Below are 72,089 nucleotides of genomic sequence, written 5' to 3' on the forward strand. Positions count from 1 at the left end.
AAGAAGGGAGCTCAACCATGCAATTTCTTCAACAATTTCTTCAATTTCCAAACAATTCACAAGCAAAATTGAGATGAAATCAACTCCTCAAGTCTCTCTCTCTCTAAGGTCGGCTAGACAAGAAGAAATGGCTGATGAAATGTTCTACAAGTGTGTACATAAGGCTCAAGTGTGTGTATTTGAGTGGACCACTAAGGGTGGCAATTCGGTAATTAAGTCCAACTCTTTAATTAGCTTAATTTAATCTAATTTAATCATACCTAATCAGTTTTCAGATAAATATACCATAAAATCGCATTAATTATGAGGGTCACGGAACATCAATCGGTTTCTAATTCGGCCGCCGATAAGGCCTTCAATTAGCAGTTTAAACATATAAACATGAACAGATAATCAGACAATCAAACAGATAGAATGCAATTAAGTAACATATGCTCAGTTAATTCAGATTCCAATTTCAATCAGTCAGTTCAGTACTTTACTTAGTTCAATTATCAGTCAGTTATCAGTTCCGTTTAGCAGTAATCGGTAATTATCGGTAATCAATCAGTCCCTAGTCAGTAAACAGTATGAGGGTTGTTACATGCTCGAAACACGCCCACGACCCGTGGACGGCCCGGCCTGTTGACAATGTGAATATTCACATTGATAAGAGTGTAAAATTGACTCGCGTCTCATGGGCGACCCGAAGACCGTGGGCAGCTCGGGGTGGCCCGGGTTTGGTCCGGGCCTACCTCGGGCCGTAGGCGAGCTTCAGGCAGCGGACAAGTTTTACACTCCTATCAATGTTAATGTTAACATATCAATGTAAATATTCACATTGTCACGGGTCGGGCCAAGCCCGCCTCGGGCTGCGATCGGGCTCGGGCCGCCCACAAGCTGCGGGCCAATTTTACACTCCTATCAATGTGAATGTTAACATGTCAATGTGAATATTCACATTGCCAACGAGCCAGGCCCGCCCTGGCCCGAGGTCGGGTTTCGGGCTGTCCACGGGTCACAGGCCAATTGTACACTCTTATCAATGTGAATGTTAACATGTCAATGTAAATATTCACATTGTCAACAGGCCGGGCCGGGCCCGCCCCGGGCCGCCCACGGGCCGTGGACGGGTTTCGGGCAGCCACGGGGCGCGGGCTAATTTTACACTCCTATCAATGTGCATGTTAACATGTCAATGTGAATATTCACATTGTCACGGGTCGGGCCAAGCCCGCTGTAATAACCCTCACCACTGATTACCGTTAAACTGAACTGATTATGACTGATAACTGAACTGATAATGACTGATAACTGAACTGATAATGACTGATAATTGAACTGATTAAAGTACTGAACTGACTGACTGAAAACTGGAACTGAATTGACTGAGTATGTATGTTAATTTGTATTCTATCTGTTTGATTGATTATTCATTTGTTCATGTATTATGTTTAAACTGCTAATTGAAGGCCTTATCGGCGGCCGAAACGGGAATCGATTGATGTTTCATGACCCTCATGATTAATGTGATTTTATGGTGTATTTACCTGAAATTTGATTTAGTATGATTAAATTAGATTAAAATGAGTTAATTGCAAAGTTGACTTAATTACCAAACTAACCCTAGTGGTCCACTATCTCACACACATTTGAGCCTTACACTTGATCATAACATAACTCCTTCAGCCTTTCTTCTTGAGCCTTAGCCGACCAAGAGAGGGAGAGAATGAGAGAATTGGATTCCATCTTGAGTTTTGCTTGCTAATTGAAGAAATTGAAGGTTGATCGTTAATTTGAGCTCCTAAATCTTGAATACAAGACTAAGGTAGGAAACTGATCTTCTTATTGTTACCATTGAGCTAGTTCTTGCATGATTCATGCTTCATTGTAGAACTAAGTCATGTTTTGGTTCATTGTTGTTGAATTGAAGCTCAATCCTTGCATGCATGGTTGTATTGTAGATGTTGAGTTGTTTTCATGGCAAAATGTTACATGCATGTCCACAATTATGTTTAAGTCCATGATTTCATCATGTTTTGGAAACAATTGGCTCCTTAGAGCATCAAATTGAAGCTTTGAATTGATTTGAATTCATGCATGGTTGCATGTTCTCCATGTTCATGAAATTGGTTTGAAATTGGGTTTGAATTAAACACCCTTGGGCTTTGATTTCTCAAATTGAGTTTTGAATCATGTTATTCCATGTGTTTACAAGTGTTTTTCCAGAAATTAGCCCAAGAGGATTGAAAATTATGCTTTTGAGCTTGAGTTTGAGCTTGGAGGTGCAATCTGGAATTTCCAGATTCTGCACTCCCGCTCGAGCGGGTTAAGTGACGCTCGAGCGTGGAATCCGAGCATCCAGTATCTTGCACTGTTTTGCGGTCCGCTCGAGCGGAAGATTGGGCGCTCGAGCGGAGGCATGTGTCTCAAGCTCGAGCGGGCGTCAAGCGTCCGTCGAGCGGGTACCTTTGTCTGCATGTTCGCTCAAGCGGAGTAACCTACGCTCGAGCGTGACCCCTGTTTTTCGAAAAAATCTGAAATGCTTTTAAAAGTACATCTTTGCATCCTCATCCCATTCTAGGCATTCTTAGGCCTAGTTTAAGACATCTTAATAAGAACATAGGTGTAGAACACACCGAGGCAAATTAGGGATTAAGTTATTATCTTTCCCAGCTGTGTAGCTTAGTGTGTGTTCAATCTGTTAACTGTGTAGGGTTGGTGACTGGGGAGACACGCTCTGTAGCCCAGAACTCTGTGAGTAACGATTGTGTAAAGATATGTTCACAAATGATTATCTTCTGAACAACTGAACTGTACTGTTTTCTGAACTGATTACTGTTAACTGAATGAATGTATGTCCTATATTCTGAACTGTATTGTGGCATCCTTAGCACCTACTGTTTACTGTTACTGTGACAGAAATCTCTGTCGGTTCCCTTGTTGAAACCACTACTGTTACTGACTGATGGCCATCATTACTGTTCGGTCTTTTAAGACCTACTGTTTACTGTACTGTTATGCTAATGGGTGTATCACATATGACTGTACTGACTGAGCGACTGAAATACTGATTTAATGAACTGTTTTCATTACTGTAAGGACATTCATTCTTAACCTCTTTATGCATTATGTTATTCACTGGGCTTTAGCTCACTGCTCATATATATATGTAGGTGTACAGGCACCAGACCGCAGCTAGGAGCGTCAGGGTTACTCCAGTTTTGTCAAGCCAACTACCGTGCCTCACTGCGAGGTTCCAAGCCTATCTTACTAAGGCTTAGGGGTGTTTTAGGACTCCCCCTTCTGTACTGTCTTGTTGTTTTGTAATAACTGAATGGATTGTATAGACTGAATGTTTACTGTACTGTTACGTAAGGGATTGAGTCCCTAATCTGAATGATTGTATATATTGTGTATACTTTTCCACTGAATGTAACTATGTTTGGAAAGTCTTTTTGCATACAGACTGTCACAGCTCATTGGGCATTGTTTCTTTACTATATTGGCTTCCGCCAGGCCCTGTACCCTGTTTTACTGTACTACTGTTAAGCAGGTCTTCGGTAATCTCGGATTACTGGCCGGTTACGGTGCTAAACCCATAGGGCCGGGTTTGGGTCGTGACACCCGCCTCGGGCTGCGGTCGGGCTTCGGGCTGCCCACGGGCTGCGGGCCAATTTTACACTCTTATCAATGTGAATGTTAACATGTCAATGTGAATATTCACATTGTCAACGGGCCGGGCAGCGGGCAGGCTTTTGGCCGTCCATGGGCCGTGGGCCAATTTTATACTCTTATCAATGTGAATGTTAACATGTCAATGTGAATATTCACATTGTCAACGAACCGGGTCGGGCCCGCCCCGGGCTGCGGGCGGGCTTTTGGCCGCCCATGGCCCGCGGCCCAATTTTATACTCTTATCAATGTGAATGTTAACATGTCAATGTGAATATTCACATTGTCAACGAACCGGGCCGGGCCCGCCCCGGGCTGCGGGCGGGCTTTTGGCCGCCCATGGCCCGCGGCCCAATTTTATACTCTTATCAATGTGAATGTTAACATGTTAATTTGAATATTCACATTGTCAACAGGCCGGACCGGGCCCGCCCCGGGCCGCCCATGGGCCGCAGGCGGGTTTCGCGCCGCCACGGGACGGGGGCCAATTTTACACTCCTATTAATGTGAATTTTAACATGTCAATGTGAATATTCACATTGTCAATAGGCCGGGCCCGCCCTGGCTCGCGGGCGGGTTTCGGGCCGCCCACGGACCAATTTACATTCCTACAAATGTGAATTTTAAAATATGAATGTTCACATCATTAAATTGCTAATCGTTGAAAAAATATTTATAAAGGTATCAAAATTAAATATAAGGGCATAAGTGTCCAAGAAAATAGTGTAAATCAAGAAAATGGACTTTATGGAATAAACCTATACATACATGGGACTAAATGGGTTAAAAAATTCCTTCATGGACTTCTTGGGTTAAAACACTTATAAATTGGACTTATCAATAAAAATCCCTTATAAAAAATAAAAGAAAATAAAAAAAATCACCAAATAATCTTTATTTAATTACCACTAAAAAATAGATAAATGTATTTGGACAAATTTAAGCTGAATTAGTGTGACCAAATGGCAGGTTGTTGTACCGAATGGCCACGCCATGAGCACGTGGGCTAGAGCTCAGACATCTACCTCACTCAAGTAAGCCTCCTTTTGACAGGTTGGTTTGGATGTATTTTTGGTTAAAACCGTCACAAAAAATAAAATAGATTTTTTAGTTTAATAAAATAAAACATCACATTAATCTATAATTATTATATTCTTTCTCTCACAAAAAAGTTAAAAAAATAAAAAAAAATCAAAAACTCTTCCTGAACCAGACTTTTTAACCCCATACTTAGATAACTAAAAAAGCCAAAAAGTCAACTTAGACTTTTTAGCCCCATACTTAGGGTTGGTTTGGCTTATCCTAAATAAGTCAAAAAGTCAAAAAGTTACTCCAAAATCCAAAAAGATATCACTATTCACAAAAAAAAAATAATAATAATAATTATTATTTTCTGCCCAAAGTACACACCGAATTGACCAAAAGCCGGCTGCTGTGCAGCGGCAGTGCACATATATGAAATGATTGGGTGTGATTTGCACACACACCGCTGTTTGGCCTGCGGGGCTATCACGGGTCCTGTTTTGATAATCTGAACCGTTAAATGTGTAGAACTCATCGAGTACTATATGTCTGCAAAAAATCACATTGATCGAATATCGATAACTATATGATCAGATCAGTTATGTACGACAAATGGATGGTATTATAATTAATGATTGAAAAATAAATATATCTGATCAGATAGCTATCGATATCCGATTAACGTGATTTTTTATAAGTACATAGTGTTCGACGAGTTATACACATTGAACGGTTCAGATTATTAAAATGGGACCCGTGATAACCCCCACAGACCAAACAAAACCGTGCAGTGCTTTGTACAAAAAATAGCCAATAATTTCCAACTCCCATTCACATCTTCCGATTTGTATGGCTGGGGCCCACCTGTCACTATTCATTTCTTACATACTCTTTTTATACAATTTTTTAATACACATTTTTTCATAAAAATCTAAAAAGTTAACCCAAACCTCCATATTTTTTTCTCAACTTTTTTAGTCCAAAAAGACAAAAAGTGCACGTTTTTAGGACACCCCAAACCAGCCCTTAGATAACTAAAAAAGCCAAAAAACCAACCCACTTCTCTAACGAACCCTAAACCATCCATTTCCGCTCAATTTCCATTATGAGATGAGAAAATAATATAAATGATTAAATTTTTTTCACTAGGGTTAAAAAAAAAAAAATTGAAAAAAATTTATGTATCTTCTTCTTTTTTTTTAATTTATTTACTTTATATTTAAATAGATAGTTTAGGTATTATAAATTTTTTAGATAATTATAAAAAAAATCTGAAAATTTTAGTCTTAAAACAAAATAAATCATAACTTTTTATTTTGTTAATTTAAATTTTAATCTTTTAATTTGTTTTCAATCTAAAATATTTGTCTATTTGTCGTTAAATAAACCGTATGGAAAAAAATCATATTTTAGTCAATAAATTCAATGTGAGTATAAACAAAATGTTTAAAATACTCTTTTTATTGAGTTTAATGACGAAAATATTCATTTTCCAATTGATTTTACTTTACAAAAATAAAAAAATATTTTAGGTTGAGAACAAATAAAAACTTTAGAGTTTAAATTAATAAAATAAAAAATTTAGAGTTTATTTTGTGATAAGACTCAAACTCTTTTTTTTTTTTTTGAAAAATTTACCCAGAAATTTCCCTTTTCTTGGTAGATTATTAAGTCCTATTAAATTTGAAAAGTTATATCGTGAAGTATTTTTATTATATTTTTTAAAAAATTTAAATGTGGGTATGCTTCAAATGTGACAATGAGACATTTTTGTACTATTATTTTATTGAACTTTTGTCAAATATATAATTTTTAAAATGTAACAATGTGATATCATTCTTATGTGCACTATTGTTTTATTAAACTTTTGTCAAATATGTTATTCTGTTTAAAATGTAACAATAAGACATTTGTGCATTATTGTTTTATTAAACTTTTTATCAAATGTATCATTTTTAAAATGTGACAATATAATATCATTTTAATGTGTTTTCTATCATCTTATTATTTTTTTGACAAATGTGTCATTTTTTTTAAAATGTGACAATAACACATTTGTACGTTATTGCCTTATTAAACTGTTGTTAAATGTTACAATGAGATATCATTCTAATGAGTGCAATTACCTTATTACATTTCCAAATGTGGGTATGCTTCATTGGGAAAATTTGGATGTGAGATAGGATTTATGCATTCATAAGAATATTTATAGAAATAAATGATCCATAAGTCATTGATATATAATTTATTAGTAAGGTGCCGTTTAGCAAGTGGGTAATGACCCCCCCCCTCCCTTTTTTTGGGTAGTAATTTTTCCTAATTTATTTTTTTTATAAATAGTAATTTTAATTTCTCATCAAATCTCATAACTTATGGTAAGAAACAAAACTTAAATGTGAAATAATTTGTCTTTCTCACTATTACTCACCTTAAAACAAGTTATAAAAAATCTCATTCTATTAACACTCAAAATAAATGTTAAAAAAATAGATTAAATTACATTTTGCCCTTTTATGCGTCCGTCATTTTTTCACTCTGATCTTTAATTTTGTTTTCACTTTGGCTCTATGGGTTTCAAGTTTTTTTTTAATTTATTTTAAAATCTAATCTATGTTCAAAATTAGATAAAAAATGATATATTGACAATCACGTAACATAAAAATATTTTATTATATATAACTTATATTTCTGACACTACTCAAATCTTAATATAATAATATTTTTTTTTTATGTTATGAGACAATTAACGTGAGTCTAATTTTGAACATAAATTTAATTTTAGGAGTAAATTGAAAAAAAAAAAAAAACTTGAAATATGAACAATCACATTTTTTTTTTCAAGGGCCAAAGTAAAAAAAAATCCAAACATAAGGGGGCAAAATATAATCTACCCCAAAATAATGTATCAATTGTTTTTCATTTTTATTTTTTGGATATACAACGTCCTGTAATTCCCTCCCATCCACCACATAAAGGAGGGCGTTGTTTGGACTCATGGGCCTACTAAGGGGTTTTGTTAAATAATTTGAATAGTTTATTTTGTAGGATACTTCACATGTTTCATTCACAAAAAAAATTAAATTTGTTCGATAATCATAACCTATTCAATAATCATGTTTGTTTCACATGCAAAAAAAAAAAAAAAAAAAGATATTATGTTGTTAAAGATAAATTATTAGACAAATATCATAAATTAAATAGATTATGATAATCTAATTGAATTAATTATTTTTATAAATAAAATAAACAAAATATATAATAAAATAAACTATTCAAATTATTAAAATAAAACACGTTATCTATCCACGGTCCAAACACTAGCCATATGTGCCTCCAAAGTTAAAAAAAAACACTAGTAGAAAGTGTCAGTTACAAAACATTTATCATTACAACAATGATAAAGACTACTAATTTTGAAACTCTAAAAAGACCATTAATAACATGACACTCAATAAAAAAAGAAAAAAAATATAACACTAAGGCCAAAACATCAAATCATTCCTGGTAGGGCCCACTGCCACATCATTAGTGATAGCACTAATTATTGCTCTCACTCATTTTCCTTATCATTAAAGGTGTAAAAAATGACACTCGTAAAATCTACATTTTATTATTTATGTTATTTTGATACTTATATTTTTTAATTCATTTAATTTTTAATTTTATATTAACTTGATCCAACTGATGATAATAGAATTAATATTTTTTTTACGAAAAATTATCACTAAATTCATTGATACTAATTCACTAAACTTAATAAATTTATAATTTTATTTTAAAAAATATGACACATAATATGTATGTACATATTTTTTTTATAAAAAAAATGTCAAAAATTATAAAAAAAATTCTACTATACACGCCTTCTACTATATGCTCCATAAATTATAACCAATTTTTTTATTTTTTAGTTATGATCATTTTTTTTTAATTATGATATTATTTTAGTTATGACTCATGAGATTTTTTGTTATACTTCAGGCGTTGTTTAACTATAACTTTTTCTTTTAGTTATGACTTAGAAACTAAAAAATTATATTGTTTTCTCTTTAATTATAAGATATATACATTACACACCTTTTTTTAATTATTTTTTCTTTTAGTTATGAATTGCATTCCTAAAAAATTACAGCAGCAGAATATACCGGGGGTTGGTGGGGTGGGGTTGGTGGACATGTTTTTCTCCTACAAATACATGGCAACGGTGACTTTTTCATTGGAGTGTCGTGTGATTTTCCTTCTTTCCAAACAACCCATATCATCTCATCTTTTACCAACCACAATCCTCCTCGGAAAATCCCAAAATGCCATCAGTTTCCGGCCAAACCGTCTGCGTCACCGGTGCCGGTGGTTTCATAGCTTCCTGGATGGTCAAATTGCTCCTCCAGAAAGGCTATACTGTCAGAGGAACTGTCAGAAATCCAGGTAAGAGATTTGAAAATTTAACATCTATACATACTATATATTAATATGTGTATTGTATAATTAATTTGGTGTTTGTGTGGTGTCAGATGATCCGAAGAATTCCCATTTGAGGGAGCTTGAAGGAGCAGAGGAGAGATTAACACTATGCAAATCGGACCTTCTTGATTACCAGAGTCTACGAGAAGCCATTGATGGCTGTGACGGTGTTTTCCACACCGCTTCTCCGGTTACTGATGACCCAGTAAGTTTTGGGGTTTTTTTTTTGTTTAAATTATTTATCCTGCCGATCCTCCTCTGTTTGGTTGGAGAGAAAATGGAAGGAAAGAAAAGAAAAGCATATGCAACTATCCAGAAAATTCATCCCAAACTTTAGTATTAAAATAATATGTGCATTTATACGACGACAATTTTTTTTTTAATTTATTTATTAAAAGTTAATCCTTACTTTTTATTTATTTATTATTCTCAAATCTTTTTAAAAATTTCCAAATTTATCCAACAACCTGTTTTAACCATTTTTTTAATGAAAGAAAATCATATCAAATCCTTACTTTTTAAAAATTTCATTAAATTTGAGCAAAACTGCGTCTGTTTGGAAATTTGGTGAATTCAACCTTGATTTGGTGAAAATTTTACCTCTCGATTTGATTCAGGTTTGATAAAACGATTGGAGCTCACTTTTTGATTCTTTAATCATCAAAAAAAAAAAAAAAAATTTAAGATGCAAAATTTTGTTTTTCCTTCATTTTCTTAGCAACCGAACAGTTTTATTACGGTTTTTGTAACATGCAGCATCTGTGTTTGATTTGAAGGAAGAAATGGTGGAGCCAGCAGTGAATGGAACAAAGAATGTGATAATTGCAGCGGCGGAAGTTAAGGTTCGGCGCGTGGTGTTCACTTCATCAATCGGAGCAGTAACCATGGACCCTAACCGAAGCCCCGACGCTGTTGTCGATGAGAGTTGCTGGAGCGATCTTGAGTTCTGCAAGAGCACTAAGGTTTAACATTCAACATTAATTTTTATCACTAGTATTAGTTAATTATCCTTGCATTTCAATATTGGTCCTGAATGCTAGAAATATTAAAAACTAGGAAGATGTATTGTGACAGTGGGTTTCATTTATTGGAACAAGAGAGGTTGGATGCTCTGTCTGGATATTCCAAGCGACCACTCTCTAGTTTGATCGTGTGGTAGAGAAGAGCTTATGATAGGGAAACAGGAGATCCATACCGGGGATATCCTATTCCTCTATCTGGATCTTTCCCTGTTCTTAAGCTCCTCTCCACCACGCGATCAAAACATGGGAGTGGATCATCTCCTGTTCCAAAGCCCCTCTTCACCACACAATCAAGTTAGCTTGAAACAGAGGAGGGTTCGAACAAAGGATCTTCTATTCCTTTGTTTGGATCGCCCTCTCCACTACACAATCAAGCCAGAGGGAGGTAACTTCGAACAAGGGAAGATCCGGATAAAGGATTCCCTATACGAGCAAGAACACAAGAAACGATGAGACTGAATGTGATGCTTTTGACATGGAATTGTAGAATTGGTATTGCTATGGGAAGGCAGTGGCAGAGCAAGCGGCGTCGAATGAGGCGAAAGAGAGAGGGGTGGACTTGGTGGTGGTAAACCCAGTATTGGTGCTTGGACCGTTGTTACAACCCACCCTCAACGCGAGCATTATTCATGTTCTTAAGTACCTAAATGGCTCAGCAAAGACCTATGCCAACTCAGTCCAGGCTTATGTGGACGTGAAGGATGTGGCACTGGCACACATACTTGTCTTCGAGAATCCTTCAGCATCTGGCCGATACCTTTGTGCTGAGAGCGTGCTTCACCGAGGCGATGTGGTTGAAATTCTGGCCAAGTTATTCCCCGAGTATCCCATTCCTACCAAGTAAGTTTAAATAACCATTATTTGAGCTCCTAATTTACTTCCTAGTGTTAAGCTGAAGGTTTTCTATACATTCTGATGGGTTTTACAGCATAACAATTAACAAACAACTTTGCATTTTTACCCTATAGTACCAGTGATGGCTATAAATATGGGCAACCTTAATCTTGACTGGTAAGCTTATTAAAATTCTTGAAAAATTCCTCTTCTTGTAGGACACAATGCTTTTAGTGACGGTGCTTATGGACAGTTGAGTTAGGTCTAATGTTGGAACTTCTCGGTAGGACCTTAGAGCTCCCTAAGAGTTGAAATTTAGTATAGCATGATCACTAATCGCATGTACGTTGTGTTTAGTTGAGAGATTTGTAAAAAAATTTAAAAAGGAAAAAGAAAAAATTAGGTAAAATATATTTATATTTCATTTACTTTAACACACATTTTTCCTTTCTTTTTTTAAATCTCTTTTCAAATTCTTCAACCAAATGGGGTGGTTTGGAATGTTCTAAATGAGTGCACTTTTTGACTTTTTATAAAAAGATGTGTAGAAAAATAGAGAGAAGATATTGATTGATGTGATCTAAAAAAGATAAAAAGATGAACTAAATTAGTATAAATGCCAAAAATGCTAAAGTAGTTTCTTCTTTTTTCAATTACCAACATTCATAGCCTTCTTTTAAAAATTTTCCTCTTCTTTTTTATGCTTTTAAATGCTTTTACTGGGATTTTGTTTTGGAGTATTGCAAGTGTCACCAAAAATTAGCTCACATCTTCATGAAACCTCAAACTCCCTTATCAGAGAGTTGGGAAGTACTCGTTCAAAAAAAAAAAAAAAAAGAAGACAGTTGGGAAGTACCATTTAATAGTAAAATAAAGGAAACAGTTATACATATTATTCATTGGGCCGATAAATTTTTCTTGATAAAGACCACTAAATTTTTCTTGTTATACATATTATTCATTAATAAAGGCCACTAATTTTGGAACTTTAAAAAGATCATTAATAACATGATACTCAATAAAAAATAAAAAAAAATACAACACCAAGACTAAAACATTAAATCATTCATGGTAGAGCCTACTGCTACATCATTAGTGATAGCACTAATTAATGCTCTTACTCATTTTCCTTTTTCTTTATGCTTCCACCAAAATAATTACATCATGGTCATGTTTGTTTGGGCGGACTGGATTAGTATTCCCATGACTAATAGTTCTAGGACTACGAATTCGTTGGATTATGTATCCTATCTTAACTAATAGTTAAGTTTAAAATAATTAGTCCGTACTTCAATTATTTAACCAAACATCGGATTAATAATTTTATTGAACTATTAGTCCAATCCCAAACTCATGTCCACCCAAACAAACATGGCCCATATGTGTACATAATATAGTGAAAAGGAAATACAAATAATTAAAGAAGAAAACTTAGTAAAGTTTGAATACTTTCAAAAAAGCTGGTCAAATATGATTGGATATTGCTACTTGCTGTAGTGGGACGGTAGGTGTACCAACTTTGTTGAATAGTGTATAAGCCATTATTAAAATCTTAAAGTAGCAAACCTTGAATCTCATTGATTGACCCCATTGATTATATGAACAAATAAAACTTCCGGACCTGGAGAGTCCTCACCTACCACCCAAGTCACTCTGTTGAACCCTGAGCCCTGTTTGTTTTCAGAGATATTCAGAGATAGAATGAAAGAGATTTATAGTGAGGGAATTAATAGTAAGGGGATTGATAGTGAGAAATTGTTAAATTATTTTTATATAAAATAATAAAACAAATAAAAAAATATAAAAAATTAAACATTATATTTAAAAAAAAATTCTCAATATATAAAAAATAAAAAAAATTTTAATCCCTTCACAATTTTTCTAATACCATCTCTACCTCTTCCTTACCAATCCCCTTCCTCTTCCTTACTAATACCAAGGGATTACTAATCCCTTCTCTATCTCTCAAAACAAACACCTCATTCTCAATCCCCTCCTCACTACCAAACTCAGTCTCCTCCCTATAATCCCAAACAAACGGGCCTAATTGTCTATCTACCTACCTAATACTGATCATGTTTTCCTAGGATTGGCCATAAATAAGTGAATGACTCATGTTGAACCTATTATTCATTGTGCAGATTGTAATTCGGAAGAATCATTCAATTTGACGTTTGTTTTTTTTAGTCTGTCGGATATGTCCGGCCGGATTCCTTATCCCTCATATGGGAGATTATACTATCCTAGGAGGGGGTATGAGACAATTTTGGAGGGACTACTTAGGGTTGGGATTAAGTGGTAAAATCACTATTTTAGACCCTCTACTATTTAATTATGTATTATATTTAGTAAAACTCAATAAAATTTAAATGTCTCAATTTAAAAATAAAATAATTTTATTTAACTTTTTATTGATGTTTTATTTATTTTTTTTTAAATAATTTTTTATAGATATTTTATTGATGTTTTATTTTAAAATTTTGTTTATATTTTATTTAATTTCATTATTTAAATGTTAATGGATGTTTATTTCATTTCATTGTTTAATTATTATTATTTTTAAAAACAAATTTATTTAAAATTTTAATTAAAAAAATAACTTATATTTTTATTGATATTTTATTTGTTTTATTTAAAAAAATAAATTTATTTAATTATATAAAAAATAAAATAAAATAATTTTTTATTTAATCTAGCTAAAAATAATTAAAATATTAAAGATATGTTTAATATTGTTATTACTTAGTAAACAATTGAAAAAGGATAAAATAGTCTTTTGTTCATTTATCCTATCCAGTCTGTCTAACCAAACGATCGATTCATTAAAAATAGTCATTTTCAGACATCTAATCCTATGAAAAAATAAATACGGAATACATATTCAATCTAATCAAATAGTCTAGAGAATTCACAGTCTTAGGACTCAAGTCCGATAGATTCTAATCCCCTTATCCAATCCGTCCAATCAAACACACCCTAATTGTATTACCTACCTATCATGTTTTCCAAGGGCTGGCCATAACTCAGTGAATGACTCATGTTTAACCTTTTGTCACGTTGCACAAGTGCATTTGTTGCAACTGATGGGCGATGTGATGGACTAACGGGTCCCCATTTTAGTGTTGTTTGTTGCAATTTAAATGGGCTACTTATGCCCCTTTTTCCTTTTTTTTGTTGTTGAAATTCTGTGTCGAATTATTTGTTGTAACTTCTGCTTACAAGTTACACTGTAAAATAGTTTAAATAAATTGAAAAAAAAAACTAATTATATTTAGATTTTAGTGGAAGAGTGTTTTTAGATTTTGCTTATAGATTATTATTAACTTTTAGCTTAGAATAGATTGGTGTGAAATTACTGCTTACTGCCAAAAATGTTACACAAGCTTTCCCTACAAACTAATAAGTTTTGGTATTTTAACTGGAACTCACTTAAATAACATGATAAGAGACATCGGTTTGTAAATGCAAGTTTACAAGCTTTGTTTGTTTGTAAAGCACTACTCCCGGCAATTTCTGTTCATGTGTCTCTAATAATTGGAATATTGATTTGAATAATATTATTGTTGTTAATTTTGAAAGTAAAATGTTCCTTTTGTTTTTGTTGTTGTAAATGCAGGTGCAAGGATGAAACAAAGCCAAGAATCAAACCATACAAATTCTCAAACCAAAAGCTGAAGGACTTGGGTTTGGAGTTCACACCGGTGAGGCAATCCCTCTATGACACAGTCAAGAGCCTCCAAGAGAAAGGTCACCTCCCAATACATTCCCAACATGATGAATCTATTCTTCGCATTCAGTCCTAAGTTTCTTATTTCGCGACTTGATTTGGCAACAACTGTTTTTTAGCAGTTTTTGTGTGAGTTTCTTCTTCTTTTGTTTCTTTTTGCTTTTGTTTTTTTTTTTTTTTTTTGGGTTGTAATTGTAGGACAATCTTCACTGTATTTAAAAGATTTAATTCTATTGTGTACACAACAACAATTAGAATTTAAAGAAATAAAGAAAAGGAAAGAATTTGTTTGATTACAAAAATCAAACATAACAAAATAAAATCTGTTTTTATTTATTTATTTTTATTTCGAGTTTGATTTTTGTAATCAAACAAATTCTCTCCTTTTCTTTATTTCTTTAAATTCTAATTGTTGTTGTGTACACAATAGAATTAAATCTTTTAAATACAGTGAAAATTGTCCAACAGTAATTCTTACATCAAAATTTGAAAAGAAAAAAATTGATGTTATCTAAAAATCTGCATGAATAAAACTGCTTAAAGTAGTCTAAAAGTCAATTAAATGTGGTTGCCAAATGAAGCTATGCCCTGATTCACAATAATGTGGATTTGTATCTGTATTGTAACAATCCATCCTGTAATTGATTATAAACTTCCAAGTTGGAACAGTATATATTGAATGTATAGATGGATTGTGTTGATTTGTTAGTATTCCTTTTTCTAGTGAGGTGATTTGCAAGTTGGTTTATGTAGGGAAAAAAAAAAAATTATTATTAAGCATTAAAAGTAGTGTGGCGGTTTGATTTCGTTACATTTCACAAAGGCACGGCCGATGGAGTACACTATTGTTTCTTGTAGTTTGATGAATCTCATCTCAAATTCTGTGTTCACCTTAGGGTGTTCATCGTTAAAAGTTTTGATTGATTGTTGTTGAAGTTATGACTTAAATGTTATTTTTATTCATATTGTGTAGTAACTCCCCAAACCCAACATGAGTTATGATAAGATGTAGTAGGCAATTACATTATATTGGAATCCGATTATATTATATTATATTAGAATCCGATTATATTGAATCGTAATTTTTTAAAACACCCATCCTGAATTGATTCAAAATTTCATTCCAAGCCTACCAATTTGTGGTACAGAAGTACTTTTTTTTCTCCTTTTATTTTATTTTTTATTGTGTGATACTAAAGTACTCAACTTGAGAATGTTGTGGTGGCTAAGGTGGTGTGAGTGTGGTGGTGCAGAAATAATTGTGGGTTGTATTTGGGGTTTTGAGGGAAGGGTTGTGGTCGGTATCGCCAGGATTTGACTTGAAAGAATGTAGATACACTATTAGAAAAGGGAGCTTTAAACACGAAGCTTTTTGTGACGGTTCAAAACTTGTCGCAAAAAATAAGCTTTTGCAATGGTAAAAAAATCCGTCGCGAAATCACTTTTTTGCAACGGTAAATAACTGTTGCAAAAAAAAGCACTGGACAAATACTATTATTAGAGACGGACAACAAAAAACTGTCGCAAAAGGTTCCGTCGCAAAAGGTCATTCTGTTAGTTTGCGACGACCTTTAAAACCGTCACAAAAACTTAATCGCCTCATTTTCCACTTTTGCGTCTCCCTCTCTCCCTCTCTTTCACGCTCCCTAATCACTATAAAAATTTAAAATTTTAAAGATAAAAATTATTTGTTTGTAAAAAGTATAACATTTTTAAAACAAATCTATTAGTTACAAAAAAGATTAATGACTTTTTACCAACAATTTTAATTGGTTCCTAATAAACTCAAATCAGACATTATTTTATTTTACTTTCATTCTTTCAGTTTTTATAGTCGGGATTTCATTCTTTGAAGAATGGCTCTCTCTCTCTCTCTCTCTATCTCACACACACACACACTCTCTCTCTCGAATCCCTAATTTCCGTCTCCACAGAATCGGTGGATTGTTGGTTTCGATCCCTAATCTGATCTCAGAGACTCCTAATCCACTTCCAATGGCAACAAGAGCAAGAATGCTGTAGCATCATCTACATCTCTTTATCAGAAAACCCTATGTCCGATCTCGGAACAAATGTCATATCGATCGCTTGCATTAGGAGATCCTCAAGGACCTCGAGGCCTACCTCTCTCTCTCTCTCTCTCTCTGAAATTTTATTGCGCTGTGCTATATCTATATCTATATCTATATCTATGTGTATTCGTTTGGAAATGTTGAACTTAGTTTGTGAATTGGGTATGCGTAGCTTAGGGTTCTGTTCTGTTGTTTTTGTTTCAATATTCTTATTCTGCAAATAGTGCTTGGTTGTGGAGAATCTGAGGAAAGCAAACAGTGTTTTTTTGTAATCTCAAGTTCATTTCCAAAAAGAAAAAAATTTGCAGAACGAGGAAAAGGAATCTGAGGAAAGCAAACAATGTTGATGTTTGGTGTTTGCTCATTCGTTACATTATTCACAGTGGCGAGGCTTTTGACTTTCTATTGCCCTTTTTTTTTTAATATCAACTCGATTCGAAATGCCGCTTGGTTGCTGAGAAAATAACTTGAATATTTGAATGAAAAATGTTTGGTAGCTTAAAATTTTGTGGCTCAAATAGTTCAAATTTGTTAAAACGACGTCGTTTTACACTCAAAATCTGTCAAAACGACGTCGTTTTGAGTGATTTGAGCCATTTTGAGCCACAAAATTTGAGCTACCTAGCATTGTTGTATTTGAATTCGACTTTTTAACTACACAACACCTGACGGCCCTGTTTGTTGCACAGCTTATTGATGCTATGCTTTTTTCCTACTTTGAAAATCTATGTGGCAGAGTGTTTGGTGCTATGAGGCAAAAAAATAACTTAAATAAGTAGGAAAAAAAAAAGGTTAATTATCTAGAAAGACAATTTTCATTGTTTTCTGTTACTAAACTTTCAATAAAACTGAGGATTTTTATATCAACAATGTTAGGTAGCTTAAAATTTTGTGGCTCAAATGGCTCAAATCACTCAAAACGACGTCGTTTTGAGTGTAAATGAGTGTAAAACAATGTCGTTTTGACAAATTTGAGCCATTTGAATCACACAATTTTGAGTTACCAAACATTTTCCTTTTTATATAATGGACAGCCTGGTTTAATTGGATACACGTGATGTTGGCACTTGCAATGTGGGGTATACAAATCATGGCTGTATGTTGCTCCCTTTTTTCTTTTTATTTTTTAATAGTTTCAGTGCATTGTAGGAATTTAAGCTTTAACTTAGGATGGTACTTGTTTTATTATTGATGAATTGTTTGGGCCTTTTACTTTATGTGGTTTTTGTTTTCTAATTTTTTGTCTGTATGTAATTGCTATGTTCATTCTTGTCAAAATATATGATAAATAACCGAAAGGTGTAAATTTAATCATAACAGGTTTGTTTTCTTTTCTTTGGATGGAATATGTTCTCCTTTGAAGTATATTTTTTTTCCTTCAATTCAATTATGGATTTGTTTGTAGTTTTGGTTATATCTATGTAATTGAGGTCTTGTTATACTTTTTAATCCTCTCTCTCTCTCTCTCTCTTAATTGGCTTTGTTCTCATTAGTGGAGTATTACTTTTTTCTCAAAAGTATTTAGAATCTCAAGAGAGTAGGGATTTGTAAGGTTGGTGGACGACTGCCTATTCAGATTTGTAAAGTTAAGTAGACGATCATATGATGAAGTATTTGAAAAATTTAACAGTGAATTAGGGATTGTCACTAAGCAATTTGTCACACAAAATGTGCCATTGTGGACCAATATTAGTGAAGAGGATAAAGAAACATTGATTGTATACCTTTAAGTAAGTGATACATTCTATTTTCTTCTTATTTCAATTATGCATATAAGTTCAGTTTGGATATACTAGTACTAGTAAATATAAACTATATGAAGATGAGATGTATTTGTTGGAATTATGATTTTTATAGGCTTATTTTGGGTTAACTTTAAACCTAAATTTGAGTGCGGCCCACACGTCTTTTGGGGTGGGTCCAAGAGGTGACATGTTCCTCGCCGCATGGCAAGTTACATGGCGAAAACGGTTCGTCAAAACCATTTATGAGTGAATGGGAAGTTGACGTCATTTTCAAGTTCGCAGAATTGACAATTAAAGAAGTAAAATGTGGATTTTCTTGAAATTGATTATCCGATATAACTTATGTGTGTATATAAGTTCTAGGTAACAATACTTGGGTTGGGCCCCAAGGGGCACCCCAAGTTTGTAGAAGGAAGAAGTTATGGACAAAGTGAGCCTTGACAAAAACCACTATACGCACGCGCGCCACTGTCACCATTAGTCCGATCGGGCACACGTGTGGATCAGATCGGGTCGAGTTGGGTCGGTCCTAACATTAATTTTTTAGGCAAAATTTATTTGAATTTTTTCAAATTCTTGCGGGAAAATTATTTGAATTTCTAAACAAAATTAATTTAATTTTTGCGCCAAATTTTTCTGTCCAAACAGTGCCCTTTTTCAATCCATTTCCCAACAGTTCCGAACAGTTTCAGACAGATTCAAAACTGCCCAGCAGTTTCCAACAGACCTAAAACTGTTTTGCACCGATTCTATTTGAATTCATATCTGTTTGGTTTGAAAATCATACCTATTCAACCCTATAAATACCAAGACATTTCCAACAGTTTGAAGATTTGGAAAATTTCTTATTTCCATCCAGTTTTGCTCTCTCTGCATTATTCTTCATATTAGTTTTTTTAGAGAAATTTCTGAGAGTATAAAACACAGGTTTTAGTTCGCCGTACAGATTATTTGGAGTACTACTACAATTTGTGTAAAGATCATTTTATCCTAGGAGATCGACGCCATTTATCCATAAGCACCGAAGCGGGACGAATCTGTCTTAAGGGTAGAGTGTCACACACTCGACTTGATTTTTTTTGTACTTATTCGGTTTGGTAAATAAATTCTGTAAGTAATTTATTTTTATTTGTTTGATATGGTTTCAAGTTAGTTATTTTACACAGAAGATTGTTCCAACAATCTTAAGACAGATTTCTGTTTATACAGAAATTTTCGTTTGTTTCTCTTTCTTCCTTTCTTCTTACAAAAATAATTTTTTGTGATTATACAGAGTAATATTCTAGTTGAAAAATACAAATAGTAGTAATATACTGTTTGACAAATAGTAGTAATATATTATTTATTTTCTTTGACAACTAGTAGTAATATACTGGTAATCATTAACAATTTCAGATATTCATTAGTAAAGTTGGTCAGAAATTAATTTTGGTTTTTAGAAATAATTTCTGAGTTTTCATTAATTAAAATTCCATTTCAGTATTTTAATTTTTGAAGTGTTACAAAAATATTTTTTTATGTATGGAATTAATTTGTTTAAATAAAATTTTATTTTATTTTCAAATTAATTGGAAATAAAAGTAACAGTTCTTGTTTCTTTTATTTTTACAAAATTAAATTTTGTATTTATGGTTTAAATTTTCTGTGTAATATAAAATTATAATTATATTTTTTTTTATAATTTAGAATTCATGGTTACTGAAATTAATGCTCAAACTAGTACTGGTATGGTGATTGCAATTGCTGCAATCCCTTCTCCTGTTGTGACTATGCCAGTCAACCATGGTGAAAAGCCAAAAAAGTTCTTAGAAACTGATTTTAAAAAATGGCAACAGAAAATGCTGTTCTATTTTACTATTCTCAACCTGGCACGTTTTCTCCATGAGAATGCTCCTACTTTGAAAGAGGATGAAACCGACAGGCAAGTGGTTATTGCGGTCAATGCTTGGAAACATGCTGATTTCCTTTGTCGGAACTACATCTTGAAGGGACTTGATAACATATTGTACAACGTCTACAGCCCTATCAAGACGACAAAGGAACTTTGGGAGTCTTTGGAGAAAAAGTACAAAACAGAAGATGCTGGCTCAAAGAAATTTGCGGTTGGCAAATTCTTGGATTTTGTGATTGTTGATTCTAAGATTGTGATCAGCCAAGTTCAAGATCTTCAACTCATTTTGCATGACATGCATGCAGAAAGCATGTCTCTTAGTGAATCCTTCCAAGTTGCTGCCTTAATTGAAAAATTACCACAAAGCTGGAAGGAATTCAAGAACTACCTCAAATATAAGCGCAAAAAAATGACTTTGGAGGAATTGATTGTACGTTTAAGGATTGAGGAGGACAACTGCAATTCTGAGAAGCGAGCTGGTAAGCATCTAATGAAGTCTAGGGGAAATGTGGTGGAAGATGCTCCAAAAGTAAAGAACGAAAGTATTCTGGAGAAAGTTCTGCACAAGGCTCTAAAGGAGGGAAAACTAAGAAGTACAAGTTCAATGATAAGTGTTACATCTGTGACAAAGAGGAACATTGAGCCAAAGATTGCCATAGCAAGCACAAAGGTAAAGGAAGATTAAGCAAGAAGCCTGCTCAAGTCAATATGATCGAAGTGGACAAAATTTTCAATGGTGTAGATGACATAAATCTTTTTGCAGTTGTTTCCAAGGCAAACATTGTCGAAAATCCTAAAGAATTGTGGGTGGACACTAGTGTTACTCACCACATCCGTGCCGACAAAAAGATGTTCACATCTTATTCTGTGGTGGACAACGACGAATACTTTTTTATGAGCAACTCCTCGACTTCTAAAATTGAAGGACAATGAAAGATTATTCTAAAGATGACATCTGGAAAGGAACTCGCTCTCAACAATGTGCTGCATGTACTGGACATTCGTAAGAATCTAGTCTCCAAATCTCTATTGAGTAAAAATGGTTTTAGGCTAGTGTTTGAGAGTGATAAATTTGTACTTACTAAGAATGGGATGTATGTAGGAAAAAGGTTACATGTCTGATGACTTTTTCAAAATAAATGTAATGACTATTGTACCTTCTGTTATTAATAATAATACATCTTCTTTTTACTTGCTTGAGTGTTCAAATTTGTGGCATGGTAGACTATGACATGTTAATTATGGATCTTTGTGTAGATTAATTAATATGGAATGTTTACCTAAATTTGATATTGATTTAAATCATAAATGTGAAATTTGTGTTGAGGCAAAATTAACCAAAAGTCTTTTTCATTCAATTGAAAGAAGTACGGAGCTACTTGAATTAATTCATAGTGACATTTGTGATTTTAAATCAACTCAAACTAGAGGTGGGAAAAAATATTTTATTACTTTCATAGATGACTATACTAGATATATTTATGTTTATTTAATTCGAACCAATGATGAAACTTTGGAAACTTTTATTCAATATAAAATAAAGTTGAAAATCAACTTGGTAAGAAGAGTAAAAAACTAAGAAGTGATAGAGGTGGTGAATATGAATCACCTTTTGGTGAATTTTGTAAAAAACATGGAATAATTCATTAAACCACCGCTCTTTACTCACCTCAGCAAAATGGAATTGCTGAAAGGAAAAATAAGACTTTAAAAGAAATGATGAATGTCATGTTAATAAGTTCTACATTACCTCAGAACTTGTGGGGGGAAACAATACTTTCTGCTAATTATATTCTTAATAAAGTACCCCGAAAGAAAGTGAATCAAACACTCTATGAAATGTGGCATGAGAGAGTACAATCTTACAAACACTTAAAAGTGTGGGGGTGTTTAACTAAAGTGACTATTTCTAATCTTAAAAAGACTAAGATAGATCCTAAAACTATTGATTGTATATTCATTGGTTATGTCAAGAATAGTAGTGCATATCGATTTTTGATTCATAAGTCAAAACATTCTAAAATGTATGTAAATACTATTATTGAATCTCAGAATGCATCATTCTGTGAACATATATGTCCAAATAAGACTGGACAAGAGACTAGTACTAACAAAAGATCTTATGATGCTATTACTAGTCAAGATCAAGTACAACAATAAGAGAGAGATCAAAATGAGGAAGAGGGGCGTAGTAAACGTGCTAGAACCTCAAAATCTTTTGATCCAGATTTTTTTAACATTTTTGTTAGAAAATGAGCCTTTAACTTTTGAAGAAGTTATGTCCAGTCCTGAAGCTCCTTTATGGAAAGAGGTTGTAAATAGTGAAGTTGAATCCATCTTTCAAAATCACACTTGAGAATTGGTGGATTGGCCACCAGGTTGTAAACCTCTTGGGTACAAGTGGATTTTCAAAAAAAAAAAATGAAAGCAGATAGATCAATTGACAAATATAAGGCAAGATTTGTGATTGAAGGATATAGACAAAAAAAAGGTCTAGATTATTTTGACACATACTCACCAGTTACTAGAATAGCATCCATTAGAATGCTGATTGCCATTGCATCTTTGAACAATCTAGAAATTCATCGAATGGATGTGAGAACATATTTCTTAAATAGTGAGTTAAATAAAAAAATTTACATGGAACAATCAGAAGGATTTTCTATTCCAGGAAAAGAAAAGAAAGTATGTAAATTGGTTAAATCATTATATGGTTTAAAACAAGTGTCAAAGCAATGGCATGAGAAATTTGACAAGACAATGATGTGAAATAGTTTTAAAATTAATAAATGTGACAAATGTGTTTATATTAAAAATACAGACAAAGGTTATGTAGTAGTATGTCTTTTTGTGGATGATATGCTCATCATAGGTAGTAATAATGACATGATTAAAACTACCAAGAAAATGTTGAATAAACATTTTGACATGAGGAGATGTAATTTTTGGTATGAAAATTACCAAAATATCAAAAGGATATACTTTGTTACAATCACATTACATTGAGAAAATACTTGACAAATTCAATAAAGATGATGATTATCTTGTTAGAACACCTGTGGATGTTAATTTGTTTCTTTCTAAAAATATACAAGAAAGTATTTCTCAATTAGAGTATGCTCAAATTATTAGAAGTTTGGTTTACTTGATAAACTGCACTCGCCTGGATATAGCTTATGCAGTAAGTAAATTAAGTAGATATAATATACGAGTAATCTAGGAGTAGATTATTGGAAAGCAATCGCAAGGGTTCTAAGATATCTCCGATTTACTCATAATATTGGGCTAATTATACTAGATATCTAGCAGTACTTAAAGGATACTGTGACAAAAACTAGATATTGGATACTAAAGACTCAAAATCTACCAGTGGGTATGTCTTTACTCTTAGTGGGTCGACTGTATCTTGAAAATCTTCCAAATATACTTGCATTGCTAAGTCTACTATGGAATCAAAATTTATAGCTTTAGACAAAGTTGGGAAAGAAGCAAAATTGCTTCGTCATTTCCTTGAAGATATTCCAATGTAGCCAAAATTGATACTTGCTATATGCATACATTGTGATAGTCAATCAATAATAGGTAAAGCATAGAATCATAAGTATAACGGTAAGTCACGACACATTCGTCGTTGATATAACACCGTGAGACAACTACTCTCTAATGAAATTATTTTCATTGAATATGTGAAGTCTAAAGACAACATAGCAGATCCACTAACCAAAGGGTTAGCAAGAGAGTTAGTTGAAAATTCATCGAGAGGAATGAGACTTAGGCCTATTAAATAAGAATTACCACAATAGCAACCCAACATAGTTGACTGGAGATCCCAAGATCTAGGTTCAAAGGACAATCGAGTTGTGTATGACTCATAAGGATCACTGGAGAATCAAACTCCTACCCATTTCTATGATAAAATAGTGATATCTGCGGCGTTTTAGGTTAAGTAATGCTTTTAATAATTCTTATATCTAGGAATACCTAGTGGAGTATGGTAGGATACTCTTCATAAGAATCACCTATATAAGTGTGAACTGGGCCGGTTTTATGAGATTTGTAAAGGGCTACAATTTTCTAGAGCACTCATGAAAGACCAGGTTGTTCAGGGTCAGAATGAATACAATAGTGAGAACTAAACTGTGCATGGTAACACTACTAAAAACCAGACCTTTTGCGACAGTCTCAAACGTCGCAAAAAGTCCACACACCATCGCAAAAGACTTTTTGCGACGAAGCAGCGACGGGAAATGAGGGTTGGCGAAAGGGGGTGTGACAAAAAGTATTTGCGACGGTTACAAACCGTCGCTTTCTTGTAGCGACAGCTAATCAATGGTTTTTGCGACGGTTTAACCTGACAAAAAAAAAAAAAAAGGAACGAACTTCACTTTTAATGACGATGTTGGTTGCCGTCGCCAAAACTTTTTTAACGACGGTTTTTGACGTCGCAAAAAGTACTATTAGCAATGGTCTAAAACGTCACAAGAAAAAGTAGAATTAAATTAATATCATATTTACGATAATTTAAACCGTGGCTAAAAATTTGAACTAACATGCATATGCGACAGTTTAACCCGTCACTAATAAAATGTAAGAAAATAATGATAACATTAGCGACGGTTTATTATTGTCGCAATACAATTATTTTCATAAAATCAATATATATTTTGTTAATTCATTCTCTATACAAATTATTAATATTTTCTAAAATAAAATACGTCCACATCCACATCCACATTCATAAAATCATAGCAAAAATAATATATATGCACCCTGTAACAATTGTCAATCAAATATTCTTTACAAAAATATATAAAACATCCTCCAACAATACTAATAATTTTTTATATTCAAAAACTCAAATTTTTCTATCTAAAACAAAACAAAAGTATCGACAATACAAATAAAAAAAACATATATGTTATAGTTTGTTTTGATATCAATAGTTAAGTTCCAATATCGATATGCGAAGATATCACGTACTCAAAAGGGTTGTATCTGCCCAAAAAAAAAAAATCATTATTTACAACATAATTAAAGGGAACTTCTGTTTGTTTTAGGCGACAAGGGCACAGCAGCAACTCATCAACAAATCCTCCCTGCTAAAGAAAGACGTGATAAGAAGTAAAATATTTGTGGAAATTAGAACAACATTAAAACTAGCTGTAAGAAGTCAGGAATTCTTGAATCCTATGAAACTAGCTGTAAGAAGTCTGGAATTCTTGAATCCTATACTTCACCACTAGTAACTTCCTACCTTATGTACACTTTGGCTTGTGTGTAAAAGACATTGAGGGCCCACATATAAATAAACTGTAACTATAATATAATACAAATTGAAAATTGACTTTGAACGATCTGAATTAGCACGATTATTTCATTGGGAAACTCAAGAAATATCTCAAGTAAATTTAATCAAATGGTCATCTTGCCAGTTTTTTGGTTAAATGCACACAACATTGATCTAAAACTGGCACTGTGAATAAAGGCAACTTTTAACTCAATCTAAATTATGACATAAGGTGCAAGCAGCATGCATAGAGTAAACTTTTCTTCCTCTTTTTTTTAGTGTGTTCACATAAAGATATTATGGTGCAACAACAGCATAGAGAGGTTACCTTGATATTCATCATCTTGTGAAGCTTCCTTTTGATGTAGCAAGTATAGCAACAGCACGATAAAATCAATGAATAATCCATTAATTCATTGCACGCTTCTGCCGAAGCTGATGATTAAGACAACAAGTTTCTGTGTAAGCTTCCGTATGGCCCAAAATCATGAACGAAATTTGAAAAGCATTGCAACGTGCCAATTGAAGCTAAAAGAAGAAAAGAAGTAATTCTTTCAGATAGAATCATCTGTAGCCTGAAAAATGATTCTCAAAGACTAGTACACTTATACGTATAACTCCACAAACCCAATTGTGATACATCCTCCATTAAAACAATAAAGAATTAAAAAATTGCAAATAATGGCCCCGTTTAGTGTAGCTGTTAAAAACAGCTTATATATTATAACTTAACAGATTATAAATTATGACTTTAATCAGAAGTTGTTAATCTGTTTAGTATAGCTGTTGGATTATAGATTTAAGTTGTTGAGTAGTGTTTGTTAAATAAGCTCTGAAATAACTTTTTCAATTAATTTTTATTTTTTGTTTGTCTACATTTCTCATAAAAAATAATAATAATAATCTATAGTCCATTTGAGTCTTTTTCTATTTTTAAAAAAATAAAAAATAAAAAAATTTAAGAGTATAACCATAAATTAACATGTCCACAGCAGAAGCTGATAATCAGAAATAAGGGGTGAGCAGCTTCTCAGAATCAACTTTTTTGAGTTAAAATAAGCTGTTAGAATCAGAAGCTGTTTGAAATAAGTTTAACCAAACAGTCCAAAATAACTTTTTCAAAGCTAAAAGTCATAAGTTGGCTCTGAAAAGCTGAAACAAACACCCCCAATAGACTCCAAGATGCATGGGAAGAAGCAAGGAGGGTTATGCAGGGGCTATCTAGGTAATCACGTATAACATGAGAACCTTAAGAGTATTTCCTTCTGCACTACATATGATATCAAAAGATTTTTTGGTTCCGCCCTGCCAAGATGTGCCTCACTGCTCATGCACCATCTACCTTGCATAGTATTCAATCAAACAAAAGCAATAGGCACCTCATATTCATTAAAGTAAGATCATCACTGCAATGTTTAACTTAGGCAATATTTGAAAATGAAAATAGCATTTAACTAGTCTACAGTATACAACAGCTCATACATACATTTGACACACACACACACACACACACACACACATATATATATATGAACACATGAAATTTACAAATCTGAAGAATACTCTTACGGTCTACACCATCAAAGTTTTGAATGAAACCAAGAAATTAACAATTCACTGCAAGAAATGCATAGATATAAAAGCATATTTAGTAGAAGCATGCAAATTCTAATCCCAGTTAGATGTAGTCAGAAGGTAATAAAAGTTGACAAGAAATTTTGAACAATAAGATAACCACTCACACATGTGCTTGTTGGTCGCCACAGTAGCAATCTTTGAAAATGTCCCACAAGGGTAGAAGAAAGTTTTAATTCCTGCCAGGTACAGACAAACTGCTTAGAATACATTAAGGGACATAAAGACCAACACCTCAGTAACTTGAAAAAGGACAATCATGTGCATCAAGCATTTGGCACAATTATAGCAAAAAAACAAAAAAAAAAGATGCACTTGAAAGGCAATAAGGAAATAGCTCATGGTTGCTACTCAGTTATTGAATAGCTCCTAGAAGGGGAGAAGAACAATAAGTACACGAGGAAGAAAAACAAACCTTGTATAAAAAAATTAAAAAGTGAAAAAACAAATAAACACAATTCCCCTTTACGTAGTAGAATATTAAGCGTTGCGATAGAACATACACAAAAGAGGTTCGGAACAACAGCCAAGAAAATCTGAATGCCATTGCCATCCTAATGTGAAACTGATGAAACTGAAGAAGTATTTCTGCACAGAATTTACAAAGAAATATCCCATATCATGCAACTGAGCCACAAATTTGAGCAGGCTCTAGTTAATAAGCCTTCTTGTTATAGTAAATTACATAATAGAGTCAATACACTGTTTTCTGATAAGTACATATTTCAAACAATGATAGCAATGAGCCAAGACAAGTCATTTGACACTATAGAAGGTGTATTTTAAGAAACTAGAATTTAAATTCACCATCCTATACAGAAGAGAAAAAAACCTCAAAGTTGAGTGACTCGCACTTTTGTTAGCACAACTTTCATCATATAAATGTTCCTTATCATCATTAACATCAGAATAGTTTGGCTCCACCTTTTTGGAATTTCTCCTGGGCGAACTCTTCTCAGACTGAGAATTTGCAGCAATAACCTCTGTGACGTCAATCAGATGCTGAATTACTTTGCATTCGCCCACATCCAAATTGGCTTGTGAGCGTTGTAGTTCTAACTAAAGCTTTTCATTTTCTTTTTGAAGTGCCTCATTAAAGGGCAAGTTTGGGTAAGAACAAGATAGAGTTTTCTTCAAGACCATGGTGTCATTATTCAAGGGATCTGGTCTGAGGATCACGTCTTGCACCTTTCTACCCTCATCATCTATTGTGTATTCTCGCTGATCCATTTCAATATGCTCCAATTTTTCCTGCCAATTTGAGGGAACTGAAGATTAAAAAACTTAGAAAAGGGTTATTGTTAGAATTTCCCATCTTTACCTTCACCTACTCCACTACACACTCCACTTCACCTACCTCCACTTCACCACATTGATGTTTATTGATATCTATTACAATGATTCATGATTCCTATATATTGACAAATTAACATATACATCCTAAAGCAAATTACAACTAACAGTAAACAGGACATTCAGGTTCCATCAACCCAAAATAAACATGCACATTATATCCAGGTTCCATTACCCAAAATAAATAAATAAACAAAATCTAGGTTCCATTGAATATTTTGGCCACCAAGTCTAGTAGAGTTGACTGTGTGTGTAACAATATAGCAATATAATCCACGATTGAATCAACAAAATAAAAAATATAAGCCATCTTTTTCAAGAAGTCCAAACAAATATTAGAACCCAGAAATTGCAGTTACAAGAACTGCCACTGTGAAGAACAAAAAATAATATGGTGGTCATGGAAGGGAACAAATGGGAAAAGGGAAAAAAATAGCAAATACTTGTCACTGCTGGCTAGCATGACCATATATCACAGCAAAGCTAAAGTACCAAAGCTTAACTCTTGGTTCCATCCATTTTCTCCACAACTTACATTGTTGCGCTTGTAACGTACTATATTACTGGATTAAGAAAAATAGAGAAGTGGGATGACGAAATGTATGTATGACGGTGTAACAAGGAATCGCAAAACAATTCAAAAATGGCATACAAATAGAGCTTTTGAAAAAAAAATTATGATAAGGAAAATTTATCTTGGGAATCACACTACCAGAAAATCCCTTAAAAAATATTGGCAATAGTAAATGAGGACTGGGCAAAGACTACAATAAGAATCATGTGTGTCCATGCATACTGGCCAAACTGATACTTGTACATCTTCTTCTTTAATGTAAGAATGAACCACATGAATCCTGTACCAAATACAGATAAATTATCATACTTTCAGAGACAACACATTTCAGAGCCAACAAACTTACCAGATGGACAACAATAAACCAAGTATATAACAAAGTAAATCAAATGAAGAAAGAAAAAGAAAAAAAGAAAAAATTTGATTCCTGAAGACAAAGAAACATAAAATCAATGCTAATGATATGTCAAATGTACATTGGAAGCATGCTTAACAAGAAGAGATGGGGAAAGTGGTTTGCCATCTAGATCTTTTCTGTATAACAATTCTTTTAAAAAATTAACCAACCTGCAATAAATAAGAAATAAAAGCCTCATAATCTCTTGCAATACATCAAAAAAAGTAAGTCCAAATGTCCAAAAAACAAAATAAATTGTTCTAAGCAACTAAGTATTAAGAGACCAAACAATGTAGAACTCAAATGAAGTCTCTTACAAATCTGAACCTGTCTAGATCAGTAGCTTAGAATCAGGGCAATGTAGGACCCAAATGTATAATAACAGAGATTGGGAACATAGCTCTGTTCGTTATTAGAGAGAGAGAGAGAGAGAGAGAGAGAGATTTGCAATTCGCACCTCCTTCGACTGTCGGTTGAGAACAACTTGAAGGAACTCGATTCAGAATAGATTTGCCGACCTAGGGCTTCAACAAGAAGGATCTAGGGTTCCAAAAAAGAAAACTAATAGTTATTGAACTATTCACAATAAAATTCAGGATTCAACAAATCGAATCGAATAAAAAAAGACCTGATCTCCAAATGTGAACGATTAAACTAAATCAAACAAATAAAATACAGAAATCTATATGAGCTTTTCATAAATAGAGAAGGAGAGAGAGAGAGAGAGAACCTCAGATAGCTTTGATTGGGATTTGCTGCACTTTCTCCTCAAATGATCGTCGGTGGGAAGATGAAGGCGTCAGACTGGGGCGACACCGGTGGGAGGATGGCGGAGTGAGGCAACGCTAATGGCAAGAAGAGAGAGATATAGCGTAAGAATCAAATAGGGTTAGGGCTTGTATTATTTGTGAGGGACAGACAGATGCCCAAAAACGTAAAACCACGTCGTTTTAATTTTTTTTTTTTGCCACGGTTTAATATCTGTCACAATTGGTGGACCCTTTTGCGACGGGTCATTTGTTTTCGTCACTAATGATAATGTCTTTTTGCTCATTTATTAGCGACAACCATTTTCTGTCTCAACAAATACTATTAGCAACAAATCATTTTATCCGTCTCAAATGTGTAGCTTTTGCAACGGATATCAGTCCGTCGCAAAAAGTTTTGCAACGGATTCATTTGTCGTCGCTAATACCGTCGCGAAAAGTTCCGTGTCAAAAGCCCCCTTTTCTAGTAGTGTAATATGCTGTGTGAGCTCTATTGTCTTGATTTACACAAATGGCTGAACAGTTCAAGACATCATATTCACTGATTAGCTAGTAAATCCAATAGTGTTTCACAAAGGAAGGTTCAAAGCCAAAAGCTACCTATCATTTGCAGAATATTTCCAATTTATGTACTCTCTGTAATTAGATCATGTTGTTGCATTTTCTCTTCGTCAAATTTTATTCATGTGGGGGATTGGTGGAATTATAGTTTTTATAGGCTTATTTTTTGCCAACTTTAAGCCCAAATTTGAGTAGGGCCCACATGTCTTTTGGGGTGGGTAAGGTGATGTATTCCTTTACCACATGGCAAGTCACACGGTGAAGACAGTCCGTCAAAATCATTTATGAGTGAATGGAAAGTTGATGTCGTTTTCGGGTTTGTGGAATGGACAATTAAAGAAGTAAAATGTGGATTTCCTTGAAATGGATTGTCCCACATTGAAAACTTAAGAGAACTTATGTGTGTATATAAGTTCTAGGTGGTAATACTTGAGTTAGGCCCTAAGGGGCATCCCAAGTTTGTAGAAGGGAGAAGTTATGGACAAAGTGAACCTTGGCTCAAACCACCACACGCACGCGCACGTTGCCACCACCATCCGTCCGACCGACCAGGCCATGCCAGGCGCGGGTGTAGATTGTGGGGCAGGTCGGTCCTAACATTAATTTTTTGGACAAAATTTATTTGAATTTTTTCAAATTCTTGCGGGAAAATTATTTGAATTTCTAAATGAAATTAATTTAATTTTTGTGCCAAATTTTTCTGTCCAAATAGTGCCCATTTTTAGTCCATTTTCCAACAGTTTAAACTGTTCTAAACAGTTTGAAAATTGCCCAGCAGTTCCGGATAGTTTCAGACAGATTTAAAACTACCCAGCAGTTTTCAACAGATCTAAAACTATTTTGCACCTGTTTTGTTTGAATTCATATCTGCTCGATTTGAAAATCATACCTGTTCTGCCCTATAAATACTAGGACATTTCCAGCAGTTTGAAGATCCAAAAATTTTCTTGTTTCCATCTAGTTTTGCTCTCTCTTTGCATTATTCTTCATATTAGTTTTTTTGAAGAAATTTATGAGAGTATAGAACACAAGTTCTAGTTCGCCGTACAGATTGTTTTAAGTGTTACTATAATCTGTGTAAAGATCATTGTGTCTTGGAAGATAGACGCCATTTATCTGTAAGCACTGAAGCGGGGCGAATTTGTCTTAAGGACAGAGTGTCACACACTCTACTTGATCTTTTTGTACTTATTTGGTTCGATAAATAAATTCTGTAAGTAATTTATTTTTATTTGTTTGATATGGTTTCAAGTTATTTATTTTACATAGAAGATTGTTCCAACAGTATTTGGTTCTAGGAGTTCTTTCATTGAATCCCTCTTTGATTTCGTCATTTTGCTCTCTATCTGTCTATCTGTCATGTGTTGATTCAAATCCTTGTGTTTAGTTAAAAGTGATAATGAAGTCATCATGTGCAATTTCACTCCTTTGGTTTAGTTAAAATTAATGATTACTTGTAGCATAATACTATCTTAGTTTAATTTCTTAAAGACAAAATTCTTACTGTACCACTTCACATGGCCTTTATTATTTATTCTGATAAACATACTGACTGACTGCAATAATACTCTGCATATATATGTTCTATTTTTAACCATTATGGCAATGAGAAATCTAACAATTAAACTTGTGTTTATCACACCTACCACTTTTCTCTTTAAATCTGTGCCTGTCCCATGCCCATGCCCATACCCAGCTCAAGAGGGATAATAAGGTTGCTACAAGGGAGGTTGAAGATCAACGAAAAATCAACGAGGAGTTGGTTGAAAGAATTTAGATCTTGGAGTCCGGTTGCATGAAATACAATGCCAAAGTCGACTTCTTGATGCAGCAGATCAGTTTAAGAGGACTTTCTACTGATTCTTCTTCTAATAAGTTATCTTTTGAGATTTACATTTGATTTCCTTTGTGGTTTTATATACTAGTTTCATGAGTATTCACTTAATATTGTTTTATCCATTTTGTTGAGCATGAATTCATAGCTTAGCATCAATAATTGTAGTTTACTAGTGGACCATTAAGCTGTAATTGTAAGGACTCAGCAGCTCTAAGGATGCATAATTGAATAAATTTAAGGGGGAAAATTAAAATAGTTGAGTTTTAAATTTGTTTTCTGTTGTTAACTTGAAATGAAGTTCTCTGCCACTAGATCTTATTTCTGATTTCATAGATGCATGTTATGTGAATTAATGCTATGTGTTTCATAGATTCACTCATCATGTTATGTGAATTGTCAATTTTTCTATGTTTTATTTTATTTATTGTCACTCGCTTTCTCTAATGACTTGGAGTGCCACTTTCCTTTCACTGGTTCTCACCCAATTTGCAGTGATCAAATTTATTGTCTTGACAAACTTTTTGACTTACTGAGCTGAGTAAAATACTTTGTGACAAAATAAAGTGGTTCTTCAATCCAAAAGATGAGGTAGTATTTCTTTAAAATATTAAATTGCTATTTATCCCTTAATATTTTTGCAAGCAAAAAAAGATGGGTTACTTCACTTTGCAATACCTCTCTTCCCTTCATTATCGCCTTTTCATTTGAATGCATTTTCTCAAAACTCCAATGGGTGTACTATACTTTATCAATGGTTCCATAATTTTTTATTTGGTTATTTGTTGATTTTTCTCGATGGGGAATTTAGTTGGATTATTTTATTGAGTGCTTCATATGATATATAAGAATAGAATTAGATGATTTCGTGAACAAAGACAGCCTGATCTATAGTAATGGGATCCCTTTAGTTCCACCTGATCTATAGAAGTAGCTGATCCATGTTTCCTTCTTGTTTTTTTGACAAGAGAATGATTCAGACCAAAGAATCAATAAGGTTTTAACTCAAACACAAACACATAGCTTCCTCTGAATAAAAAAAGTTTGGTCTAAGATCTTAGTTCTATGTAGGTCCTGCAAGCTTGCATCGATTTGAAGGCTTGGGAGCTCTCTGCAAGATTTTGAATGCCATTTCAATGAAGCCCTTGAAAAGAAGATGCAATGAGCTGTTCTGTTCTAGTGTGGACAAAAGCAAGTTTATAATTCAACCATTTTGCTCGTATTTTATTTCCTTGTTTTCCATGTTAGAGAAACAAGGATTAATGATTTTTTTTTTCCATTCCTTTCATTTTTTTTAATTTTTTTTTTGTCCTTTTGACAAGCAAATGAAAAGATGCGAACATAGTGTTATTATCTTGATGTTATCATTGCTCATTGGTTGCTAACAAAGTGCTATTTTGATGAACAAGATTTTTAATGGGTAGGAAGTTGTTTTGTGTGACATTTGCAATTGTTGGATGGCCTTGTCAAGCAACTGAAACTTGAAACATCAGTTTGTAAGTGAACTTGGAATACCTTAAAGTGATGTTTAACATAGATGACATGCTTTACCATGATGCTGTCATTGGAACAAATTTGCACAGAACTATGACAGATAGATTACATGTTGTTGGCTGGGGAGTTGGCGAGACAGAAGCTACTGTAATGCTTGGTCAAGTATAAGAATTTGCTAATCTATTTATGAATCTCCATACAAGAGAGTAAGACGATTTGAGATATAATCTCCCATCAATCTTACATTACAAGAAAAGTGGGATTAAAAGACGAAACTTTTTGAGACGGCACATTTGCCGTCGCAAAATTTTTTTGCGATGACACAACTTGCCGTCGCAAAAAATGTGACTTTTTGAGACGGCACAACTTGCCGTTGCAAAAAATAAAGTATTTGCGACAACAGAAAATGTTGTCGCGAAAAAATGAGAGTATTTGAGACTGTAGAAATTGCTGTCGCAAAAAAAGAAATACAGTATTTGCGACGGCAGAGATTGCAGTCGCAAAAAATAGAGTTTTTGCGACAGCACCAGCTGCAATCACAAAAAAAAAAAGAAGAGTTTTTTGTGACTGTAATAGGTGTCGTTGCAAAAAAAAAAAAAGTTAATATATATATATATATATTGTGGATTTGAGACAACTTCATATATATATAGTCACAAAATGGTTTAAATAAATGCAACGGTATTTTTTTGTCACAAAAAATAAATAAATAAATAAATAAAACGACGTCGTCTTACTCTTTTGATATAACATTTCTCTTTTCACCCATTTTTTCATCTTCTTATCTCTTTATCTCTATCTCTGTCTCTGTCTCTCTTCTCTTTCTCTCTCTCACTCATCACTCTTCTTTGTCTGTCTGTCTCTCTGTGTCTCTATCTCTGTCTCTCTTTTCTTTCTTTCTCTCTCTCACTCATCACTCTTTTTTGTCTGTCTGTCTCTCTCTTTCTCTTTGTATCTCTATCTCTGTCTCTCTTCTCTTTCTCTCTCTCACTCATTACTCTTTTCTATCTGTCTCTCTTTCTCTCTATGTCTCTCGTCCATCTCTCTCTGTCCCTCTCTCGTTTATCTCTTTTTGCTCTATTTGTCTCTCTCTCTTTGTCTCTTTCTCTCTCTCTCTCTATATTCTCTTTCTCTCTCTCACTCATCACTCTTTTCTGTCTGTCTGTTTGTCTCTCTCTCTATTTCTTTCTCTCGGTGTCTCTCGCTTATCTCTCTTATCTCTATCTTTCTCATCTTTCTTATCTTTATCTCTTTCATTTCTCTTCTCTTCTCTTTCTGTCTGTCTCGTTCATCACTCATCTCTCTATCTCTCTCTCTCATCTCTCTTCTCGTCGTGTCTTTCTCTCATTCATCTTTTTTCGTTCTCTTTCTCTTTCTTTGTCTATCTCTCACTCATCTTTTGTTTCTCTATCTTTTTTTTGTCTCTCTCTCTCTGTCTCTCTCTTTCTCTCTTGTTCATCACTATTCTCTCTCTCTCTTTCTTTCTCTCTTTGTCTGCCTGTCTGTTTGTCTGTCACTCTCTCTCTCTCTCTCACCCCCACTGCGTTCGCCTTGCTCACTTTCTCCATTCTCTCTTCTCTATTCATCGAACTCTCTCTCAATTTATCGATCTACTACAAGAAAATGCATTTTTAGCGACCACTTTGTCTCTCTCTCTCTGTCTCTTTCTATCTCTCTTCTCTATCTATCTCTCACTCATCTCTCTCTCTCTCTCTCACTACCCATCTCCTCGACCACCTTTACCACTACTGCAAATGTCACTCTACTACCACCGCTATTGCCACTCCACCTCTATGACCACTATTACTACCACCATCGCCACCATTCCATTACCACTACCACCACTACTACCACTACTACTACCATTACCTTTCCTCTACCATTGCCACTCCATCATCTTTACCATTACCACAACTTCACCACTAATCTCCTTCGCCATCACCACCATCATCACCTCTTATCCACCACCTTCACCATTACTATCGCCTCCTTTGAAATTTGATTCAAATTTATTTTTTAAAGACTAAAAATTAGTTTCATGAAAAATTTAAAAACATCAAAACTACTATACTTGTCAATATTATATAATTTTACGAAGGATATGATCAGCTTGTTTGGTTTAGATTTTCAGTATTTATTTTTTTGGAAATTGAAAATTTTTATTATGTGTCTTTTTTTTTTTTTATGTTTTCACTACTTTTTTTTAATATTCTAAGCATTTTTTTTTAATTTTAAATACACCACACATAAATACACTTTAAAAATATAATATCTGTGATTAAATCGTATTCTTGTGCATTTATTGGTTTTTAAAATTTTTTGGACAAATATATCTAAGTAAGATGCATCTAAAAATATAAAAATTAAAAATTACTTAAAATTTTAAAAATTCACTAAAAATAAAAAATATAAAAAAATTAAAAAACTCAATTTTCAAAAAATTAAATTAAAAAAATCGAAATTAAACAATTTTTAAAAATTTTAAAATACATTTTTTAAAAGAAAATCGACCAAACTCCCAAATTTCCCAATGTTCGAATTTCCCACAAAACCCTTTCTCCGTGATTTCGTTTTCCCTCTCTTTCTTTTCACGCTCGACTCTCTACCTCTCCCCTCATTCTCTCACTCATCTCTGCCACTTCCATTGTCTCGCCAAAGCCACCGATCCTCACCACCACCATCATGATCATCACCACGGTAACAACCACCATCACCATCACCATCACCATCACCATCATCAGTAGGATTACGGTGGCCATGCCAAGCTGACTAGGGCACAAGAAGCGTTTCTTCGATTCGCCGAAACGATTAGGTGGACCGATTTAGCGGACTTCTTGCGGGAACACTTGGAGCTATGCTGCTGTGCCACGGCTCTGTTTATCGCTGCCGCAGCTTGTTCCTACTTGCTTCCGAAGCCAGCTGTGAAGCCTCCGTAGCATGTTTTCATTCTCATTGCTTTCCCTCTCGTTGGGGTATGAGTATTCTCTCCCAATTTTTCCTAATTTTGATTTTGGATTGATAAACTGATATAATTTCATACTCAATAGGCCTGAAGATGAAGAGCAAAATTTGATGGGTAAGGTGACAATTTTTGTTATTTTGGGTTAGATTTGCCCCTAAAATTGGACTAATATGAATGTAATGGAGGAATATATCAAGAAGGAGTGAATAATTTTTATTTTATTTTATTTTTTAAAATTGCTATTAATGCCTGCTATGTCTTATGGTATAGGGCCTTAAGCAGCTAAGAAGCAATATGTTCAAATGATTATTGAAACTAAAATGAGAAATGTTGAGATGAATGGGTGGTGTTATTAGAAAAGATAGACTAAGAAATGATGATATTGATGAGCACATGGTTTGGTATTTTTTCTTTGTTGAGTTGCAGTGCTTACACCACGTCATGAGGAAGCTGGAAGACTCAAGTTTGTATGTGTTTCAAATGATGGTATTGATGAGCATATGGTTTGGTATTTATTTCTCTTTCTCAAGTATCCATTTTTTATCTACTTTTTTGTTTTTTTTTTTTGTTTTTTTTGTTTCCTCAGATTAATATACATTGGTACATTTTTTTTTAACATTTGACAAACTGCCAAATATGCTATTAAGTTTTGATTATTCACCAGGATAGCACTGCATTAAGATGGAGTTTGTTTTTATTTTTCCACCTCTCAGGTTGATAGGATTGAAGAATATATTTGCTAGACAACTACCTAACATGCCTAAGGAGTGCATTGTTCGCCTTGTAATGGACAGGTGTGTTTTGTGAAAGCTTTCTTAAAACTTAAAAGTGTTATATCAGTAAGAAATATGTTTAAACCTAGTTATCAAATAAGTAGTTAGTATTCTTAAAACTATGTTGTTGCTCGAATGGATTGTGGTATGATCAAACTGTTTTATGCCCCAAAAAATAATAAATGAATGGCTAAGTGAAATAGAATTGATGAAGAGTAAATATATTCATACTTTTCTTTTTTATCCCCTTTCACACCCCTCGTGAGAGGCAAAAAGACGGAAAAAAAAAAGAGTGAGTGGTTTAAACATTGACAAAAAAAAAATACAAGTTTAGTTACATGGACTCTTCTACTTACCCCAATGTACTAGTGTCCACTAGGTAGTTGAATCTTGATTGCTCCCTTAGCTATTAATATGAGATTTTGAGTGGTTAAAAAATATAAGCATTTTGATGTGTTCATGGCATCATAGATATAGAAGTGCGTTTTAGGTTTGCTTTTGCTTATTTATTCATATGGGCTGGAATTTAACCACACAAAGAAGCAAAACACAAGGTGTAAAAGGTCATGTCTACCATTAACATTGAATTCAGCCTAGTGAAATGGTTTCAAGTAACATTTATGTCATTCTTTTTCTGCCTCGTGAATTCGAGGTGTTGCCCCCCAAAATAACCAAACGGCGCCGGATTAGCATGAAACTTGGCACGCACGACCGCCTAGGCACGAGAGACTTGTGGGAGAAGACGGGACTCGAATCGGGTTCTCGGTTTGGGAGTTAGAGCTGGATTTCACTTTAGGCAAACTAGTTCTTTGAAAAACTTAGAATTTGAGGTGTTGACACCCCAAAATCAGCAAACGGCGTCGGATTAGCATGAAACTTGGCACACATGACCGCCTTGACACGAGAGACTTGTGGGAGAAGACGGGACTCGAATCGGTATCCCGATTTTGGAGTTAGAGCTGGATTTCGCTCTAGGCAAACTAGTTGCTTAAGAAACTTGAATTCAAGATGTCGACGCTCCAAAATCACCGAACGGCATCGGAATAGCACGAAACATGGCACACACGACCGCCTAGGCACAAGAGACTTGTGGGAGAAGAAAGGACTCGAATCGGGTTCCTGGTTTGGGAGTTAGAGTCGGATTTCGCTCTAGGCGAACTAGTTCCTTAAGAAACTTGAATTCGAGGTGTAGGCGCCCCAAAATTCCCAAACAGCGTCGGAATAGCACAAAACTTGGCACACACGACCATCTAGGCACGACGAAACTTGGCACACACGACCACCTAGGCACTAGAGACTTGTGGGAGAAGACGGGACTCGAATCGAGTTCCCAGTTTGGGAGTTAGAGCTAGATTTCACTATAGGCAAACTAATTCCTTAAGAAACTTGAATTCAAGGTGTTGACGCCCCAAAATCACCAAACGGCGTCGGAATAGCATGAGACTTGGCACACACAACCGCTTAGGCACGAGAGACTTGTGGGAGAAGACGGGGCTCAAATTGGGTTCCTGGTTTGGGAGTTAGAGCCGGATTTCGCACTAGGCAAACTAGTTTCTTAAGAAACTTGAATTCGAGGTGCTGACACCCCAAAATCCCCAAACGGTGTTGGAATAGCACGAAACTTGGCAGACACGACCGCCTTGGCACAAGAGACTTGTGGGAGAAGACGGGGTTCAAATCGGGTTCCCGGTTTGGGAGTTAGAGCTGGATTTCGCTCTAGGCAAACTAGTTCCTTAAGAAACTTGAACTTGAGGTGTTGACGTTCCAAAATCACCAAACGGCGTCGGAATAGCACGAAACTTGGCACACACGACTGCCTAGGCACAAGAGACATGTGGGAGAAGACCGGGCTCAAATCGGGTTCCTGGTTTGGGAGTTAGAGCCGGATTTCCCTCTAAACAAACTAGTTCCTTAAGAAATTTGAATTCGAGGTGTTGATGCCCCAAAATCCCCAAACGGTGTCGGAATAGCACGAAACTTGGCACACACGACCGCCTAGGCACGAGAGAGTTGTGGGGGAAGGCGGGGCTCGAATCGGGTTCCCGATTTGGGAGTTAAAGCTAGATTTCGCTTTAGGCAAACTTGTTCCTTAGGAAACTTGAATTTGAAGTGTTGATGCCCCAAAATTACCAAACGGCATCAGAATAACACGAAACTTGGCACACATGACTGCCTAGGCACGAGAGACTTGTAGGAGAAGACGGGACTCGAATCGGATTCCCGGTTTGGGAGTTAGAGCCGGATTTCGCTCTAGGCAAACTAGTTTTTTAAGAAATTTGAATTCGAGGTGTTGACGCCCCAAAATCACCAAACGGCATCGGAATAGTAAGAAACTTGGCACACACGACCGCCTAGGCACGAGAGACTTGTGGGAGAAAACGAGACTCGAATCGTGTTCCCGGTTTGGGAGTTAGAGCCGGATTTCACTCTAGGCAAACTAATTTATTAAAAAACTTGAATTCAAGGTGTTGACGCCCCAAAATCACCAAACGGCGTCGGAATAGCACGAAATTTGGCACACATGACTGCCTAGGCACGAGAGACTTGTGGGAGAAGACGAGACTCGAATCGGGTTTCCGGTTTGGGAGTTAGAGCCGGATTTCTGTCTAGCCAAAATTAGTTACTTAATTATCTTTGTAATTATATAGTAGTTAAATTTTTATGTTTTTTTATAATTAAAATATTAACATATAATTATATTTTCATTGATTATTTTTATTTTTAGTTTTCAGATATTTCTTGAGTAGGAGTTTGCTTTTTGTGGAGTGCAGGTGTGTGAGGAATGAGACTAACTTTTGTTTTTGTTACGCACGGAAAAATCATGAGGAAAACTTTTTTTGTTGATTTATGTTATTTTGAATTGTGAACAATATTATGTATTTAAACATCATATTTGTATTATGCAACATTATGTAGTGGGGTAATTTTGCTTATATGTTGTTATGAATGTAAGAATATTTTTATTATGAATGAATTGTTATTTTTATACTGAAATTTTTATATTATTTTGCAATTATTAGTTTCTTTTTTAGTTATTTTTCATTTAATACAGATAATTTTCATATTTTTAATAATTTTATTGCAGTTTTTTTTTTTTTTTTTGGTGTGACTGCACTGCGCTTTCTCAAAAAACATTAGAACCAAAAGTATTTTGTTGAAACAAAAACTTTTTGCAACGACATTTTTTATCATCTCAAATAATCTTTAGTGACGGCATGTTTTGCTATCTCAAATAATCTTTAGTAACGGCAGGTATCCCATCGCAATAAAAACCCTTTGGCGACGGCATTTTTTGCCGTCTCAAATAACACTTTTAGTAATGGTAAAATAGTATCGTCGCAAAAAATCTCAAGTTTTTACATATTATTGGCGACACCAGAATTTTGTCGCAAAAGGCAACTTTTGCCGTCGCAAAAAAAAAAAAGGTTTTAGCAACGCCTTTTGTTGTGACCCTCCATTTGCCGTCGTTAAAAGTCAGTTGCCGTCGCAAGAAAGTATTTGAGACGGCATTATGAGTACTTACGATGACATTTTGCCATCGCAAAAAGCCAAATTTTTTGTAGTGTTACATTTATTATCTTGCTTAGACTTTTTGATGACGATTTAACTCCTCTAATACCTACAATTTGTCTTCTTTTCTTCACAGTAAACTGGACTGATTAAAATTCTTAGAACTTTCTTATTAGAATTCTTACAAAACTTAAACCTGTTTTACTTTATTTATTTTCATTTATGGACTTTTGACGTTCAGTTAAGGATTTTGTAGGTATCACTTTGTCACATAGGAATGGAAAAACTAGTTTGATGCACCATCGGAAAGTATAGATTTTCTAATGAATTTTCATTTTTGTGGTATTGATATGAATGGAATTGATGGTTTTTATCGGAATATATGTTTTTGGACTATCATTGCATCAAAATTCAAGGATAAAACGATTAGACAATGCCGAAGAAGGTTTAAAAAAATGATGTTCACATTTTATCTTATATATTTTTCTTCCAATAATTCTTGCTCTTTTGTTCTTTAGTTCATTATGATTGGATGTAATGACACTATTGTCGACGGTACACTTATTTTTAGTTCCTTAAAAACTATTTTTTGGAACCAGTTGACACACTAAAATGGTCAAACGGCGTCGAATGTCAACAAAACTTGACACACAACTAATTAGGCACAAATGAGTTGTACGAAATGATGAAACTCAAAATTGGCTCCCAGTTTTGAATCTAGATCTAGATTCCTACTTGTGAAAACTTGTCCTTTAGAAATTTTTTTTTGGAACCGGTTAACACACTAAAATGGTCAAATGGCGTCGGATGTTAAAAAGACTTGACACACACGACTATCTCGACACAAGTGACTTGTAGGAAAAGACATGACTCAAAACCGACTTTAAACCTAGAGCCTAATTCCCATTTGTGAAAACTTATCTTTTACAAACTCTTTTTTATAAAATGTTCAAACGGCATCGGTTGTCAACAAAACTTGACATACGTGACTAGCTAGGCACAAATGACTTGTAAGAAAGGACGAGACTCAAAATTAATTCCCGATTTTTAATCTAAAGCCTAATTTCTGTTTGTGAAAACTTATCCTTTAGAAACTCTTTTTTTGAACCGGTTGACACTAAAATAGTCAAATGGCATCGGATGTCAACGAAACTTGACACACTTGACTAACTAGGCACAAATGACTTGTATGAAAAGATGGAACTCGAAATCTGTTCCAGTTTTGAATCTAGAGCCAAATTCCTATTTGTGAAAACTTGTCTCTTAGAAACTCTTTTTCGAGCCGGTTAACACACTAAAATGGCCAATTGAAGTTGGGTGTCAATGAAACTTGACACAGATGACTAATTAGGCTCAAATGACTTGTCGGAAAATACAGGACTCGGCCTCTTGATATTGATTATTTGTTCTTTGTTTTGTGTCACCTATATTGCCTTTTTGTTGTTAATAATCTCACATCCGTTTCATGTTTACTAGCATGAATTGCTTATGGAGTTCCAATTGGGCTTGAATATTGCAAAATCTTTGTCTTAAAAGCGAAAAATTTGAATGCTCGTTTGGAAAGCACCATTCCGAGATCTAAGAATAGTTGGAGAAGCTGTTGGAAGATTTGTTGTCTGGTGCTCGATTTATGTATATGTTCCAATCTTATTTATTTATTTATTTCTTTGAAATAAATATAAAATGTTTTACATTTTTTGTAAGTTTGAAATTAATTATATTATAAATAGTTATATATTTTTTTTGTTTCTTTTTGAAGATGCTACTCTTTTGAGTACGTGATGATATCTTACTAAAACAAGCTATAATATATATGTTTTTATTTATTTATTTATTTGTACTGTCGATACTTTTATTTTGTTTTAGATATAAATTTGAGTTCTTGAATTATAAAAAATTATTAGTATTGTTGGAAGATGTTTTATATATTTTTGTAATGAATGTTTGGTTGACATTGTATTGTTACAAGACATATATATTATTATTTGTATATATGATTTTGTAAATGTGATTGTGGATGTGTGTGGATGTGGATGTATTTTATTGTAGAAAATATTAATAATTTGTACAAGAAATGAATTAATAAAATATATATTTATTTTATAAAAATAATTTTTTTTGCGACAGTAGTAAACCGTTGCTAATGTAATCATTAGTTTCTTATATTTTATTAGCGACAGTTTAAGCTGTTGTGCATACGAGATTAATTTAATTCTATTTTTTGCGATGTTTTAGACCGTCGCTAAAAATACTTTTAGTGACGCAACTATCATCTCTAAAAAAATTAGCGAAGGCATCTTAAATCGTCGCTAAAAGTGATGTTTTCTCTTTTTTTTTTTGTCAGGTTAAACTGTTGTAAAAATTATTGATTTGCCATCGCTATAAGAAAGCGACGGTTTGTAACCGTCACAAATACCTTTTGTTACGCCTTCTTCCGCCATCTCCTAATTTTCCGTCACTATTTCATCGCAAAAAATCTTCTGTGACGGCATGTTCACCTTTTGTGACGTTTGAAACCGTTGCAAAAGATCTAATTTTTAATAGTGATAGGAGTAAGGGTTGGTGGGAAGATGGGTGGTGGTTGGTGGCGGGATTAAGAAGGTGACAGGGTGGAGGTATGGGGAGGGGTGATGGCAAGGTTTGAGGTGACGGGTTGAAAAGAATGGTGGTTGATTTTAGAAAGCCATTAAAAAAATAAAAATAGATAAAATAGAAACGCTTCAAATAAATTAATTTTTTAAAAACATTTTGTGAGTTTAATTTTAACTAATAAATAAACTTTTAAACTAACTCACAAAGTAATTAGAGCACCTTTTGGTCTTACTTTAAGAGCACAATTATTATATATCTATATCTATCTATCTATAGTGTATATAATTGCAAAACGTTAGCCTTTTGAATTATTAAAATAAAAAAATTCACGTCAATATGTTATTGGTTAGTTCAACTTTTTTGTTTTTGTTTTCTAAATATCATAAATACTATTAATCTATCATTATGGAAAGTTCTTAAAATCATTTACTTATGTTCATTTCCATTTTTGTTTTACCTTTTAAATTTAAAATATTCCGTCAATATGGAATTTTTTAAAGTTTTTTTTTAAAATTTTTTTAATGCATTTTTCTCAATTACTTTTAATGAATTTTGGTTACTATGGAAAATTAATTCAAATTTATTTTAATAATGTTTTTTTCTAATCTATATCTATGTATCTATCTATCTATCTATAATTGCAAAACATTGTTGGGTTTTTAAGCTCTGATCCCAACTCTATTTTCTTAGATGTTTGTAATTTATAAAATATAACAAACACATGTCATGTAACTATATGGGTTCTTTTACCATAAACATAATTATTATTTGTTTAATTAATGTAGTAAAATCTTTTAATTCTTGACACATATAAAGAAATTACACGCACATATATAAGAAAATTAAATCAGATTTCTAAATTTATTTATACAATATATAATTGCAAAATATTGTTAGGTCTTTATAGCTTAAACTTTCCATCCATTTTTCTTAGATTTTTAAAATTTTTGTCATTAATAATAATGTGTCATAATATTTTTGAAGTTAAAATAATTAGCAATACACCCGTGCTATGCACGGTTAAAAATAAATGTTTGTTAAGAGTAAAATTTTTTTTAGGATTGCTCTTTGTAGACAAAATGTAATTTTTAGATTTACACTTAAAAATGAGTTACATTAAATCATAATAAATTTAGGAAAAATTTCATTTAAGTGGATGCTTGAAAAAATATTTTTAAATTAATGATAAATTTTACAAAAATTAAAAATTAAAATTATAAAGTTTTTCAAGATTTGGTAATTAAATTTTCAAAAATTCACTGATATGTGATTTTTCCATAAATTTATTTAAAAACTTAGAGGGAAATAAATTTATAGTCAATATACAAAAACAAAATAAAATTTATTATACATATATGTAAATTGCATATAATAATAAAGAATCGTGAAATGAAATTTTATGACAAATTTCTCATACTTAAAATGAACCAATTGAGTCCATTTTTTTAGCTTATTCTATGAAAATATTCATTACAAAAATGAGTAAACTATAGAGAAAATGTTAAGTTATGAATTTAAAGTCTGACCAATTAACACCAAATTTTCATAGTTTCAGCTTAGCCAACTCAACTTGTTTTGAAATTGTTAACTTAATACAATATTCTGTCATCTATTATAAGGAAAAATTAAATTGACATATTAAGACTAAATATTATTCTTAAAAAGCTTCATTTTGCAAGACGTAACTTAAAATGAAAATATTCTACTAAACAACTTAAATATCAAAATGCAATGCTTATAACAACTTTTAACGATTTTACCTAGAAAGATAATTAGAAAAATGTAATTGGCCCTCTAAATTTTTTATACATTGCTAATGTAATTTTTTTTCTTAAATAATATAAATGCATATAAATTAAAAAATTAGTTTGAGATAATTTTTTATAAAAATAATTTTAATAGTTCAATGCGAAAATTTTAGAAAATTTGAATGAATAAATACGAGTTGTAAAAAGTAATTTGATTTTTCAACCATATGATGCATCTTATTTCAATCTTCAATAATTTTTATAGTATATATACGTGTAGAATTATTTGTGTTACCTTATGGTGAGGATGCAGTTAAAAGTTATACTTGAATTTGAAAATACAAAATGTTAAGATCAAGTTAGACCAATCTAATATTTGGGTAAACTCTTCTTAATCCAGCCAACTATAAAGCCAATCTTATGGTTCAAATTATAGGCCACTATTTTAATTTTTTAATTGTAAATAATTTTGTTCAAATGTTTCTATAATTTAAAATATCTATATATATATATATATATATCTTTATATAAGATAATTTAATCAGGATAGGCCATAGAGTTACTATTTTTGCTTACTTTCTAATTTGTACTTCAAAATCAAACTATTTTATTAGTCAATTATTAATTTATGAATAAAAACCCTGATCTAGAATTGATATTTTTTCGGACCAAACTATTTAGACTTGAGAGACTGCTCAACCATAGTTTAAATTTTTTTTCTTCCATTTTCAAAAGTAATGCAGTTTAATAAAATTTGGAAAATGTTTTCAAGTTGATAAAAAAATCAACAAAATAAATGTAAAATATATTTTTTAAAAAAATGTATTATAAAATTTGGAAACTAACATGGGTATGTATGTGTATTGCATGTATTGACATCATTTTTTTTTTTTTTTTGAACATGGAAATGCCAAAAGAAGGCTTACAAGATAGAATCAAAATCTTAAAAGGCCAAGAGCTCTGAAGTAGGATTTCTCACCCAACCAAGAGAAAGCTTACCCTTCAGATTACAAGAAGCTAACCAATGAGCTAACCATTTTTGCCCATGAGCTCTCGTCTTTCCCTATCATTTGGACAAGACTTTATCAAAGATAATGTCCACTCTGCTGCTGATAGGGGTGAGCAGCGGATATACCGATCCGCCAAAACCGACCGAACCGAACCGATCCGCCGCATTTTGGACGGATGCGTGATGATGAGCGGACGGTTGCGGATTGATTTTCTCCAATCCGCCAATTTGGCGGACGGATGGCGGATTTGAGATTTTTTGGCCGCAACCGAACCGCCAAACCGCCAAATCGCGAGCACCTGTAGTAATTTATAAGACTTTGTATTTTCAATTTGTTTAAATATTATGTTTGTGTTTTCAATTGAAAAAGAGTTTAAATATTCTGTTGAAAAAAAGTTTTCAACTTGATTATATTTTTGAATTGAAAAAAATAAACGTATTATTCATCTATATTTTTTAGTTTTTAAATCTAACTCTAAAAATAATAAATAGAAAATATGATATATGTTGGTTGGTTTTTGTTTTCAAAAACATATGTAGATGTAACAATATAGAGACATTCAATCTCTATAATTGCTCTGTTTATGGTTTTGGTGGTTTGAATTGTTATTATATTTTAAGAATTACAGATTGTAATACTTTATAGGGATGAATCATACTGTGATTGTAATATGTGGATGAAGCATGTAGTGATCGTGATATTCTAAAGCTTCAAACTTTCTTTCTTTGGATAAGGCATACAGTGATTGTAATACTTTTTTAAGTCATTGACTGTAATACTTTTTTTTTTTTACTTTTTTTTTTTAAGGAAGTGCACAAGTTGAATTATGTTGAAAATTTATAAAATTTTAAACTGCCAAACTGATTCGCATCCATCCGCCAAACCGCTAATCCGCTCAATCAACATCCGCCGGATTGGCGGACGGATGCGGATTGATTTTCTTCAATCCGCTAATCTGGCGGACGGATGGCGGATTAGAGGTTTCGTGGCCGCAACCGACCCGCGCCCACCCCTAGCTGCTGATGTTGGTCGACAGTCACAAAACTTACACCCAATATTGCACCCAAACCAAACAGCCCTTGTTCAATTAAAATTATTTTTATAAAAAATTATCTCAAACTAATTTTTTAATTTATACGCATTTATATTATTTAAGAAAAAAAAATATACTAGCAATGTGTAGATTTTCTAATCATCTTTCTTGCTAAAATCATCAAAAGTTATTATAAGCATTGCATTTTGATATTTAAGTTGTTTATAATAATATTTTCACTTTAAGTTACCTTTTGCAAAATGAAACTTTTTAAGATTACATATTTAGCCTTAATATGTCAATTATTCTTAATTTTTCGTTATAATAGATGCCAAAATATTGTATTAAGTTAGCAATTTCAAAACAAATTGAGTTGGCTAAGCTGAAACTATGAAAATTTGGTGTTAATCAGTCAAACTTTAAATTGATAACTTAACATTTTCTCTGTAACTTAGTTTTGTAATAAATATTTTCATAGAATAAGTCAAAAAAATGGACTCAATAAGTTCATTTTAAGTATGAGAAATTTGTCATAAAATTTCATTTCATGATAGTACTTTATCATTATATGCAATTTATATATATGTATACTAATTTTTAATTTTTATTTTTTTTGTATAATGCCTATAAATTTATTTTCATCTAAGTTTTTAAATAAATTCACGGGGAAATCACATATTAGTGAATTTTTCAAAAATTAATTACCAAAATCTTGACAAAACTTTATAATTTTACTTCTTAATTTTTTGTAAAATTTATTACTAATTTAAAAATATTTTTCCATACATCTACTTAAGAAACTTAGAATTTGAGGTGTCGACCCCCAAACTCACCAAACAGTGTTGGTTTAGCACAAAACTTGGCACAAATGATTGCTTAGGCACGAGAGACTTGTAGGAGAAGACGAGACTCAAATCGGGTTCTCGGTTTGGGAGATAGAGCCGGATTTCGGTTTAGGCAAACTAATTCTTTAAGAAACTTAGAATTCGAGGTTTTGATGCCCCAAAATCACCAAACTGCGTCAGATTGGTACAAAACTTGGCACACACGACCGCCTTAGCACAGAGACTTGTGGGAGAAGACGAGACTCAAATCGGGTTCTCGATTTGGGAGTTAGAGCCGGATTTCGATTTAGGCAAAATTATTTACTTAATTATTTTTGTAATTGTATAGTAGTTAGATTTTTTTTTTTATAATTAACATATTAACCCTTGTTGTAAATTATTTTTGTTTTTTGTTGTCAGATATTTCCCGAGTAGAAGTTTACTTATTGCGGAATGCATGCCTGTGAAGAATGCGACTAGCTTTTGTTTTTGTTATCCATGGAGAATGATGAGGAAAACTTTTGTTTTTGGTTTATGTTATTTTGAATTGTTAACAACATTATGTATTTAAACATTATATAGTGAGGTAATTTTGCTGATGTGTTGTTATGAATGCAAGAATATTTTTATTATAGATAAATTGTTATTTCTATACAGATTTTTTTTTATTATTATGCAATTATTGGTTTTTTTTTCAATTTTTTTCTGTCTAATACAGGTAATTTGAATATTTTTAATAATTTCATTACAGGTTTTTTTTTTTTTTGGCGACATAGTCAATGCCGTTGCAAACGAATTTTAGCGACAGAGGTCATACCGTCGCAAAACAAAAATATCGCGACAGTATTGTGTTGCCATCTCAAATAAAAATTTTAACAACGGTACAACATTGTTGTCGCAAAAGATATCATTTTTTTACATATTATAGGCAATAGTAAAACGCCGTTGCAAAACCACATTTGCCGTCCCAAAAAAAAAAGGCGACGACATCATGCCGTCACTAAAACGTTTTAGCAACACCCTCTGTTGTGACCCCTCCTTATCCTCGCTAAAAGTTTTTTGAGATGGCATTAGGGGTATTTACGACGGCATTTTGCCAGCGCCAAAAATTGAAATTTTTGTAATGAAATAATGCAACTTGACTTAAAATTAGATGTTGACTAGAATAATTAAAATGTGACAAAGTGACATTGAGTGTACAGTGTAAAGGTACAAAATGAAATTTATCTCTTAAATCTTTATTACTATCTAAATCTCAATTTTCCCTAAAATCTTAGTAACGATTATTTATCGGGCATATGTTTAAAAACTGATAATACTATAAAAATTTGAATTACAATACGTATTTTAATATATTTTCTATACATTTTCACTTCCATAATTCAAATCCCTCATTTTTTAGATCACAATTTGTAAATCATTTATAAAAAAAAATTAGGTTGATCCAATGACCATAATCATGTTATTTTATTACATTTGTCTCCCAAAAAATAACTGATGTAGTTTAAATAATATTTGTCATTTATTTTTTTTGTAAATTAATATCATAAACTAATGTGTGGCTACATTTATCAAATTAATTTAATTGTATTTTATAGATAATCTACATGTTATGAGTTAAAGCATTAATAATTCGAATAATTTAAATGAAACCCATAATGAGTTTCATGGGCCAAACAATACCGTTCAGAAGAGAATCTGCCTCCTAATCTAAGCACTGGTTTGGGAAGTTGGGTTGGGGTGGATTTGGGCTAAAATAGTTATAAAAAGAGAAAATAGACTTGTTAAGTTCCAAGCTAAAAAATATCACATTCAAATCATAATCATTTTATTTTTTTCTCAAATAAAAATACTTATCCCAAAATAAGACTTTTTAATCTTAAACTAAAATAATTAAAAAATTAAAAACTAAAAATTAATCCATATCTCAAACAAAGTTAAAACAGTAGAAGAGAATTTGCCTCCTAATCTAAATTAATCACTAACGCTGTGTTTGGTTGGAGGATTTGGGAAGGGAAATGGAAAGGAAAATGGAAATGAAAGGAAAAGGAGAAAGAATTAATAGAATTCCAAATCCCAACTATGTTTGGTTGTGTTGGTTATAAAATAGAATTGATGTCCTAAAAGGTCTCCTATTTCTTTATTTATTTCTCACCCCCTTTCTTTTCCCATATATTTTTTATTATAACCAAACATAAAGGAAAATTTACCCATAAGTCCTAGTTTTTGAAACGTTGAACCATTTAGTCCTAAAAGTTTTCTTATGCTCCATTTAGTCCCATTTTTACATCAACATGATGTGAATGATGTAAATGATCTGATATTTCATTCTATAAATTCAAAATTTACTGAAATCTGATGAACATTAGATGTTTTTCATCCTATATTTTTAAACATTATTGAAATTTGATGAACATTAGATGTTTGAAATCCAATGTTTGTAACATGACTCTGATGTTATTAACATTGTATCTGACGTTATTAACATTGTAATGGAACCTTTCAGTCTATAAGAAAACTTTTAGGACTAAACAGTGCATAAGTTATTAATTTGAGATTTATTGGTGCATCCCCCAAACATAAATAGGATTACATTTCTCATTCCTTTTCCAAATCCCACCCCAAAAACCCCAACCAAACACAGCATAAGTGTTTGCTTGGCATCATCTAAAAAAGATGAAAATTCACTAAAAAAGCAAGAAAGTTTATATTATTCATAATGTTTTTTTTAGAAAATGGGACTGAGTATTCAGAGGATAAAAAGACATTTTTACCCTCCAATGACAGCTCACGGCTGTTTAAGGAAAAAAAAAGAAATAGAAAAAGAAATAGTCAAACAATGCAAGTGCAGCTCAGTGCACTGTGAGAGAGCAGAAGTCACGAGTGACGGTGCTCAGTGCATTATCCGGAGGATAGGAATGTAATTTTTATATTTTATATAATATTTTAATATATATTTTTTTATAAGAAAGTTAAAAAATTATCTTAAATAATTATATTTTTTTCTCTACTTTTTTAATTAAAAAAATAAAAAAATACACTATTTATATATTTCATTCCAAACAACTTTTAAATTGTGATTAATATTTTATTTTTCCAATAATCAAATACAGTTGTGAGCAATTAAGTAAAGATGTCAACCCTTGGCTGTCTCACATTTGCGATGTTTTCAGAGGTCCGTGGGTGGTACTTTGTTTTATGTGAGACATTTGTACTGATCAACCACCAGCATTTAAAAAAAATATAACACTCACATAAATAAATAAATAAAGAAAAGAAAAGTAGGGACAGGTGGCAAATCTTGATAATTGAAGGTACGAGGGGGTGGTGGTCATGGCCCCTCAAAAAAAAGGAATTCTCATATTTTATTATATTTAATAAACTAATTTTTCAAGTATGGGACTCTTTCCTGTAACCTCCTTGACTAATTATTTGATAAATGAATTCTTCAAGTTTAGTCTAAATGCTTAATTTCATATAACTCATTCCAAGGGTGAGAATTAAAAATTTTATTAAATATTTGTAAAAACATTTAACCTATCTCAAAAATTCCCTCTAACCAATTTTGATGGAAAAATAAAAAGAATAATGCTTGGGACCCCCTTTTGGGGGTCACCCCCTCACCCCCCTTTGCCACGTGGCAGGGGGTGATTGGTGGAGCAGGAAAAAAAAGAAAAAGAAAAAGAAAAAGAAAAGGTGACCAATGAGAGAGAGAGGGGGTCAAAGGGGGTGGTGGGAAAAGGGGGGATGAATCATTACTCAAATAAAAAATGATCTCCAATCTTGTCTTTTAGCAATTTTGTCAAGCTTAAGTGAAAAAATGTTTGTTAAAAATTTGTTGAAAGATTTGGTTCATTCTTAATTTGATAATTTTTTTTTTTACTTTTCCGTTAATTTGATACAAGTTTAATAAAGATTAAAGTTCCTTTTTAAATTTAATAAATGATTTGATAAAGAATTAGAGATACTCTCAAATGTGCAAGTATATAACAAAATTAAATATATATATATATATCCTAATCATTCTCTAGTTTCTCTGTCTATATATCAAAGACAAAAAAATGTATGACGAATGATTAATCAATATATAAATCATATAGTTTGAAAAAAAAAGGAAAACATAATCCCAAAAGTAACTTTAATTTTAGGGCAAAATAAATTTTTTTTTTCAAGATTTTGTGTATTTTTCAATTTAAATCCCAAGAATTAAAATCTTGATGTTACTTCTGTCTTACAATTTAGCCCATCCGTTCATCTTCGTCTCATTCAACTAACGGAAATCTGGACAAAAGTTTCAAATTCAAACTCACATGTTTAAATTATTGTATCTCCCTAGTCGTAATTCTGTTTCGCTTCATTTTCACGTCATTGGATTCATTTCATAGCCTAGTTTTCATTTCACCCCTCATACACCTTGTTCCACATCTTTCTGTGTGCTGTTGGAACTCTAAAATTTGGCCAAAAATAATTTTTTTCTTTTTTTCAAATTCAAACTCATATGTTCAAACCCTTGTATCTCTCTCGTCGTAATTTCATTTCACTTCATTTTTATGTCGTTAAATTCACCTCATGGCCTAGTTTTCATTCCACCCGTCATACAGCTTGTTCCACATCTTTTTGTATGCCATCGGAGCTTCAAAAGTTGACAAAAAATAAGATCTCTCTCTCTCTCTTAAGATTCAAATCCACATGTTAAAGACCTTGTATCTCCCTTGTTGTAACTCTGTTTTGCCTTATTTTTATGTCATTGGATTCACCTCATAGCCTAGGTGGAACAAGGTGTATAAGGGACAGAATGAAAAATTAGGCTATGAGGTGAATCCAATGACATGAAAATGACGTAAAACATAATTACGAGGAGAGAGATACAAAGGTTTAAACATGTGGGTTTGAATTTGAAAAAAAAAAAGAGAAAAAAATTTTAGTCAACTTTCGGAGCTTCAACGACATGCAAAAAGAGGTGGAATAAGGCGTATGATGAATGGAATGAAAATTAGGTCATGAGATGAATCCAACAACATGAAAATGAGGTGAAACGGAGTTACGAAGAGTGAGATACAAAAATTTGAACATGTGGATTTGAATCTAAAATTTTTGCCCTGATTTCCATTAGTTGAATGAGATAGAGATGGACGGAGAGAGTAAATTGTAACAAGGAAGTAATATCAGGGTTTTAATTGTTACAATTGAAATCCTAGAGTTTAAATTGAAAAACACGTTAAACCCCATAGGTTTTTTTTTTGGTAATTTACCCTTAATTTTATTAGCTTTGACTAACTAAAAACTTAAAACATCTCTCTCATGCAATTTGCGTATGTTTTTATTATTTACACGTTTATATTTAGGTTTTGTTTGGCATGTGTTAAAACATTTAAGTCATGATTATTTTATTTGAATCACATCACCTCTCAATCACAGACAGAGAGAAGTCCCCCCTCCCCGGACTTTTGAATATATATATATATATATATATTTTTAAATATTTGTTTGTGCCTATATACACTTAAACAGTAGCCCAGCCCACTTTGACTAAAAAAATTGACACGCACACACGGTCACAATTTCTAAACACACTAATACTAACACACTGACACAATTCTAATCTAATTATTTATTTATTTATTTTATTCATAAAAAACGGCAGCAAGATTGATTTCAAACTCAATTCATATTTTATATTTTTTTTTATAAAAATTCAAAACATATACTAATCTGACATTTCCCAAACATTCCCTCAATATTGATTTATTAATTTTAATAATTATTTAACCCATTTAAACTCGCTTTAACCCACTCAACTAAACATGTCCCAATGTCCCCTTTTTGGGCCCCCAATGACCAAGTCCTGGCTCCGCACCTCTCTGTGCATTCGACGGGGGTGAGTCGGGTGTGATAGCCTAAACTGTTCATTCTTTTAAAATGCATCGAATATAATATATTTATAAAATTTAAATTAATTTGATATTAATAATTTTTTTAAACAAAATATATTTGTATTTAGATTTATATTTAAAATAATACTTATTATTTATTTTTTTAGATAAAAAACTATTATTGATATCCTATCAACTTAATTTTTATAAGTATATTCAACTCGATATGATCTTAAAAAATAAATGAATTAAATGATAAAGATAAAATTTAAAATTGCCGTCAAGCACACGACAGTGATTAATGTGCGTGATGCACCACAACCACCTAATTTCTTAGTGGAAAATTTTATGAAGTGTGTAACATACATACTCTTAGTTACGATATTTGTATGTTTAGTTATGATATTGTATTATTAGTAATGATGATGTATCCAAAAAAAAGTATTATTAGTAATGATTAATTATAATATTATTTTAATTATAATTTAAGAATTCTTTATTATACTTTATATGATATTTTGTTATAATTTAATTTTTTTTATAATTATAATTCATAATATTGAGTTATCATTTTTATTAAGAATATGGTATATATATTTAACTATAACCATATGAACTTGCCAGATGACCATTTTGTGGGACCCATGAAGTATGGGGCATATATTTCATACGACATATGATTATTCAGAAATAGAGTTGCTCTCTCTCATTTATTTGTTTATTATTATAATAGAAATAGATAGAGCTCTCCCCTCTTAAACTATCTCTAACGGTGAATTAAACTTAACATCAGATTCAAATTTTGATGAAAAAAATACTTTTTGGTGCTTCAACCGTTTCACCAAATTGATATCAAAATGAGAATTCAACAAAAAATAATCAAACTGAGAATAAGGTACTGATTTTACCAAATTACTGTTCCTGACCGTTTAAGCAGAAAAGCTTGAGAATTTTACACATGGTGGTCGACCCCCTGGATGACCACTTGGTCGACCCCTTGGTCGACCACCCGGTTGACCAACCGATCGACCAGTACATGCAAACATTGGCTTGCGAACTGGTTCAAACAGTACAAATAGGTAGGTTCAAACATTTCAAAAAGGTTAAAAAAAAAATTAGCTTTACCGGTCGACCAACTGGTCGACCAATCGGTTGAACCACGGAATTTTGATACACCGTTGGAGCAACTGATATCAAATTCAAAAAATGAGTAATTTTTTACTCAAATTTAATAAAAAAAGAAGTTCACTGTTGGAGATGCTCTTAACATTTTACACTAAAAGTTAAAAGTTAGTAATTATTAGTAATTATTAATTGCTACCTAATTATTTGTTTGATAGTTTGTATTGTATCCGAGGGAGGTCACAACCTTTTGTTGGCAGTTGGGTCCCGGTTCGTTATTGTGAGTGCTCCCAATTTGGGCTCAAAATTAGCGTTGACAATTGTAGGATGGTCGTGGGGCTCAAAATTATTGTGAGTCCTCCCAATTTGTTAATTTTTTTTTCTTGCCCCACGCATAGAGTCGGATTGATCTAATTTTTCTTTTTATATTGAGAGTTTTATAAAATAAATTATTTAAATTATCAAAATAGAACTCGTGATAAATTTCACAAGCTTGTCAAGTTCTCCAAACTTCAGACCTCATCATTTTGTATTTTTTTTTTATAAAACAATATTATGCTTATAAGAAAACTTAAAAAAAGTGTTATATAATTGATGCAATAATGAATTTTTCCATATTTAAAATAAGATGCACTATAATAATTTCATATGAAGCATGAACAATTCACGTGAGCAGTGGCAGAGGGAGTAAAGGCCCAAGGAGGTCACGCGCCCCTAGATTTTGAGATTTTTTTTTTAAATTTTGCAAATATAAAAAAAATATTTTAAATAAAGAAAATTACGAAAATATTATTAGAGTGAAATGTCAATGACATTTTAAAAATTATGAGAATAATAATGATTGTTTTAATTGAAAATGAAGAGACTATTATACACCATATTATCTATAAATTTTTTTGAATGTAATAGTGATGTTATTATTATTGACATGCAAGTATAATTAATCTCACTATAAAAATATAAAATTTATTGGATTGTTAGTTACATTTGACATGTGAGGTTCACTCTCTATATGCTTATGTATTATTAGTTGGTGATATCACATGTCAATTATTACCATTATATTGCATTTTTAATCAAATTTTGTATAATTTTTTTTTATCATTATATAATTTATTTTAAGACTTAAATTCATATTTTTTTTTGTATTTTCCATGATACACTAGTTACAAATAACATTATTTTTTTGATGTTTCTCAAAATCAATAGTAAAAACTTGTGTGAAATATTTTTGTAAAATTTTTCGATATTATAATTAATAAGCACCCTCTCAAATTTAATTTTCTGACTCTGCCACTGCATGTGAGTATAGGTTTATGAAATTTTATTAGTTTGTATAATATTATTCTTTGTATATATATATATATATGTATGTATTTTGTATAGTATTATTCTAGTTGATATTATCATAGATTTTGCTAAGAGACACTTGTGGTAACAAGTTTAAAAGCAATTTGGTCTTTTTCCACTACAACATATAAGAGTTTTAGAGATTAAATGTTTTGGTTTTTAAAAATGAAAATTTTGTTACAAAAGACATTTAGGGACCAATTTTCATTGTCATGAGGATAGTCGCTAAAAGGTCATCCCGAAAAATCAAAAACAAGGTTTTTAGTGACAAAATTTTGAAAATGTCACTAATAAATAGACTTTTAGAGACAAAACAATTTAGTCTCAAAATAGTTTATTTTTTTAGACAAAAAATAAGGTCCCAAAAGGATAATAATTCATCACTAATGTCCAAATTTTGTTGCTAAAAATATAATAACTGCACTTTTCGCAACCAAATTATTTGGTCCATAAAAAATAATTTTGTCCCTAAATTTAGGTCTCTAAAACCCTAATTTTTTGAAGTGTTCGGGACCCGTTTTGATAATTCGATCCGTTCACTTTTTAGGATGTATCAAATAAAAGATACCTGAAAAAAATTAAATTGATTGGATCAATAACCCTTTCATCGAATTGTATTTGTATCTACATAAATGAATAGCAAATTTCATTTGAAGTATAAAACTAAACACAAATACGATTCGATGTCAGGATTATTGATATCCGATCAACTTTATTTTTTGTAAGTATGTTTTGCTTGATATACCTTAAAAAGTGATCGATTCATATCATTAAAACATGCCTCAAAATAGGCCCAAATGGCCCCATAACAGTGGCTACTGTGCCTCCCACACAACAGCCACACCATCTCCTAGACATTAATAATTAGGAAAATTTATGAATAAATCCCACATGAGGAAAAATTGATCCATTTAGTTTTAAAAGTTTTACTTATGAACCAATTAGTCCTTTTTATTTTGAAAAGTTGTATTTGGTTGATTTGGTGCCATTTGAATTGACAGCAATGCCTTTTTGTAATTCACTTTTGCCTAATGTTTGATTCGATTTTTGTGGTGAGAATGGAATGTTGACTTGTGCAAGATATTTGTTTGATAACGTTGGAAAGTTTGATTCACTATATACCCTCTTTCAACATTTTCCAAAGATCTAAGAGATTGTAATGATCGTGTAACCAAATTCATGAATAATGTAACATGATGCATGAGTTTGTAAATATCTCAATTTACTTATGGTTCATTCAATGCTTCAATAAGGAATTAACATAGCTTAAAAAAAAAATCAAAAGATTTCCAATTTTCACAATATCAACAATAACCAATTTCCTTTCTCATGATATTAAATTCCAAAACAACTCAAAACTAATATTCATACACATCCTTACTAAACATCAACCTAGTTTCATGATTCAAGGTCCAATTGAACAAAACTCCATCGTTGGAACAAATTTCAAAACTAGGGTTTAAAAGAATTTGGGGCTCTTCCTTCACTAGTTTGTTTATAACAAATACTTCTTATTAAGAATCTTTATCATCCATAGTTATTTAAAATATTTCAAAATTTTGGGTAAAATCCCTTTTTATGCATAAAAACCCATTTAATCAACATAATCATCTCATACATACATATAAGTAGGAAAATGTTATATATACTTCTCAAATCTTAAATATACCAAGTTAAGGGTACCCTAATCTCAAGAATAGAGACAAGTAGATAAATATCCAAAGATAATTTCAAAGGTAAAGCGATTTAATTGGTAGATATATTGGCCTTTAGTTCCTCTTTGCTTACCTTGCAAAACTAGGTGTAGACACCCCATTTTTGACTGCTCTTAAGACTTGGGCGCCTCATGGTGAACACTCAATGATGAAAAGTTATGCTGCACAAATGTTCAATTTTTTTAGTAACAAGCTTCGATTTTAAGTTTCAAAGCCTAAAACCTTGCACCCCATTTGGACCAAAACCTAATTTTTTTTCTAGCCTGACCACTCGGAGGCCTGCTGGGCAACAGGTGGCCAGCCGTCCCCCTATATGGCCTACCGGCCATGTTTCTTGGCTGGCAGATCTTTGCTGCCAGCTAGCCCCCCATGTGCATGCACTGCACCAGCTGGCTCAATACAGATATTTCCGACAGAGGCACCTATTTTTCTATATATACTTGATCATCCCTCGTGGTTTTAAGTTAGAAAAATTCTCCAAGTGCTCAAATCTTGCTAAGCACTCTGCTTCTCTATCTTGCAATATACATACACTATATATACACTTTCTAAACCAATATTTTGAGGCTCCTTGTTGAGATTATTGAGTTGAATTTCAGCCCTTGAGAGTGAGCATCTTGTGGTTTGTAAACAAAAGAGTGTCTTCTTTTCAAAGGTATAACTTTTGCCTTCTTAAACTACTCTTTTCTCATATTTTTCTTGTTGTTTTTACACTGTTTTGTGGGCTGAAACTTGTGATTTAAAGCTACCAAAGGTGGAGGGGTTAACCACTCTTTCTTGAACCTTATTCCATAGGCTTTTATCCTTGTGTTTCCCACTTATTTCCCTACTTTTAGCTACTGATTTTCAAAGTTTTTAGAGTCTAAAACATGTGAGTTTAAGGTTCAAAAAGTGGAGGGGTTAGCTATCATTCCTTTGGCTTGCTTACTAGCTTTAATTCTCTCTCATTTTTGCTCATTTTTTTAAGCTTTTCACACTAATTTTTCAGCACTGTTTTATGAGTTTTGGGACTATTTTGATGTGTTTAATTCATTCATGCTTTGAATATTATGTTTGTGTTATGGTAAATCCTCATAGGTTTGGTGATTTAGGCCTTAGACACCAATCTATTTGAGTTGATAGTTCTTATTTCATAGTTTTCATACATATGCTCACACTTGTAATAACCATCTCTGTAACCTCCCTCCTTTCTTGGTTTTCTTTGTTTAAGAGTTGTTTCAAATCATTGATTGTTGTTTAAGGCATAAGAAAGGGACCTACTATGCTTAATGGTTTAATCTTTTCAGAGGTTCATTACCAATGCATTACATCTCTCTCATGCTAAATACAACTTCTTGTTTGGCACTTCTCTTCATTAGTGGACATAACTCTCATTTTCGGACAAAATGAATCAAGTAATGGAAAGGTAATGTTAAAAGAGGCTAATCAAATTGGTAAAAGAGGTAAAATAAGATAATAAAATCAAGTTGGGTTCAATCGGACATTAATTGAACCTATTAAGTCTTGAGTCATTACATACTCTTAGTGATATTAATGGTTCAAGGAGCAATGTCCACCCCTTTCCTTGAGGTTACTCTTGTTGGTCTTTCATTTAATTTCATTGATCTTTTTGTCCCATTGATTCATAGATCATCATGCAACAACCTTGCGATGATTGATGGTTTGTGGACTAATTCTACTCTTCTCTTGATCAATTCCATGATAGAGAGAGGCAGGGAGGACAAACATCCCTTGGAAACACTTTGTTTGTACTCTGTTTCCATTCTGTTGCAGCAGGGTAGAGCCCAAAAACAATGGCCGGCTAGCCATTCTTCCATTCGACCGACCACTTTCCAAGGCTGGCCGGCCACTCCATTTTAGGCAGGCAGTGTCATTTTCATGATAGAACATAGCAGAAACTAGGGCAAAAACAGAATTATTTTCTGACTGCGAACAGAACAAAATTTGGCAGTAGAACAGAGGAGTTTTCGAAAGGATTTTCTCGATTGCGTGTGTGGTTCTTCGACTCTCATTCAAGTTCATCAGCTTGTAACTCTTAGACTATTAAGTGTTGAATTTGTAATAGCTAGTTAGCTTAGTTCATTAATTTGGTGTTGTAATAATTAGTTAATTAGGACATTTATTCGGACCCTCCGTGCGAGGGCAAATTTATAATAATTTGTGTATGTCTTCCAACCCTCATTTCTTTCTCCCTTTTATTTACATGCTTACCGTGGTTGTATAATATCATATTTCCTTAGCATTTTCCATGACTTACATCCATTCGTTTTGCATGCATAAGGGTTCGGCTCATCATACTGATCATTGTCATTTTCAAGTTCCTTATTCGAATATGTGCTTCATCGCATGCCTTGAATTGATTCACATGTCACAATTAGTAGCCGAACCGAATAGATGCATTCTTGTATGTGTTGCATTAGTCACTTGCATATTTGAGCATGCATTTTTCTAATTATTTTATTTTCTTTGGCTTGCCTTGGTTGAGTGCTAGGTGAGCATTTTTACTTTAGCATGTTGCATGAATGTTTTGTGTTTCCATATCAAAGCATATTACCATGAGGCTACGTGCTTAGTTGATATACCTGTTTGAATGTCGGTGGATGAAAGCTTTTTAGCTTAAGATGGGATGATTTGATTAAGGTACATATGAGCTTGCTTTGTCAAGTAGCACAGATTCAAAACAATTTTCAAACAAATATGAAATTAAAGCAATCCAAATTTTGTGAAATTAGTCTATACTTGTGTGCATCACATAATAAAGATAGCATAATAATCAGAACAAGAGCATTTACTATACATAAGAATCACATCATGATTAACAGAGGTCGATCTTTGATCGGGTGAGTGGGGTGCTCAATTTATGACCGTCCCCTCTCATACCTAAGTTCCCAAGCCAAGACACTTTGGTGATGACAGACAAGTGGCCCTTGGCACGAGTCACGGGTTTCCTAAATTTTCTAAAAATATTTAGGTGGTGACTCTGAAATCTGGCAATATGGTCCATTTTTGGTATTTTTGATTAAAAATCAATTTTCTAATGATTTGTCGGATTTGGACTCTTTTGTGTTTTTTTATTTCACTTTGCACTTGTGGAACTAGATTCAGAACCACGGGAGTTCGAACTTAGGGCCGTCATATCCGAGGAGATTAAACCTCTCCGAGGGGCACGAAAAGCAAGCTACAGTTTCTAGCGACTCTATTGGGGAAAGATAAGAACTTGTGTAGACATCCCATTTTTGACCGTCCTAAAGACTTGGACGTCACCGTTTGAACACTCGGTAATCATCCATGTTCGTGTTCGTCTTGAGTTCTTGGAGGTCTCGGCCACACGCCTTGCCTCAAGACCTCTCGACTTGCCTGTTTTGTGTTTAGTTTGGCACCAAACACTTGTGTTTTGCTTTTGAGGAGCAGGAAATGGCTTATGGGCCACCCCTACACCTCACCGGCCATGGCTTGAGGCCACTGGCCATTGTTTTGTTGCCATCGGCCATACGTTTGGTCGGTCGGCACTCTTTGTGGTCGGTCAACCATGTATTTTGCCATTTTGTCATTTTTGGCTGGCCGATCACTGTACATCTGCTTTTGGCAGATATTTTATTTTGCCATTTTGTCATTTTTGGCTGGCCGACCACTGTGCATCTACTTTTGACAGATATTTTGTGCCAGCTGTGCTAGCTGGCACCCACTTTTCACCCCCTCTATACACGTGTATGGAGCGATTTAACTCTTGCTTAGCTTGTTTTGTAAGCTTTGCAAGAGTGATCCTCTACAAAGGGAGACCTTCTCCTCCCTCCTCAAGGGTTACAAAAAAGTTCCAAAGAGCTCTGAGATTAGGGTTTGCATAGTGTATCCATCTATCTCTATATCTCCCTCTCTTTTTGCCTTTGTATGTGTATAAGTGTGTTTGTGTCTTACTTTTGTGCATAAACACCTAGTGTTACACCTTACCTTGGTTGCTGAGGAGCCATTAGGTTGTTCTTGAAGTTTTGAGCTGGTTTTGAGCTAAAGAAAGCAGTTGGAGTGCTGTTCTTGAAGGGGTCTACAAGGGTAAGAACTTTACCTTTAAATATCCCATTTTTGCATAGTCTTTTTTCCTACCTTGCACCTGTTTTTGAGCTTAGTGTATAACATATAAAAGTCTTTTTTTTACTTGCTTAAAATAGTTGTTTAAGGTTGCTTTGAGCTTCGGGGTTGTTTGTCTCCTCTTAGGCCTTGTTTGGCCCCCATTTTGTGCTATTTTGGTGAGCTCCAGGACCACATTGTTTGGGCCTCCTCACCACTGAAATCTTGAGGGATTTCAGTGGTGAGGATGGTGGTTTGAGGTCCTAAGAAGGAGAGGGCCATCCCCTCTCCTTGTTGCCTTCAATATCGGCCATTTTAGCCTCATGTGTGAGCGTCTTGTTAAGACCATGTTGGCCATGTCTTAGTGGGTATTTGGTAGTATTTTTCCATGTTTTACCTCTGTTTTAAGTTGGTTTAGACACACCATGCATGCTTAGCATACTTGTCTTGTAATGCCATGAATTTGCCTTAACATGCTTTGTGCTTTGAGCCTTGTGTTTAGCATGTTTTTGGCCTAGCTTTGTGAAGCTTTTATGCTTGTTTTAGCATGCTAAAGGTCTATTTTTGGTCATTTGGGCCATCTATGGCTTGCTTTGTATAGCTACCATGCAACCTCTCTTGTATGCCTTGAGCATTGACCCTTCCAGCATGCCACCCTTGCCTTGTTTTAGTGGTTTGGAACCACTTGCCATGCCATTTCAGTCCTTGTGGTGTGTTTGTATGCTTGCATTTGATGCCCCTTTAATGTGTTAAAAGGTTGTTGTCTTATGCCCCATGAATGTGTCATTGCGTATGCCATCATGTTTAGGTCTCTAGGATGCCATGTCAATGTGTTTTTGGCTTTGTTTTAACATGCTAAAACCTTGACTTTGGTTGTTCAAATCATGCCATGTTTAGTCTTGCTAAGTGAAGTTCAATACCTCTTTGGTGAGTCTTAGGCTTGGGACCATTGTTGCATGCTTTGCTTGTCTTGCTTGTTTGATTTGGCATCATATTCTTGCATGTCTTCAGAGTTTAGTATGCATGCCATTACTCCATGTTTGTCCTCTTTTAAGTGTGCTTAAAAGTTGCTCTTTGGTGCCTTAGTGGTGAACCTTGTATGCATGCATGTTTGTATGCACATTAGCCTTCATCCCTGAGCATGTTAGCCACTATTTTGGGTTTGTTTAGGAGCTGTCCAAATTAGTTTAAGTCCCTTCTTTGTATGTTGTTGCATGCCCACCTTGTGTGTTGTTGCATACTTGGACTATCACATGTGTTGCATGCTTGAATCATGTTGCATTTGGTATGCAATCTCCCTTGATTAAGTTGCTTAACATGTTGCATGCCTCACATGCTTGCTTGTTTAGATTACATCTTGCATGATTGGTCATTAGCATAGTGGTCCATGCCTTGCATGCTTATTTGCATAGGTTGTGTACCTAGCATACATTGTTTGCTTGCATGCTCTTATTGCACATTTAGCTAGCATGCTTAGGTTACATTGCATTGAGCATGCATGCTTTGCCTCTTGAATTGAGTATGATAGAGGTTGGGCTTTATGTGTTTATTTGGTTTGCATGTCATTTGAAATCAAAATGCACACTTGGTTTCTTGGGCCATCACGCATTGAAATGCGCGATTGGTGGTCCGAGAATCGAGTACCATCCCCCTTTGAGTCATAAACATGATAAGGGGTGTATTGGTGCACACATCTGCTTGAAATGCATTGCCATGCCTTGTTTTGCCCTCTGCTGCTGTCAAAACAGGTTCTGCAGGAAGCTTTGGCCGGTTGACTACATTAAGTGCCGATCGACCAATTATGGATGGCCGATAGCTCCATAGATGGTCGATGACCACTTCCCTTTGGCCGGTGACCATTCCTCATGGCCGGTGGCATTCCCTAGTGTTCATGAGGTGCACCTTGGGAATTGTGCCATTTTCAGAGGAGCAGAGTAGGGAAAACAGAGGCAGCTCGCGCATGGCGTTGGATTTCCGGGCGAAGCCAATCCAAGCACGTGTGCATCCCTCTTGCCGAGGTCTTTTAATGCTTTCCTTAGCCTAATTGATTTGTTAATTAATTAGATGGTTTGTAAATTATTTAATTAGCTTGTAGGTTAATTAAAGTGTATCATTCTTTTGGTCCCTCCGAGCGAGGGTGAATTTGTAATAAGTGTGGGTGCGTGTGTGCATGTCTTCCAACCCCCACTTCTTTCTCCCTTTTACTTACCTGCTTTGATGGTTAGTATTAGGGCATGTTTAATTTAGCATCCTTACGCTATGCATGCGTGCATCTATTCATTTGTATTGCATACACCGGGCTCGGCACATCATACTAACTGCATAGTATTTCAAATCCAACTTGAATACGTGTTACTTGTTACATTCCACATGCCACTCTTAGATTAGCCGAGCCTATTCTAGATTGCATTTTGTATGCGATGCATTAGCCATTTAACATGGACTTGGATCATACATTTGATTACTAACATGTTCATTGTTTTGGCTTGGAGTACACTGTAAGTGTTTTGTGCTTTAGCCTCTCGCATGAGTGTAAATGTTAAACATGACAGCATGCTTACTATGTGGCTATATGCTTACGTGATATAAACTGACTGAATGCCTGTGGGGGAAGGTTGGATTGTTTGAGTTGGAACAACTCGTCGAAATCCATGTTTTAGCCTACTTGCGAGTAGCAAATTTTAAACCGATTTCCGAACAAACGGATATGCGATGCTTTGTCCTAATTCAGGCGACTCAGTCTATATTTGTCATGCTGTGCGCATCACATAGTAAATCTAGGCTAATAACTGGAATAAGAATGCATAATGTTTTCAAAACAAGATATGATGGTTAGTAGAGGCCGATCTTCGGATCGGGCGAGAGGGGGTGCTCATAGATGACCTTCCCCAATCATACCTAAGTTCCCGAGCCGAGGCAACTCTAGTGATGACGGACATGTGGCCTTTGGCAAACGACTCAGGGTTTCCTAAATTCCCCCAAAATAAAATATTTAGTGGCAAAGCAGTCCATGCTTGGCACTTCTTTACAAAAATCTGTTTTCCAAAACGATTTGCCGGATTTGGACTCTTTGGTTCAGATTAAGAACCGTGACAATTTGAGTTCGAACTGTAGTAAGCCCAAATGAACAAATCGAGATTTCCCTCCCGGGACGTTCGGGGACGTCTACAGTTTATGGCTATTCTGCTGGGGATTACACTTATGTGTTTCTTTGCATTGCATGTGCATTGGTGCGCCTAGGACACCGTGTTTGCCATCTGCTATTCCTGAGTGGTTAGCCTGAGGTTGTGTGCCATAAGGTTGATCGGTTACGGGCTCTGCCAGTATGGGAACACAAACCCCGGTTGTTGCCGGGGCACCTTTTTGACCATTCGACCTAGTGCATATCGGAATCCATAGTGGCCATTCCAAACTAGGACAGGTTGCTTACCCGATGTTAGGTTGTTTGAAACCGCTGCGTGCGTAGTGAAACCCTAGCTCCTGACAAAATAGGACAGGGAAACCCTACCCCAACATAGGGGTGTTTTGGCTCTTATTTACTTGTTATGTGCTTTTAGAGTGTATCTCTACAGGGAATGCGCATGTCAGCTTGCAAGTTCGAATACCAGGCCTGAGGGCACCAGTATCGGTATTCTGAGAATCAGTTATATCCGGGGGTATCAGACTCAGTTTTGGGGCAGTGATTTTGGGAAACAGTGATCAGTAGTAGAGTACAGTTATTCAGCTATGCTTGTGTCTGTTCTGATTGGGCTGAAACGCTGCATGTTTTCTTTTTCAGTTCAGAGAGTTGGTTCAGAATAGCCAGCATTCTCCTTTGCTGAGGCAAGACAGATATCTGATCCGTCAGTCACCGTTTAAGTTCAGCGAACTTATGATGACCCAAAGTTCAGAGGAAATTGTGGTTATGGCAGTCGCATTAGACCAAGGAATCATCTTGCAGGATGAGACCAATGTCGATGTACCGCATCCACCCAGGTCGCCTGTTGCGCACCCGATCTGGACGCCCTAGTTGTTTCAAGCTCGTGAGCCCACCACGTTTGAATTGATGGGAATGATCGGCGACCAGAGATTTGTGGCTGATCTGGCCTACGGAATGTCGGCTCCGCCACCAAATGCACCATATGCCGGGAATTTCATACCACAAGAACCCCCGCTACTGGGACGAATTGTGATCGAGCTCAGCCAGCCTGAGGCTGTCCCAAGCTATGGCAATGACATGTTAACAACAACCTGGTTCTGCTCTGATATAGCAACCTAAATCCTCGATCAGGCTGAGGCTAGAGGTAAGAACAAAGTGGGAACAGATGTTGATCCTGTTGAACAACTGCTGTGGGCAGTCGAGGCTTTGAAAGCTGGGGGGATGAATAAGCAACAAGTATTCGCAGTCATGACTAATGCTGTGGATGATGCTTTCCCCACTCCAGCCGAGGGCAGTTCAAGCTAGGTGGAAAATTGGGATAGGCCCCGTCATGCCAGAACAGTTCCTTCCACTCTCAACCCTGCACCAGGAAAAGATCAGATTGCCAAGGCAGTGCCTGCCGACCCTTTCGCTAGTGCGTCTAGCAAAAACCCTCAGACTTCGAAGTACCTGCCTCGAGGGCGCAGAGTCTTTCATGCCCTCTACATGCCTTTTCAAATTTTGGCTAAAAAGGGGGCATCTTAAACCCCTCGAGCCTCGACCTCTCCCGAAGAATCTTCCTCTCACACATGATGGTGCCTTGTACTGCGCGTACCACCAGCAAACCGGTCACAACACCGACGATTGTTTCCATTTTCGCCACGAAGTGTAAGATTTGATCGACAATGAGGTCATCCTCCCACCTACCTCAGCAAAGTCTGTCACTGCTGAGTTGTTGGACTTCGACGATACTGCAAGTATGTGATAAGGGGTTGGACCACCTGCGAGCGGCGCTCGGTGTATTTCAGATGTGGCATTTGGCACGCACTGTCGGGAGCATTTGCGAATGCAGTTTTGTAATTTCTGGCTTGGGTGTTGAGTCAGTTCTTTGTTTTGTTAAGGGTCTGTCTTGTTGTGTCGAGTCAGTCCCATTGTATAGAATGTCAGGTGATTCCGGGGTTGTTGCCTCGAACACTGTTTTGTTTTGTAATTACCCTTTTGCTTTCTTTTGAGTCTGTCTCTGTTGTGGAGCCAGTTGTAACCAAGAAATCTGAATGAAACAGCTGCGGCAATCATGTTTCCGTGCTTATTGTTACTTTGAGCTAGTTGTGCCAGAGCATTTAAATGAAACGGCGGAGCATCTCACTTACTCTTCCGCACCTCGAATTCATTACATTGACCTAAGTTTTTCAAAACTCTTTTAATACCGTGGTGATGAAAACGAAGAGAAAGGAATTCCTCGGGATTTGCAAAACCTTGATCGTTTGAGAGAAAGAGAGGCATGCTAAGCCCTTATTGATTGAAATCATGTTTGTTACCGTGAGTATTGAGAAGGACCCCAGCTTGATCCAGATTGGTTCCACACTGTCTTCAGCGCGAGCGATTAGTCGCTTTCTTAAAAATTTTCAAAAAATGTTTTGCGCAGTCTTGTGAAGACCGGTATGGAACCACTCTTGAGATTGTGTAGCTTAGGATCGCTCTAAGCCTCGAGACTTGAGCCCTTGCGTTCAAACCTTGGATCTTGGGTTCAGACTGTTCAACGATCAACTACAACATGAGGCCTGCGTGGCCAAGATTGAAGCAACCCTCGAACAAGAGGCCAAGAAAGTCAGATCAAGAAGATCAGACCTCATCAGAAGAAGCTTGCAAAGCTAAATCAGAAGCGCCCCTCGAACTAGGGGCAAAAATGTCCGATGTGCTCGAAGAGTCGAAGATGGATCTTTCTGTAAATCAATACAACAGCCACTCTCCTAAATACGGATGGCTTCAAAACCCTAAAACCATTTGGCATGGACTTGTTACACTTTTACCCTTTGAGAGGCTCATTGGGCCGAAAACCCGGAAGGGCGACCCAGGCAAAAGTTAGAGCAAGAGAAAAATATAAAAAAAAGAGAGAAAAAATGCAAAAGAAAAGAGAAGAGAAAAGAAAAAAAAAAGAAAAAGGAATGAAAAGATACAAAAAAAGGAGAAGAATTGAAAAGAAAAAGAAAAACAAAGACAAAGCTCGCAAGGTTGAAAACCCAGAAGGGCGGCCTTGGCAAAAGTTAGAGCGTAGAAGGTGAGGGTTAATACACGAGCGTACCTTAACCCGAACTACGTAAGGCTTGATTCCCATGTTTGGGATACGTAGGCAACTTCATCCTGAAGTCTAGCCCCATGCACTTTCAAAGTGACTGTGTCCATATATTGGTTTTGACCATCTTCGTCTTCTCTGTATCCGAGAGTCTGGTTGCAATCATCACTAATAAGGACTGACTACAGTATGCTGCGGCGTTATCCAGACAAGGGGCAACTTTCCGTTGCCATGAGTCGCCATCCAAACTAGGGGCAACTTTCCGTTGCCGTGCTGTGCCCTTTGGGACAAGGGGCAGTTTTCCATTGCCTCCGATCCAAGGTTATGCATCTCGAGAGTAAGTTCCGTGCTTGTTGAGCAGTGACCGTTTGTGAAAATGGTTTTTGAGAATTTTTACTGAGGTTGACTGATTTTCTCGAAAATTATTCCATCTTTTCCAAAACTGGACCATTTTCTTGGATCCAAAAAAGGAAAATTTTCAGTGCTCATGGCCTGACTTACATGATTTTTAGATCAAAAATCGAACAAGCATGTTAATCTAACTCTCATTTCGGTCAAAATTGTTTTAATAGAAAACCAAAACAAAAAAATGGTCAAAATGATGAATTAGAGGCACAGTTGAATCAGGCTCCCTGTCTTTCCCCTATCGCTAGCAAACTTGCCAAAAAGGGCACAGCTGAAGCTGTCATTAAAGGGCTGAAAGCTCTCTTAACCTCTGAGCAACGAGGTATCGAGCCAAGTGCGAAGCACAAACCGGAATGGATCAAGGTACTCCACTCCCTTATCAAGAACATCGACGAGACGTCACCGGAGGAAATAGCCGCGAGCTAATAGTGTTGGCCATGAACCCACAACCTCTTGTTTATCCATCAACCACCCTGGGGAGGAACGAAAAATGAGAGGTTGAAGAATAGAGAGGTGTGCGATGAGAGAAAAGTGAGCAAAAGGGTTTTGAGAGAAAAACCGAGCCTAAGGGCTGAGTGATGTGAGAATCACAAATGAGAAGAGGGTGAGAGATAATACCCGAAGAAACTGGCTCCTCGTGATCTAAGAGGCCTCTCGTATCGGCAACACGTCTGTGTGTCGTGTCTTTTGTTTTGTTTACCTTAACTCTTGTTTTGGGTCTGTTCCGAGCGTGTCTCGTTGTGTTTAGGTTGTTTACTTTTTGTTTTTCGTTATTGAGTCTTTTTCACCGTGTTCAGTCATAGGCTCAATACCTGGTTGAAAACCCTTTTCTCAAATCGTTTTGTGCTCAAAGTATTGTGCCATTCTCCACATTTCTACAAAACAGATTTGTTTCTTTTGTAAAAACTATAGGGGTTCGACCCTCCGGTCACTTGAAAACAGTGAACTTCCCGTCTCTTCAAGGGTCAATTGTTTGTTCAGAATGAGCCGTGTGCAGGTAAACAGAATACTGTGTCATGAGTTATGAGTTCAGAATGAACCATTTGTATGAGTTGTGTGGATCCGCTGTGTGCAGAATAAATCGAGCGCTGTGTTATGGGCTGTATGTTCAGAATGAGCAGTGGGTTGTGCAAGTTGTTTTGTCAATAGTTGGTTCGTTACCTGATTATTACAATACAAGTGTTTGATTTTTAGACAGGAGATCAATCTTATTTACATTGAGGTGTAATATGATGCAATGCAATGCGAAGTATGAAATTTACAAATGTAACACTTTTTCAGACAAAAAGTTTGTTTCATTTCATCATTTTTCAAGTACATAGCTTTGGAGAAAATAAAACCTGCCTGCGGCAGTACAAGGTACTCAAGCTACCAACAAAAGAAAAGTAAAACCAAAAGAAGAAAAGCAGCAAAAATCTGGATCAGCATCGATCATCTCAGGCCTGAGGGTCTGTCCTTGTCCTCTTCCTGGATGAAGGTCCAGGAGCATTGTCATCGGCTCCGCCATCTGAGCCCGAGTCTGAGTCATCCCCAGTCTCCTCCTCAGATGGCTCTGCCTCCGTCTCTGCCTCAGACCCATCATCATTGGGAACTGGTGCCCGAGAGCTACTCCCAACATGAATGCGCCCCACTTTGGTGCAGGGGAATATTGTGCCATCTCGCGCTCCTCCTCGGGCAGGAACAAAAAGCCCAGCTGGAGCACCTCCTGCAGTAGGAATCTGGAATGGAGGCTGAAAAGCACAAATGGCAAACGCATCAGTATGCTACGCAAAGCAAAGTATGAATATTGTGAGCAGTGTGTCAGTACAGAATGCAATGTGTGAGTACGGTGTATGAATACTGTGAGCAGTGTATCAGTATAGAATGCAGTGTGTGAGTACAGTGTATGAATGCTGTGAATAGTGTGTCGGTACAAAATGCAGTGACTGAGTGCAGTGTATGAATGCCGTGAGTAATGCTGTGAACAATCTGTGGGCTATAATGTATCAGATGCCGTGAGGGCCGTGTATCGAGTGTTGTATTGACAGTGCGATGCATCAGATTATGTGGAACAGTTTATTTATGGTTTGAGACTGTGGTCAGAAGAACATACCCGAATACTGTAAATGGCCAGCAGGTCGAGGCTCCGCTGGAGCATTCCCATCATAGAGGCGATTAGCTTCAGGGACTTACGAGTGTACTCGGAGGAAGCCTGCAAAAGTGTTAGAAACATCAGTATTCTGCGAAATATCAAATAAAATGGAATGATAATGCAAGATGTAAAATGCAATAGTACATACCGGGGGCAAGTCGTAGAAACCGACTAGCTCGTGATCAGCCGGAAGGGGAGTGAAGGGGATCTGATAGGTCTCCCCACCCTACCCTCGGCATGTCATCATCGTGGGCAGTACTGGCCAACTAGCCCCCCGTCCTCTCCGGGCCCCACTCCTGCCACGGACCCGAACCACCCTCGGCGCTCCTGCTCCCACTCCTGCCCTAGCCACCGGCGCCGCTGGTCTCTCTCTCTCAGCTCGACGGCCACTGCTCAAAGGCCGCATGATGTAGGTCCAGACGTATTCTGTGTAGTCGCCCTCGCCCCTGAAGCCTTC

The 72,089-nt window shown here is 34.5% G+C and overlaps 2 protein-coding genes and 1 pseudogene across 3 annotated transcripts; 2 read left to right on the forward strand and 1 right to left on the reverse strand.

The window, feature by feature from the left end:
* The first annotated feature begins 8,853 nt into the window (after positions 1–8,853).
* Positions 8,854–15,043, forward strand: CCR1 (cinnamoyl coa reductase 1). The gene is given in 6 exon segments (XM_028210263.2): positions 8,854–9,102; positions 9,189–9,343; positions 9,915–10,100; positions 10,648–11,000; positions 14,611–14,754; positions 14,756–15,043. Coding segments are annotated over 6 exon segments (1,044 nt in total). The 5' UTR covers positions 8,854–8,981; the 3' UTR covers positions 14,841–15,043.
* A 10,120-nt stretch (positions 15,044–25,163) lies between these two features.
* Positions 25,164–30,766, reverse strand: LOC145789485 (protein MID1-COMPLEMENTING ACTIVITY 1-like; annotated as a pseudogene). Its single transcript, XR_014327468.1, has 8 exons — positions 30,406–30,766; positions 30,133–30,215; positions 29,417–29,558; positions 28,184–28,602; positions 27,855–27,939; positions 27,459–27,530; positions 26,045–26,151; positions 25,164–25,424 (listed from the first exon to the last, which is right to left on the reverse strand). The product of XR_014327468.1 is annotated as a protein MID1-COMPLEMENTING ACTIVITY 1-like (transcript).
* A 6,114-nt stretch (positions 30,767–36,880) lies between these two features.
* LOC114269013 (histone acetyltransferase GCN5-like) lies at positions 36,881–43,519 on the forward strand. Its single transcript, XM_082866159.1, has 5 exons — positions 36,881–37,303; positions 37,379–37,407; positions 37,720–37,801; positions 38,007–38,087; positions 43,053–43,519. The coding sequence occupies exons 1-5, from the start codon at positions 37,269–37,271 to the stop codon at positions 43,084–43,086; spliced, it is 261 nt and encodes an 86-aa protein (XP_082722285.1). The 5' UTR covers positions 36,881–37,268; the 3' UTR covers positions 43,087–43,519.
* Positions 43,520–72,089: the final 28,570 nt, after the last annotated feature.

Source organism: Camellia sinensis, chromosome 4, assembly GCF_055761805.1.
Source record: "Camellia sinensis isolate YWXY chromosome 4, ASM5576180v1, whole genome shotgun sequence".
NCBI classification, from domain to species: Eukaryota; Viridiplantae; Streptophyta; class Magnoliopsida; order Ericales; family Theaceae; genus Camellia; species Camellia sinensis.

Bases quoted from the DNA above. Each gene is read 5' to 3' on its own strand.
- LOC114269013 (XM_082866159.1), top strand. From the start codon at position 37,269: ATGTTTTCATTCTCATTGCTTTCCCTCTCGTTGGG. The intron at 37,408-37,719 runs GTAAGGTGACAA...GTTGAGTTGCAG, and splicing joins TGAAGAGCAAAATTTGATGG to TGCTTACACCACGTCATGAG. The intron at 38,088-43,052 runs GTGTGTTTTGTG...CATGTTTACTAG, and splicing joins GTTCGCCTTGTAATGGACAG to CATGAATTGCTTATGGAGTT.